Source organism: Hypomesus transpacificus, chromosome 18 (assembly GCF_021917145.1).
Source record: "Hypomesus transpacificus isolate Combined female chromosome 18, fHypTra1, whole genome shotgun sequence".
Taxonomy (NCBI): domain Eukaryota; kingdom Metazoa; phylum Chordata; class Actinopteri; order Osmeriformes; family Osmeridae; genus Hypomesus; species Hypomesus transpacificus.
The window spans coordinates 9,611,088-9,667,277 of record NC_061077.1 but is presented as its reverse complement, the minus strand read 5'-3'; the positions used below and the strand labels follow the sequence as shown (position 1 = coordinate 9,667,277).

At 40.3% G+C, this 56,190-nt stretch overlaps 4 protein-coding genes across 8 annotated transcripts; 1 reads left to right on the top strand and 3 right to left on the bottom strand.

The window, feature by feature from the left end:
• Nucleotides 1-913: 913 nt before the first annotated feature.
• si:ch73-236j9.2 (solute carrier family 35 member E2A) lies at nucleotides 914-8,356 on the bottom strand. 2 transcript variants are annotated; one of them, XM_047039259.1, is made up of 10 exons: nucleotides 7,953-8,356; nucleotides 7,290-7,374; nucleotides 5,614-5,950; nucleotides 5,074-5,209; nucleotides 4,626-4,753; nucleotides 4,339-4,459; nucleotides 4,055-4,108; nucleotides 3,857-3,929; nucleotides 3,460-3,605; nucleotides 914-3,331 (listed from the first exon to the last, which is right to left on the bottom strand). In XM_047039259.1, the coding sequence occupies exons 3-10, from the start codon at nucleotides 5,888-5,890 to the stop codon at nucleotides 3,106-3,108; spliced, it is 1,161 nt and encodes a 386-aa protein (XP_046895215.1). In that variant the 5' UTR covers nucleotides 5,891-5,950; nucleotides 7,290-7,374; nucleotides 7,953-8,356; the 3' UTR covers nucleotides 914-3,105. The 2 variants fall into 2 exon arrangements, with proteins under 2 accessions (XP_046895215.1, XP_046895216.1); XM_047039260.1 differs by having other exon boundaries at nucleotides 5,614-5,953; nucleotides 7,293-7,374.
• Nucleotides 8,357-8,460: 104 nt separating this feature from the next.
• Nucleotides 8,461-13,046, top strand: LOC124480169. Its single transcript, XM_047039261.1, has 9 exons — nucleotides 8,461-8,824; nucleotides 9,307-9,403; nucleotides 9,667-9,838; nucleotides 10,745-10,890; nucleotides 11,088-11,264; nucleotides 11,399-11,515; nucleotides 11,709-11,795; nucleotides 11,894-12,041; nucleotides 12,258-13,046. The coding sequence occupies exons 1-9, from the start codon at nucleotides 8,811-8,813 to the stop codon at nucleotides 12,278-12,280; spliced, it is 981 nt and encodes a 326-aa protein (XP_046895217.1). The 5' UTR covers nucleotides 8,461-8,810; the 3' UTR covers nucleotides 12,281-13,046.
• Nucleotides 13,047-14,659: 1,613 nt separating this feature from the next.
• Nucleotides 14,660-28,641, bottom strand: nadka (NAD kinase a). Of its 3 annotated transcripts, none has more exons than XM_047039257.1 (12): nucleotides 28,346-28,641; nucleotides 27,709-27,869; nucleotides 26,467-26,550; nucleotides 20,413-20,542; nucleotides 20,163-20,271; nucleotides 19,988-20,073; nucleotides 19,742-19,844; nucleotides 19,396-19,538; nucleotides 17,082-17,181; nucleotides 16,423-16,556; nucleotides 15,944-16,026; nucleotides 14,660-15,451 (listed from the first exon to the last, which is right to left on the bottom strand). In XM_047039257.1, exons 1-12 carry the CDS (start codon nucleotides 28,352-28,354, stop codon nucleotides 15,304-15,306), a joined length of 1,290 nt encoding a protein of 429 aa, XP_046895213.1. In that variant the 5' UTR covers nucleotides 28,355-28,641; the 3' UTR covers nucleotides 14,660-15,303. The 3 variants fall into 3 exon arrangements, with proteins under 3 accessions (XP_046895213.1, XP_046895212.1, XP_046895214.1); XM_047039256.1 differs by having other exon boundaries at nucleotides 16,423-16,580; nucleotides 28,346-28,636; XM_047039258.1 differs by lacking the exons at nucleotides 26,467-26,550; nucleotides 27,709-27,869; nucleotides 28,346-28,641 and adding an exon at nucleotides 24,716-25,133 and having other exon boundaries at nucleotides 16,423-16,580.
• A 1,697-nt stretch (nucleotides 28,642-30,338) lies between these two features.
• gnb1a (guanine nucleotide binding protein (G protein), beta polypeptide 1a) lies at nucleotides 30,339-53,622 on the bottom strand. Of its 2 annotated transcripts, none has more exons than XM_047039741.1 (11): nucleotides 53,221-53,622; nucleotides 39,578-39,684; nucleotides 38,405-38,443; nucleotides 37,954-38,060; nucleotides 35,932-35,995; nucleotides 35,692-35,854; nucleotides 35,213-35,279; nucleotides 34,526-34,727; nucleotides 34,094-34,310; nucleotides 32,889-33,004; nucleotides 30,339-32,321 (listed from the first exon to the last, which is right to left on the bottom strand). In XM_047039741.1, exons 2-10 carry the CDS (start codon nucleotides 39,632-39,634, stop codon nucleotides 32,898-32,900), a joined length of 1,023 nt encoding a protein of 340 aa, XP_046895697.1. In that variant the 5' UTR covers nucleotides 39,635-39,684; nucleotides 53,221-53,622; the 3' UTR covers nucleotides 30,339-32,321; nucleotides 32,889-32,897. The 2 variants fall into 2 exon arrangements, with proteins under 2 accessions (XP_046895697.1, XP_046895698.1); XM_047039742.1 differs by lacking the exon at nucleotides 53,221-53,622 and adding an exon at nucleotides 41,217-41,305.
• Nucleotides 53,623-56,190: the final 2,568 nt, after the last annotated feature.

Here is a 56,190-nt window from a genome sequence, read left to right as displayed (position 1 = left end):
TGAATGTAGGTCTATGGAGCTATACCCCTCAAAATCCACTTTTCTCAGGATATAATTTTTTGTCTAGTAATTTGAATTCTGAATTCGAAAGGGGAAGACAAAAATAATACACACTGCGCAGATTTTTTTAAAGTCGCCTTTCTGTTCTAAAAGGCCTTTGAAAATTCGTCTGATATTGTCGTTGAGAAATCTCAGATTTGACTGTAGTTTTTGGAAGTTTGACATGGATTATAGGTCGAAAGTTGAATGAACGAGTACTTATGTCCTATCGATTTATTACAGGGTGAGTCGTTGTTCCCCATAACATATTAGCATTCTGCTAATGAATGCTAATTGTATGACATAGTTGACATTTTAAAAGGCTTTTTAGAACAAAGAAAAACACTTAAAAAATCAAACACCCAGCAGTGTGTATTGTCTTTGCCTCCCTTTTCGAATGCAACATTCAAATGCAACATTCAAATTACTAGACAAAATATTATATCCTGAGTAAAGTGGATTTGAGCTGTTGATCGCCCTCATATGGAACCAAAGTGGAACTGCAACCAGTTCAGAACCCGGAAGTTTCCCGAGTGACAGTTCTCCCCATTCTGTCTACTCTATAGACAAGTGTTCCAGTATGGTTCCAGTACGTCAAAGCTTTACAAAAATAGTCCAAGGACGAACCTTGTTCTATGAGATAAGGGTGCTACTGCTATTTACAACAAGTCACAATTTAGATCTGAGAGCATGAGAAGGCACACATCTCATTCCAAATTGCTTTGAGACTGTGTAATCATTGAAACCATGTCAGCCAACTACAGTAACTAAAGATAGATAGCCACCATTTCTGATCAACAAGATTATGATTGCGCCCACACATGGGATAGTGCTGAACTGAAGTTTAAACTTGACTACACTCAAGTCATTGTTATCCACTGAAGAAAAAAATATTTTATTTAAAATCTATCTATTTTGTTCATAGTCACCATCACACAGATTCAATTCACAATTCTGCAAAATATAGTTCCTGACTTTTACACATAGTGAAATTACAGTAGATCCACCTAAATGCACACTTACTGTCTTTCCATAGACTTTTATAATAGATGACCATTATTACTACAGTATTATTAATACAGTATAAAAAGGGGGTGCATAGTCAGTATAAACCTAGTTCATACACAATGCAATCTGCCCAATGTATAAAGAATCTCTTGTCACGAGCAATACTTGTGCAAAATGCTCTCAATATTTAACTCAACACGAGGTTTAAGTGGATGGCTAAATGGTCAACTGGGAATGTTGACTTTTTTCTTGTTTATCCCTTTCAAATTGATTTGAGGTTCAACTACTGTTCCATTATCAGCAACCCCAGCTTAATATTCAGAGGAATGATTAGTTTCCTCGAAATCCGATTTAAGAATTATGAAACTTTCTTTTGATTAACATAGTCTAAAACGTTCACAGTATTCTCATCAACACCAATCCATCAGTGGAAAGCACATTTTGGCAAGAACAAACTGAACAACCCCAAACTGTACAAGAACAGCTCTTGAAAGTACGAGTTATGTGCAAATAAAATAGAACAAAGAGAGAGAAAAAAATCTAATTAGCAAGATTTAAAGTCTTGTCTTCATCACATACAGTAAAGAACTCCAAAATAGTAGTCATGTACAAACATGAGTTCAGTGATATTATAACATCAACATAGTTTTTGAACCACATTTTGGGAAATACACCATACATTCAAGTACAATTTAAACAAGGAAATTTGCACATTTATATGACAATTTCCTCTCACAAAGAGGGGTCTGTTCTGTTTAATACCATCCAACTTTTTCATTTCAAGCCATAAACAAAATAACCCAGAATTCATTTCAGCCATAGATGAATGATTGAAAATAAATAATTACAGTTGTAATAAAAGAGATTGACCATGACCTGAGCAACAGATAGTATTGGTTCAGTTTAGTGGTTTATTAGTTATTCATCACCTATAATAGCAATTTGTTATTTCAAATATTTAACAATATGGTACTGTGTTAATGTATTGACAAAGCCAAGCATCTTTGGAGATGCAACAAAAGAATCAGATTGGAAAGTAAACATTTTTAACGCACAAGACATGAACATGGTTGAGAACATTATCACCATCAGAGTAATCAAAATACACAAAAAATTTAAATACAGAAACAATGACACATTTAAAGGAATGTAAATAGGACATTTAAAGGAATGTAAAAAGACCAATAGATAATTGGTTAATTCTCTGCTATGAACTAAAAAGGTGTATGGGACCATTTGTGCCTCATAGGGGAACAGATTTTGGTCCATCAAATTCACCAAAATTAAATGCTTTGTGGTCTAATGGATGCAAAATTGTGAGGAAAAAAAAAGTTACTGAGAATATTTACTTTCCTATTGGAAAGTAGGTCATTCACCTATGTCGCAAGCTGCTGTAAAACATCTGTGTCAAAGATAAGCTAGCTAAGGCTAACAGTTAAGAGACAGCTCTGTACCATATCTTGAAGGCAGAGCACAACTTTTAAAATTATATGGTGCCAAATATGTGTGAATATTTCCTTTGAATTTATAGCTTTTTGGTGAATAGATGCAATAAACAAGTTGGGTGATGGATTTCTTTTCACATTCTCAGGATTAACATTTTTGTTGTGTTGTGCCCATACCCAAACATCTTAAGACATACATGTATAAAGGCAAGTGAGGAAAAAACTGACTGGCACTGTTCTATAAAACACAAAATCAAATGAGAAATCCTGAGTTTTTAGCATCCATTAAAACAAGTTCCACAGGTTTGTATGGTAGAACAAACCTTTATCAAACGTAGACCTATAAAAACAATCAAAGGCAAGTTGCATTGGAACCAAAGCATGAACATACGGAATGGTGGTCAATATCCAGAACCAGGAACTCAAAAGGATGTTTCTAGTCAGTGAAACCCATTTGACAACTAGTTCCATCTTCCTCTTTCAAATGTTATGCAATTCACTTGTTTTGACAAAATCATCAAGGTTAATAAGTTCCCAAGTTGAAAGAGATGCATAGACTTCCCTTCTCTCAATCTTGTTAGTCAGTTTTCCCCCCCTTTCAGCCTGGAGCAGTCTAGGACTGGGAAGCTTTCATGTCATGGTCTTGCAGCAGAGGCTTCTGGGCGTGCTCAGAAGCTAGAGAATACAAGGTTTCCCTCTGGATCTGCTTGGCCTTATTGTAAAGCAGTACTCCAAAGAACACCAAGACTGTGCCGAAGGCACTAAGCACAGTGATGTGGTTACTGAAAACGATGATACTTAGCCAGATGGACATGGCGTGTTTGACTGTGCTTGCAACACTGTGAGGTATAGAAACAGACAGTGACTTGGTTAATAGAGCAAAATGTAAATCATAACAGTAATGCTTGACATTTGACATTTAGCTGTTTCGTTTCTCAAAGTGAAGGCAGCCAACTCTGTCTCCTACCTGAAAGTGACAGGGGAGATGCGTCCCATTAGTGCATAGGCAGTTACACTTTGGAAATGGAAAAGGGCCCCATCCAACAGCAACAGCAGAATAACATCCTGACTGAAGCTGAAACTCTTCCCACTCTTCCCAATCACTGGAATGTCCTGTGAGTACATAAGAAGAAGCACATGTCAAATCTGACACCCAGGTGAAATTCTTTAGTGAATGTTGAAAGTGATTACATTTATTGTATTTTTGACAAGAACACTAACCACAGAACCAACACTAGCATTTTTGGTACACACAAATAGGTGGGGATTTAGTGGGAAATTAAATTAATTCCACACAGCAGAGAGTTAGCAAGGCAGCATGCACAATATAAACTTAAAATAAAAGTGCAGGTTATTTGACATACCAGGAGAAAAACCCAAGCAGGTATGAGCATTATCACTGCAGCTGCGCTGGTGTAGAATTGCAGTTCTGGAGGACTAAGCATGAGACAAACACAAAGCATGTAGTACTGATGCAACGACAAATAATTTGCACTAAATATACACGCTAATCAGCAATTCCAAAATCTAAGTAAATAAAATAAGTAAACAAAACCACATACCTGAATTTATATGTGTCCCCACTCAGTAGTTTTTTTGAGAATACATTCTGTAAACTGAAACAAATAACAAATAGGCTGGGGTGGCAAGTGGATTTGTCATCGTACTTATGTCACATGATGGAATTCAATATAAAATAGGTTATTTTGGGGGTGTTTGTGTGTGCGAGCACTTGACCATGTGCGACAGAAATAAAGGAAGGCACAGATAGAGAAAGTGATTACATGGCAAATGTGTGCAAGTTTTTGATGGAATGGCATAGTATTAGGGTAACAGTAGACAGTACCAGTCCATGATGTTGGTGGAGAGGGCTGCAGAGAAGCCCAGCATGTTAAAGCTCATCTCTGTTGCTGTGCAGAGGGCCAGGCCAGCCATGACAGGGAAGAGAGATAGGTTCACCCACAGCCCTAAAAAAGTCCACAAACAAAGTGAGTTATCTTTGAGTCAATCAAAACTGCCTGAGCAACAGCTCAACATGTGGTTATATATTTTAACATATTCTAGGTAGGTTGTCCACTACTACACATACTCAGCAGTATGAAAATGTAAGTCAGGATCTTCTGTGAGTTGTACCTGTGTATTCCCCTAGGATGAGTCGTGACATAATCACAGTGAAGATGGGGGCAGAGCTCTTCACTGTTTCTGCAAAGGACACTGCCACATTTTTAAGACTCACCAGTCCCAACACCACAGTAGTAAACCTGTGAAACAGGAAAGATAGGGAGCATTTGACCTCGCCCTTTCCACGCCTTGACACAACAAAAGGTACACAAGGGCTGGTTGTCAATTTCTGTGATTGTGTGAAAACTAGTTTAATCAGTGAGCGGAGACTGTCCTTATTTCCTACTGACATAACCCCTTTTACTGCCACAGTTACAAAAGTTGATGACCATGGCTTTTCTGTCTGTGAACAATCATGATCATATTGCATTGAAACCACACCTGACAATTTTACAGTAACACCACAACTGACTGACAGCTGTCAGTTACAGTCTATATTATTGTGTGCTTAGAGACCCACCTCATGAGCCCTACAAACAACATGATCATGAAGAAGTTTGGTGGGAACTCTGCCCTGGACTTGTGCTTGTACAAGCAGCAAGGCACAAACATCTTGAAGCAGCCTATGACAGTTGTGGACAGCATTTGAACTGCACCTGCAAATATTCATACAATGAAAATATTTACTTGCATTGTAAACATTTACAACCTATGTTTTAATACAACACACTGCTGACAATGTGCATAAAATAAGCATTTAAATTCCAGCTTTCCTATTTATAAGAATGGGGGAGTGTGTCCCATGTGGCTTGCATACCTACCCACATTTCAAATGAAGATATTTCTAAAGCAGTCATGGTTTTATTCCTGAACATGGAAGATCAGGTCTTTAATTACTTAAACGTTTTCCACATTACAATGTACTGGAGGGGAATATCCAAGCACCTTCTGCATTGAGTTTATTCTCTGCTTATTCTGATAAGTAGTGAAAATGGACAGAAGAATACCTCTTTTCCTCCAATAATTCAATTTTTCAGTCAATGTATGTTGTTGTTCTTACCCAACATGCTGGGTTCCCCTTCCAGCAGCGACAGGATGTACTTGTTGAGGAAAAGTGTGCAAAAGCTGAAGAAGTACCAGAGGCCCAGATAGACCAGGGACCGTGAGTTCCAGACTCCAGAGTCTGCCTCGATCACTGTGGTCTCTGTGATAGTGATCTTCAGTACACGCTCTCCTGACATACTCTCACTGCGTGCCAACACCACACGCTCCTGACTATTTCTGAACGGGGTGAGGAAACGCCAAAAAGAATGCCTCATGGGTCGTTCGATGGCCATTGTAGTGCACCGTAACTCAGGACCACAGGTACCCAGCAAGTAAAAACCCAGAGGGTTCAGGGGCAGCGGCGTAACAAGGACTTGGCGGGCCCGAGTGCAGATCTCACCAACGGGCCCCTTACCGACCTATCGTCAGGCGAAATTATTGAGTTTTCAGTTTAGCGATGCGCAAGGAAATTTAGGCTACTCATGATGTACAATTAAGGGTAACGACTGCTCCTTCTATGTGAAGATAGATGACTGTTTTCAAAAGTGAACGGCTCTGACTCGCGAGTCTCTGGCTCTAGATTATGCTTGCTACAACACGGAATGAGCATAATGGAACAGTCAGTCATGAGCCGACATATCTGCGACGTTTGAAATAGAGCACAGAGATGAGAAGAAAATCTGATCATTTACCAACGCTTATCCGACGTTATGAATGACGTTTCGATCTGTCATGTGTGCTATCTGGGTACTATTAAAAAACAAACTGTCACTTCGATGGTGAATATTTGATTTTATGTTCGTTAGATATGCTAGTTTACATTTAGTCTATCTAGCTTTTGCTATTTTCCGACTACATCCTGAACATAGTTTACTATATCTAACCTGGCCGCTGCCTGGTAGCCTAGGCCTATATGTGCATTTTTATGACGTTTAATAGCCATGTCAACTGCATACACCAGACAGTAAACGTTATGTAATTATTAGCCTACCCTGGTGGCTGAGTTTCACACTCATTGCTGTTGCCGGGCTGGGGGTCAGACGTAGCGTCCTCTTCAACACGCTTCGCCACAATCCAAATGAGGATAGTTTTGACAGCTTTGCCACCCTTACATCTTGCTCTTTTCGTTCCTGCCGCTTTCTGGAGCCACTTTTATGTTAAAGGGCATGGCATGGGGTAGCCTAATTCGCTTAAAAACGCTAATGCAACACAACTGTAGTATCCCAACAACAACTGTCTGTGGTATTCCAACAACTGGATGGGAACAATCGTGTGTGGGTGGGCGGGAATCTTTGACAACAATATTACCCAGACATCCTTGCTATTTTTCGAGGGCAATATTACTTAATAAAAACGACATTTGTTTAATTCAGCAAAAGGCAAATGAGGAAAAATTAATTATTTGCTGTTGTTAACACTGACTGTTTTTAAATGTTTATTGGGCAGGTGATAGCTCATAATTCTGAATAACTGACACCATAATTGAGAAATGTTTGCGAATTGATAAGACTGGATCATATGTGAACCTCAATTTGTGGTATCACAGCGGTGCAAGGGGCCCGGTCAGATTGCCTGAAGTTGCCCGGTCAGGTTGTCTCACTTTTACGGTGAGATCGAGGACGGGCCCCCTTTCGCCACGGGCCCTAGTGCAGCTGCACTCCTTGCACTCCCTATAGTTACGCCACTGTTCAGGGGGATGATTTCATGTCAGTCCACCACCAATAGTTTGTGTGTCAGTCCACATGTGTTCAGCATGACCACTTGAGCACTCCCTCACCTGTAAAAACACACAAAATCAGGGTTTCCAGGTTGTCCCGACCCCCAACCTCTCAGAGCTCTACAGCAAAGCGATTACACGCCGAGCCCGTTCCATTGCACATGACCCTTCAAACCATTCTTCACATTGCTTCCATCAGGTCGCAGATCCCTGAACTGGGAACGGGCATTGTCGTATTCTCCCCTCTGCCCGAACATAATTTAACACAACACCCCGGTAACTACCATCTGGGAAGGTGCTATTCATGTGCTATGTACAGACTGTGGCAACAAAGTTCATTGAAAAAGGACAATATAGTATCAATATATCTATCAAATCTCTGTCTCTCATCGACGACTATCTTGCATCGCTACAGTTTCGCATAATTTCCCAACAATAGTTATGAGCTAATTTTGATATTGCTGTAAGGTGCAAGCGACCAAACCCGTAGCCAGGAAATGAAAAGCAAGCTTGCTTCTTATTATAGAAAGCTAGTGTTAGCTACATAACACATTTTATAGCTAAATGTTAATCATGGTGCGGGATAATTACAATGACAGTTAAATTATCTCGCTAACTGATTTAATCACATTATTTACCTTATAGTCAGCGTTAGGTTGAATATCCACTAGTTTCCACCGAGTTATGGAGATAAACTCAACCCGAACTAGATTTGAAATCATCTAACACAAATTAATAAAAACCGAACTGGTCCGTACTAAGAGTGTTTCACTTGTTTTAGTGAACATGGGTGGATGTGGTAACCTAACCCAGCTAGCTTTCTAGCACTGTTATGCGAATTGTAACGCAGCCCAGTAAGGAAACAAAATACAGTGGCATGCCCTCTCACGGACAAAGACATTAGCTAGTTTGTATTTTGGGAGAAGTGATCTTGAAAATTCTGTTTAGTTTTTTATGCTTTTTTTGGGCATAAATGCAAAATGTTATTGGGAATGTTATTTCCAAATATTCTTATCTTAAAGTGTGTTGTTAATTGAAAAATGTTCTACTATACTTCCTGCTTCAATGCAGCGTTTTCAAACATGTTGTGTTCAAGAGTCGTAACGTTTAGAGGTTGAAGCATTTTCCAACGATGGGTTATGTATTACAATCGCGGTCAACCTTAGAGCTACATCATAGGCTTTGGATTGGCTATCCATCGATCAAAAGAAAAAAAAATTAAGGGCAGTTAATGTAGATTCAAAACATTGCTACAAATGCTGAAATTTACCGCAGCATAAACATTTTGAATGCACACCAAATTAGCATAACATGACGTGACTGATACAAATGTGTTAGCTGAAATACTGCTAGTTGATACAGTACGGTTTGAACTAACCTATTATAATAGGTACCAAAAATTAGGTGCAACTGACAACGTTGACATATTTGCAGAGTTGTCTTGTTAGAATGTAGCTTGACACTAATCATAAGGGGCATATTGCGGTGTGACAGAAATGGACGAGATAAGGTCAGTAAAAATATACATCTAACCTCAGCAGTCAATAGCTATTTACCGTTTATAAATTCGAAGGTACTTTCACTGTTTTGATAAGCATACGAAAAGGTTTGACGCCCTATCAGAGCAGCTATGTAGCCTATGGCTTCTGACTGGCCACACTGCTTTGGTTCAGTCTAGCTACAAAGAGTCGACGGCTAACAAAAAAGTACAACAATGAGAACATGGTCAGTGTTAACTGACCTTATGCAGTGTGAAAAGGCAGTGATATACATGAAGTCAGCTCGGTATGGTGTTCGATACATTTAACTAGTTGTCATGTAATTACAGACGGAGGTTGGCCTTTCAGTTTCTCTCACTATGGCTATTATGATTTGACATCAACGAATTATAGTAAATCTTCTGTGACATAAAGCCTAGTAGTTGCACCTACTAACTTTAACCCCCGTTATAAAATATATAAAAAATCAACTTATATTTATAACACATTCCAGTCCACTGTTGGACAATCAGGTGCGAGAAGGAGCCGATCTCCCGTCCCCAAATCTGAGGCCGCGGAGGAGGGAACTGATACCAACACCATGTGGACCAGTAAGTTATTATTATCAACAAATGGCTTTAAAGACAACTACCTCCAAACCAACACCCCAACAAAACCAAAAAGGCAACCATGCGGATTTGTGGCTCACTCTTTTAAACCTGAAGATGAAGCCACACTAGAGTCAGTAAATGTAAATTTACATTTCAGTTATTTATAAATCATCTTCGTTAATTTATCACTATCTGTTGGCAACTGTCATGTTGGATTGCTTACATCCTGGACATGTATGTTATGTGCTTTGTCTTTCCCACAGATAAAGCCTTGGTCAGAGCTATCATGCTTGGTGAAGCTCTACTTCTGCTTCACTATTGTATCACTTCTGGCACTGTTTACGCTCACTCTTAACAGTATCTACCAACAAAGCATGTCAACCTACAGCTATGAGGACGACTTCACTGTATCCATCATCCAGCTGGTTGGAATCTGTAAGTGATGTGACTTAGATGACTGTTGATGGCATCATATTGCTAACTTATGACAAGCAACTGCACACAACTCCTTTCTCTCATCTAAAAGCAGAAGCATCCTGAAGTAAGCATGTGGTAACCACTCTGTGCAATCCCAGAAAATATATTTATTTAAGTCGAAAGAAGCCTAGCTTGCACTTATTTTGCATCTCATGGGATTTACCAGAAATGCAATCCTATTCGGATCATAGCATAGCAGTTTTGCCCCTGTTTTCGACACAAGTGTTGCATCTACTGCACCTTACTGAAGTCTTCACATTCTTTTCTGCATTAATTCATAATTGAAACCATACCATATTCATCTACAAATAATAACCCATACTGAAAGTAAAAAATAGCTGTAAAAGAGGAATTGTTTGGGAGGGTGTGAATACTTGGCAAGTTTTATTTCCTTAGTTTTATGTAAATGCATGCATCCCACCATTCTACATTACACTAAGTATGCTGTATTTACATGGATACTGTTTTGAATACTGCTAGCAACATACAATGTAACGTTTCCCCTGATTTTCTTTGCTTCATAAGTGACAGTGTAGTGTCATAGGCGGAAATCCCGGGGGGGACACGACCCCCCCCATCCTGGGAGAAATATGATTTGTCCCCCTCAATAAATCACTGTAAACATAAATATGTAATTTCAATAATATTAATAATAAGCAATGAAAGCGCTTTGCTGATTATGGACACAATGGCACTTTTTTAATATGCTGTGTTACAGCAGTAATGTTGGTGTCACCCTCAGGAATTGCTCTTGAGAAAATGTCAAATAATTTTCCCCCCCAAAGTTGATTTTCGCCACTGTGTAGTATCTTCTCCTAGTGTTCTGTACTCACCTAAACTGAGATATCTGTTTTGTTTCACCAGTGTTCTGCATATACTACATCACCCGGGGTATACTACAGGAGAACAGACAGGAGCTGATAGTCTTTGTCCTCTGTGTAGTGGTGGTCATGGTGCGCTCTGTGGTCAACTTTACTGTACTTCCTGTGAAGGACAGACATGAGTTGCTGGTATGCTGCCCTCTGTTGGCTCTATGTTCTCCACTGTGGTGTTCTGTTCTATTGGTATCTAGAGTCAACATATGTGCCAGACATGAAAATATGGCAATTTTAGTCAATTGAAACATCCACAGAACAAATCAAATGGCGGTTGGAATTTTGATCAACCTTCCATATAGACATTCTTAATTCTGTGTTTTATGTCCTAGGTTCGGTTTGTATGCATCCAGTGTGTGGGTGTGTTCCATGTTTTCTGCACAGTCCTGCTCATCAAGAGACCCAACATGATGGCTTTCAGAGTGGGTGGGGCTTTGGAGAGTCTCCAAGAGCAGTACTTTCTGCTCAACTTATGTTTCTCCATGGTAACCTTTGATCTACAGGCACAGGTAGGACATTAGATAACTTGACGTGCATCTAATGAAACATTATGGTTGGTTGGATTTACTGGTCTTTTTGGGATTGTTATGGTGCTGTACATGTCTACTCACTGTAGAATATGTCTTATCCTGATATTTGTCAGCTATGCCTCTGTATCCTGATCATGACGTCAGGAACATCCATGTCCCTCACCAACAACATAATCCTGGGCTTTGGGGTGGCATGGGCCTGCCTAACAGCTATGGTTGGTGGTATTGCAGTAAGTGATTGCACCCTTTACAGTTTAACCAGTTTGTTTTCCATCTGTCAGCTGCCCCTTTGTTTAAACTGTAGATGCAGGTGCATGATTTATAAGTTATCAGCAATGCGCAAATGGTCGAAAGATGAAGTTCAACACGTTTTGCTAAACTGGTTTGTTGGAAGAACTGGTTGGTCTATTTACTCTGTTTCAGGTTTTAAAAGAAGCCAAGTCATTGGTTTGTGTCTTCTTACTATTGAATTTACCTGAGTTGGCCTACTTCATCTATCTTATGTACAAGGTGAGTTGGTGGAAAAACTGTGGCATAAGTCTCAAAATAGTTAATCTGTGGTGCCAGCGTATTTAAAAGGTTCACTTTTATATGAACTCTGTTTTCAGATCAGTCTGAATTGGGGCCAGGATAAGACGTACACTCTAGAGGCAGCTGCTATCACAGGAGCCCTCATCTCAGTCCTGATCAAAGGAGTACTGTCATGGGCCGTTGTCCGATTGGTGCGCAGCTTTGGGCAGGGCCTGAGGGAGAGAAGTAAGAACTGCCTGTGCCCTTTTTCACTTGTATGTGTTGTTCCATCACTGGTTGTTAAAGACTAAGGGGAAAGACAAACCAAGCTCCTACCAGACAAAACATGAAACTCAAAACAACTTTCTGGTCAATGATTTTTCATAGATTTCAGGTTTAGAGAAGTTTAGACCATTTGTGTTGACGAAATGAAGGTTATTAGTTTTCAACTTCTCTCTGCAGTGTTCGCGTCGGACGGGAGGTAAGTAGTGAAGTACATTAGTACACGTGGAAGGATGCAACAAACTGAAGATGAACTACTGTTTTTACAATACTTTTTTTGGACCATCTCCTAGTATGGAGATGAATGGATGTATTTTGAGATACACTTCTGATTCAATGTCTGTAAGGAAATTGATTTAGCATATTGTGCTTCACTAATACCTTACTTAAAGGTTAATTGCAAAACTGAACTTCATAATGTTAAGAATGGAATCAATTTTTTTTGTTCATAGTTGACACTATTCATTGTGATTCAGCTATCCCTCTGCTACTGGATGTGAGATGCTTTCAGCCCAGTTAGGTTTTGCATCTTGAGAAGTCTGTCAGCACAACTTTTCCATTCAAATGACAAGTTCATCAAGTTCGAGTACATCATTATATTGTAACTAAGTTGTAGGATTTAAGGTGAATTTACTGTAATAATGATTTCTGATGATACTTTTAACCTATTAGTTAGAAACCAAAGATAAATATTTTGGTTGGTATAATTATACTATCCATTTGAAATGGATGGCATCAGAACTATTGGAATTATATTGCTAACTTTTATTTGCACTTGGAGATTTGTTTACTTACTGATATGTGGGGATTGTTATTGGTTTATATCCATTTTATACATATTTCTATATTTCTATTTATTAACTATTTTCTACTTGCTTTTAGAGTTTACACTCCAGATGATGTCTTGACATGATTTTAACCCCTATCAAATTACCAGTTGTTAATTTAAAATATATTGATAATAAGGAATATTGCTTTGATTAACAACCTTTTTTATTTAAATTAAAGAAATGACTAACACAAGTGTCACTAACTATATTTCTGTAAAGTCTAAGCACCATTACATTTAAGGAGCTTGACTAACTACAGTTAATCATTTTTTTGACTACCTGCACAAACACAGCCTAAAATTGATTTCAATTCTAGGAAGGAATAGAATGTGTATTTACAACAACAACAAAGTTAGTTATGTTCTTTGTTTATTATTAAAGTGCTCTGGAAAAATAGCAGAATTATTATAGAGAATTATAGAATTATTTCAGAAACAATTTACAATATTACCATAAAAATTATAGGTCTTCAAAACTGAAATGACAAGAAAGTTATGAAACGAAAATCTACCACACCCTGGGTTAATTTACAATCTGTTATTTTAGTGTCACAACAAACTCTTCCTTTATCTTTAGGCAGGTTTATAAGGCAAACTCCATGACTGCTACAAGTCTGGAGGACAGGGTGAGATACACTTCCTGTTTGAGAAGGGAAGTATATCACATATAAAGACAAATGCTTACAAACAGTCATAAAATGACAAATTATGGTAGCTATGCCTTAAGTACAAAGAATGTTAGCTAACAGTAGCAAGCAGAAATACTCAGCACTAATTTCCATTGTAAGAGGACATTTCTTTTTCAAGCTTGAAAAAATGTAAAACTTTGTAAAACACATTTTGAAGACCGTAATATACATATCATACAATAAATATCAAATGGGCTTATATATCAATGATATAAACTGGTAAATAAACATATAGGCTATATATTAATACATTTTCATTTAGCAATATACATATTAAAATGAATGAATGGAATGAATTCAAAATGGAATGAATGATTTCAAAAGTGAATAAGCTGGTCTTCTGGTGAGTGCAGTATGATAGTATTCATAAATGTTGTTTTAGAAACATCACTTGCCTGTTTTTTGACAACTCATAATTAACCAAGTCTAGGTGAACATCTTATTTTAAAATATTAAAAACTTCTGGCTAATTTATATTGTAACCAAATAACAGTTTTGTTTTTTCTTGACAAAGAAAAACAAGAAAGGAAACCCTTACTACCACAGTCAGAAAATAACAGATGGGGAGGTGATGTCATCATGCACTGAACAAAGCCCAGCATTACATATCCTCATACTCCAATACCAATCTGACACCTGACCACAGGTTTGAACATTTTTTACATTCATCTTAACTTGACAATGGAAATGGTTAGGTCTTCACTGGATTTATCTGACTTGTATTGTGCCCTCATCATGCACTGTGAAACTAAGATGCCGTTCAGATATGGCTTTATAAGACAGGCAATGAAGACATATCATATACCCTGGAATAAGTTATAGTTCTGACATTCTCCATTCTTGCCGTTTTTAACATTCCATACTGGTTTGACAAGTTGCTGATGCAACGTTAAAACAAAAGCCTCTCAATTGGCTTGCCAGCACTGCAGAGACTACAAGGAGTTTTATTGAGGATACTGACATCACACACCTGCAGTAAGACATTGTTGTGAAAATACGTCAAGGTTAAAATATAAGGTTTCCATACAATTAGGTGTTTAAGGCACAATATTTACACTTAGCTCCTTATTGCTGAGTTGTTGCCATTATCCCTGAAGTACTCATGCCTCATTGTTATGAGTTTATGGACAAACATATACATTTCAAAAACAAACAACACATGAATTGATCTCCTTTAAGAATGTTTGTTTTCATGAACGTGGCGATGATTATAGCAATGGTAAGCCACGGCTGTAAATATATAACATGTTAAGCAAAGTTTTGGAACCCCCACAGCTCAAGGGGAACATAGGTTTTTATCTACTAACTATTGAGGTCCAAATACTAGATGCAAAGTTTTTATAGACCGCCATCAACAGTAATAATTTCTGTCAAGAGTTCATATCATGGTCTTCACCTTAGATCATCACCAACTATTAATATACTACTTATTTTTATCATTATTTGGGGTATTATCAAATATTGTGCCTTGACTCATATGAGAAGCAGTTTGAGTTTAGGAGTTACTTTGTGAGGGAATCTCAGATATTTTTCTCAAGGCAAGGCAGAATGTTAATGTTCAAACAGCATGACCTGATTAATTAGAAACAAAAAAATGCTTAACAGTTTGAGCTGATCGTGGATCAATAAGAGTGATCCAGTGACGATGTTGGTCTGGTAAAGTCAATATAGCAATATAGTTTGTAAATTGCATTGAGTCGAGTCAGCCTCAGAACTCATCCTCTTCTGAGCTGAGGTAATTCTGCTTCTTCCTCACGTTCCAGTGTAAACATTGGGCCAGGCTCTCAAACCAGTCATTTACTGGGTCCCGAAAACAGATGGAAGGAACAGGGAAGCAGGATGTAGTGATGGTAATGCTGCAAGTGGGGAAGAAAAGAAAGAGGAAGAAAAGAATTGTCACACAGTTGGGTGCAAGTGGGGAAACTTTTGGTTTCAAATGACAAAGAACGGTGTCAACACTGTAAGCCACTCAGAAGACGATGTGTTCAGCAACAAGGAAGCTAATTTTTCATAGTTGCACCATACCTCCCCGCACTAAATGTGTCATTGGCCGGGTTTTCCCAGATTCGTTAAGAAGCTCTTAACGCTAAGAGCTTCTTAGGAGCGTTCTAAGAACGCTCTAAAACGCTCTTAGAACGCTCCTAAGAAGCTCTTAGCGTTAAGAAACCCGGCCATTATGTGTTCAAGTCCATTTTCAAAAGTCAGTTGGAGTCCATAAGGTATTCAGGAAACTCCTTGAAAAGGTCAAAGCCATCCTGTTCTACCATGTTTATCAGTTTCAGTTTTCAAGTTCATGTGACTGTGTGTCATTTTGTATGAGTGGGGAGATCCATGATCTGTGGGTTCACCTGTCTCCATGGCAGATCTCTTGTCTTTTTCGTCCATCAAAGGACACCCAGGCTGTGTTTCTAGCATCTCTGGACAGCATGATCTAAGAGGGAGAAACACCCAATAAGATTAAGTCTGGTGTCTGCATTGGGGATGACACTGTCTAATTCAGTGGTTCCCAACCCTGGTCCTCAGGGCACGCCTGTCCTGCATGTTTTAGATGTTTCCCTGCTTGATTCAAATGAATGGTCAAAGCAGGCTAAGCAGGCTTCTGCAGAGCTGGATAACGACCCATTCATTTGAATCAGGTGTGTTAGAGCAGGGAAACATCTAAAACATGCAGGACAGGGGTGCCCTGAGGACCAGGGTTGGGAACCACTGGTCTAATTGATAAACAAACACATTTTATAGGAGCTGTAAAAGAAATGTGTTTGTATAATCTCTACTTGGGTTTATGATCATGTGTGTGTGCAGTATGGATAAAGGGGCATGTTATCACCTTGAGCTCCACTCCAGCTGGTACCACTATAGGTCTGAAGGAGAGAGAGTGAGGGCAGATAGGCGTGATCATGATGGCAGGAACGTTTGGATGGATCATGGAGGCTCCAGCCGCCACAGCATACGCCGTGCTACCTGTGGGAGTGGACACTATCACACCTAAAGAAAACACAAACACCATCACTAGTTTAGGCATAAGCTGTGGTTCATCAATATCCCTGTTAATACACAATCACCAATTCATTGCTGTAATCTCTGAAAAAAAGCCAGAATTAAAGATAGGGTTTTCTGGAAAGCGAGCTAAAGCAGAGGCTGAACTTTGTCCTACTATAGCAGCAAATCTGCTAGTTAACTATGCATGTGTTACGTAACCCTGACGCACAGAGCAACAGTACTGTTAGCATTCTAGCATTGACAGCACTTTATGGGTTTTACTTTCTAGGTCAATACCTAGAAAGTAAGCTGATATGTGTCAAAATGTTGTTTGTTCAAATCGGTGTAAGAATTTATATCAGGGTTACAATTCAATATCAGGACAAACTGGAATCTGTATTGGGGTCAGGCCCAAATCTATTGTGTATGAAAATAGGACTATTTATGAAAGTCTGGAATGTAATGTTTGTCTAAAACAAAAGACAGGTTTGTATGACAGTGATCTACCATCTCCTTGTACTGTGGTGATGAGGTGTCCGTCCAGGAAAAGGTCAACGTTGGAGAGGTAGGAGGATGGTCCCCTGTCCACCACCACTTCATTTAGCACCTGTCAAAGGGAGACACAGAGAGCAGAGTAACTCCACTGCCCGGGTGCTGTCGAGTCTGTAGCGGGGAAATACAGTCATGGCCGAAATTGTTGCCACCCCACAAATTTTCTGTGAGTATTTCTCACAGTAAAGTATAACAGTAACACGTTTTGCTATACACATGTTTATTCCCTTTGTGTGTATTGGAACCCCCCCAAAAAAGGGAGGAAAAAAAGCAAATTGGACACACAAAACTCCCAAAATGGGCTGGTCAAAATTCTTGGCACCCTTAACCTAATATTTGGTTGCACACCCTTTGGAAAAAAAAAACTGAAATCAGTCGCTTCCTATAACCATCAATAAGCTTCTTACACCTTTCATCTGGAATTTTGGACCACTGTTCCTTTGCAAACTACTCCAGGTCTCTCTTATTGGAAGGGTGCCTTTTCCCAACAGCGATTTTAAGATCTCTCCACAGGTGTTCAATGGGATTTAGATCTGGACTTATTGCTGGCCACTCTCCAGTGCTTTGTTGCCATCTATTTCTGGGTGCTTTTTGCCGTATGTTTGGGGTCATCGTCCTGCTGGAAGACCTAAGACCTCGGACGCAAACCCAGCTTTCTGACACTGGGCTGTACAGTGTGACCCAAAATCCTTTGATAATCCTCAGATTTCATGATGCCTTGCACACATTCAAGGCACCCAGTGCCAGAGGCAGCAAAACAACCCCAAAACATAATTGAACTTCCACCATATTTCACTGTAGGTACTGTGTTCTTTTCTTTGTAGGCCTCATTCTTTTTTCGGTAAACAGTAGAATGATGTGCTTTACCAAAAAGCTCTATCTTGGTCTCATCTGTCCACAAGACGTTTTCCCAGAAGGATTTTGGCTTACCCAAGTACATTTTGGCAAACTGTAGTCTTGGTTTTTTATGTCCCTGTGTCAGAAGTGGGGGTCCTCCGGTGTCTCGTGCCATAGCGTTTCATTTCATTTAAATGTCGACGGATAGTTTTGCTGACACTGATGCTCCCTGAGCCTGCAGTACAGCTTGAATTTCTTTGGAACTTGTTTTGGGCTGCTTATCCACCATCCGGACTGTCCTGCGTTGCAACCTTTCATAAATTTTTCTCTTCCGTCCACGCCCAGAGAGATTAGCTACAGTGCCATGGATTGCAAATTTCTTGATAATGTTGCGCACTGTGGACAAAGGCACATCTAGATCTCTGGAGATGGACTTGTAACCTTGAGATTGTTGATATTTTTCCACTTTTCCAATTTTGGTTCTCAAGTCCTCAGACAGTTCCCTTCTACTCTTTCTGTTGTCCATGTTTAGTGTGGCACACACAATCAAAGCTAAGTGAACTTCTCTCCTTTTTATTTGCTCTCAGGTGTGATTTTTTGCCCATTCCTGTTACTTGCCCCAGGTGAGTTTAAAGGAGCATCACATGCTTGAAACAATCTTATTTATCCACAATTTTGAAAGGGTGCCAAGAATTTTGACCAGCCCATTTTTTTTTTTTTTCCAAAACACAAAGGGAATAAACATGTGGATAGCAAAACATGTGTTACTGCAATACTTTTCTGTGAGAAATACTTGATTTTCTCGAAACGTTTCTGGGGTGCCAACAATTTCGGCCATGACAGTATATGTTTTTTTATATTTTGATTATATTATGTTTGTATGATTGGGATCAGAAGCATAATTCCTATTTTTGAAAGAATGTTTTCTTGGTGCTTGTCTATCTCCACACCAATCGTGACACATGCAGTACCTCCCTGCACGCTGCATGTGATGACTCAGCTGAATGTGTTGAACTCGGACCCAAGTCAAACACGCACCCTGGTGTTTGTTCGAGTATCTTGAACACACTGATGCCATGATCTACAGGCTACTGCATAGGGCCACCAACATCTAAAAGAAAGCTACTTTGCCCCCATAAAACGAGGGACAATTCTACTGCTCCTTCCCCACATACCTTAACACAAGTCTCACCTTTTAAACTATTTTTTTCCTTACAGCAAAGTAGTCATTGGCTTTGGTTAACTCCTACACACTAAAACATTGGTTTCACGTATTCTGCAACAATGGGTTTACCGCAGAGTGAAGACAGAAGCTGTTAAACATACTATGTGCCAAGTCACCATGACAGGAACAAACTTGAGTTCACAGTCATTTGTAAACCTCAGCCTGACGTAGAGTAGTCCTGCTGAAGAATCCAGCTACATTAGGCACCTGATACTGCATGGCTTTGCAGCTGCTTTCGTTGTCTCCGTTGGTCATGATGAGGCCCTTCTCCTCCTCCCTGGCCTTCTTCTCTCTGCTCTCCTTCGTCACCCTCACTCTCAGACGACTGCGCAGGATGATGGCGGCGTTACCTGCACACACAGGAAGGAGCAAGAATGGTAAAAACCCTACTAGCCTAAGAAGGTCCAACAATGGGACGACCTGTGCCAGTTAAACAACCCGGTGGACTGATAACATTGTGGGAGCGTCAACGCCCGGTTTCATTGAATTTCATTGATTGTTCCTGTTGGAGAAACTGGGCATGGCCAAGGCCTTGGAATGTTGGTGAACATACCCTCGATGATTTGGGTGACCTGAGACTGGTATGTGTCGAAATTGAAAGGCGTGAGGAAGCCCAGAGAACCCAGGTGAAAGGCCATAACTGGTGGAACACTCTCCTTGAAATACATAGAAGCATACAAAGTCAGCACACAGACAACCAAGATAAGAAGAATCTAAATCAACACTGTTGGGGAACTGAAATTCCGCTGCCTTGTTAATTTATGGGTGAAAAATACTTTTCAGTAAATGCATACTGTACCTGAAAAAGAGAAGATGCATAAAGTAAGGTTCCATCTCCACCGAGACAAATGATGAAGTCCACTAGATTGGAGATGTCATCTAGATCTGAAGCGTGGCCCCAAACAATTATTATTATACAATATAAAAATCCATAAAGAATAAACAATTCAGACATTGAAGTGCATGATTCAAACCTTCTCTAAAAGTGCAGAACTTCTTGATGATGGCCCCAAAGCTCTCATCCGCCGCGATGGCGGGGTCCTCCAGAACTTTGCTCTCCACGTAAACAATCATGCTTTTTAGCTAAAACAATAAACAAACAAACAAACGTGGGTCAATGACAGTTTAAAAGAATAAAATAACTTTCCATTGTTTTAGTTCAACCATTCCTCTCCCCATAGAGTGTGACGTTGATGTTATCTGCGATAGAGCACTTCCTCATACCTCAGTGAGAAACACACAGAGCTCTTTGAAAGGCTGCAACAGACTGGCATCACGGATCTTCTTGATGACAAGGACACTTTTGGGAGGCTTGTTCCACGTCAGTTTTTGACTGGCTGGGTCTTGTATGTGCCTGTGGAGATATTATATATTATATAAAAAGTGTCTCAATTAAGGATGATTGATTTTAACCAAAGATCTATAATATACAGTGCCCTCCAAAAGTATTGGAACAGTGAGGCGAATTCCTTTATTTTTGCTGTAGACTGAAAACATTTGGGCTTGACATCAAATAATGAACGTGAGACCAGAGATCAACGTTTCAGCTTTTATTTCCAGGTATTTACATCAGGATCTGATGCACAACTAAGAAAATATCACATTTTGTTTGAATCCACCCATTTGTCATGTGAGCAAAAGTATTGGAACAGATATACTTAAAACATATTTAAGTGAATAAGACTTAATATTTAGTTGCAAATCCTTTGCTTTCAATAACTGCAGCAAGTCTGTGACCCATTGACGTCACCAAACTTTTGCATTCTTCCTTTTTGATGCTTTCCCAGGCTTTCACTGCAGCCTCTTTCAGTTGTTGTTTGTTTTGTGGGGTTCCTCCCTTCAGTCTCCTCTTAAGCAGGTAAAATGCATGCTCTATAGGGTTTAAGTCTGGAGATTGACTTGGCCAGTCTAATACCTTCCATTTCTTGCCCCTGATGAACTCCTTTGTTGTTTTGGCAGTGTGTTTTGGGTCGTTATCTTGCTGCATGATGAAGGCTCTGCCAATCAGTTTGGTTGCATCTTTCCTTAAATTGGCAGACAAAATGTTTCTGTAGACTTCCGAGGTCATTTTGCTGCTGCCATCATGTGTTACATCCTCAATGAAGATTAATGAGCCCGTCCCAGAAGAAGCCATGCAAGCCCAAGCCATGACATTACCTCCACCGTGTTTCACAGATGAGCTTGTGTGTTTGGGATCATGAGCAGTTCCTTTCTTTCTCCAAACTTTAGCCTTTCCATCACTTTGGTAAAAGTTAATCTTTGTCTCATCAGTCCATAAAACTTTGTCCCAGAATTTTTGAGGTTCATCTCTGTACTTTTTGGCAATTTCCAGCCTGGCCTTCCTATTCTTCTTGCTAATGAGTGGTTTGCATCTTCTGGTGTAGCCCTTGTACTTTTGTTCATGAAGTCTTCTGCGAACAGTAGATAGTGATACCTTCACTCCTGCCATCTGGAGGTTGTTGCTGATCTCACTAACAGTTGTTTTAGGGTCTTTCTTTACAGCTCTCACAATGTTTCTGTCATCAACTGCTGATGTTTTCCTTGGTCTACCTGTTCGACGTCTGTTACTTAGTACACCAGTAGTTTTCTTCTTCTTCAGGACATTCCAAATGGTTGTACTGGCTATGGCCAATGTTTCTGCAATGGCTCTGATTGATTTTCCATCTTCTCTAAGACTCACAATTGCTTGTTTTTCACCCAAAGACAGCGCTCTGGTTTTCATGTTGTTTTCACCTCTGAATACAGTCTGCATAGACAAAACCTATCTTACCCAATCTGAACCTGAGTGTAGACATTCAGTGGTATTTATTGATTGAATAATGTATGTAATAGGACACACCTGGGCAACAAAACACACCTGTCAGTCACATGTTCCAATACTTTTGCTCACGTGACAAATGGGTGGGTTCGAACAAAAAGGTGATATTTTCTAATTTGTGCATCAGATCCTGATGTAAATACCTGGAAATAAAAGCTGAAACGTTGATCTCTGGTTTCACATTCATCGTTTGATGTCAAGCCCAAATGTTTTCAGTCTACAGCAAAAATAAAGGAATTGGCCTCACTGTTCCAATACTTTTGGAGGGCACTGTATAAGTAGATTTGCTTCTAAAGCAGTGGCTTTTGAATGACTATAGAAAGATTGTATTGTTTAAGCATACTGTAGTCATTGTTTAAACTCTGTGTAGTGTCCAGTATTTAAGAAATGTTCCAGGGGACGTGTGGTAGTTAGACAACAGTTAACGGTTGTTTGTTTTTGTCTGTTGAATAACAGGCTGTCTGATGAAACCAGCCTGCTTATCACCTATCCAATTAGAGTCTGGAGCTTAGACCGGCGCTGCAGGCTCATTCTCCAGAACAGACTCCAATGTTTCTGAATTAACTGAACCCACTACTGTACAGTATCAAAGACAGAACAGGTCAGACAGGTCCCTGTCTTTGTAGAATAAATCAATACATGATCAAAGAGCTGAAAGGATTTAGGAAATAAAGGTAAATGCACCAGCTATTCAATTGGTCTTATCCCAGCAGAATGATGTCAGACATTTCCAAGAAGTAGACCCTAGAATTTCGAGAAGGAAATTACTACACCTTTAATCAGGTATTACATTACATCAACCACGATAGTTTTGATCTGGCTTCCTCTGTCCTTTGTTGACTGCCTTTATTTGTCAAATTAAACACTTAGTTGATATGAACATAACTACTGTGTTTCCCACCACCCAGTCTCCCTTGGAGAGTTGTATAATCTCACACTCTGTAATAAGCCAGTCCTTAACAAAGTGATCCAGGATGTATTAAGGTCAGAATCATCTAAAGCAGGGGTGTCAAACATACGGCCCGCGGGCCGGAACCGGCCCCCAAGGAGGTTCGATCAGGCCCGCAGGATCATTTGAAAGTGGAAAAAATGCATAAAAGACATGGAATTAATATTTTTAATTCGCTGCAATTCATGGATTATCCGCTAAGGGGCGCACTCTTTCCATCAGAGTAGAAGACAAGCCGCATCACTGAGATAGACTGAAAACAGCAGACGGTATCAATGCGCCATCTGCTGCTTGTTACGACGTTGTTAATACCTTGGTCTCTACTAGGGATGGGCGAACGATGCCTTGTGAAGCTTTGGTGGTTTCTTCCGGATTGTGCCGGCCCAAAGAGCCGAACTATCGGCGCTTTGAAAATGAACAGCGTCATCTAGCAGCCGTTTAAACTGGCTGAATGAGGCGTAGTGGTTGTCTCCGACGGTAGACTACCCTACGTTATTCAATATTTAATTAAGGCTACATGTGTTCATTTTGATCTGATATTAGTGCTCACACATTAAAATGTTGTGATACATCCGTAGGCCTTTAGAATTATGTCATTTTCTCACAGTAAAAATTAAAGAATATCGTACGAGATTCACTGGACTGGGGCGCGAACTTGGGATCCCAGATTCGCATTAACAATATGTAGTCGTACAACGCTTTAACCAACTACACCACCGAAGAGATCATTACTTGTTAAGCGGTTGGACGGACTTTATACGATATGGTCTTTATATCAATTAAACTAGATAACACAGAAGAAAGACATGATATTTTGGTTATTTATAGCAGAGTATGGTATAATTTTAATGGTCCGGCCCACTTGACATCTCCCTAGGCCGTATGTGGCCCACGATGCGAAATGAGTTTGACACCCCTGATCTAAAGGGTTTGTATATGTAATGGTGCACACCGACATAATACAACACTAGGCCTGTATTAAGTAACAATCCATTAATTAAGGGTAATACATAGCTTGGGTATTCTTATCCAGTATAAAAGTTATTAATGCCTGTCTATATAAAATGTATAATGTGGACATTTGCTGACAGCATACCATGAAAGGTCTTGATAAGATGGTGGCCCACTTTTCTCAGTCTATGTTAAGTAATAGTTAATGTTACGATACAGTGTTTCACGCTTCCTAACAAGTGTGTCCAATGACTGGAAACAAGTGAGCGCTCTGTGTTGGTGAGACAGAGCTGGTGAAACGGATGCTCAGGGGACCAACACTCATATTGAACCGTGACAGACCGTGGAAATGCACTCATATGACTCGTATGACTTCTTGAAGTCAGAAAGTGACTCAACAGACTACTATTGGAAAGTTGCTAAATGGTGCAATCCTTTGATGAGAAACATCCTTAAAAGTGAGGGTTGGTTAATTCAAGTTCCTTGGACACTGATGGTCTGTTTATGTTTGTGCTTCTAGTATGAGGTAATGCCAAATTTGAGTAAAAATTGAAAACACTGCACTGCCAAGTAGAATTATAAGAAACATTTTAAAGGTTACTGGAAACATATCACTATTTTTCATGCAATTGTTTATCTTTTCTTTTTTAAAGAAGAAATAAAGAATAGCTTTCAGAAAAATCACCCGTCTGGCATCCTCTAACACACAGCTAACAATTGAATACCAAGACTAATTAATGTTACACAAATTGACATATTTTTGCTCAGAAAAGCTTTTAAGTTTAAGACAAGCTTGACAACATTCTCACCCTTTCCATACTCTGTTGTTGCTGTTCTCTGGACCTTGCAAATACTGGTTGAACTTCATGGCTGTCTGCATGTGATGTTGCGTCCTCAAGCTGGGTTTGATGAAGAGGGCTTTGTCCAGTTCTACCTACCCTTCAGTCTAATCTATCCAGTTATCTACAACCACACATCTTATTCTGATCTCAGTCTCAAGGAAAATAAAATCAAAAAGTTCCTGTGGTCAATTCAATTCTTCTATTGACTAGATCCAGTGTGCAGCCTTCAACTGATCTCCGTCATCAAAACCATTCAGCCACAGCAGTCATCAAACCTGCCCAGCGCTTGTGTCTATATTTGTCCACACAAGGTCTTAACGCTAAATCTCCTATGTGCATTCTGTCAGGGGCCAAAACCTTTTCCTCTTCTTAAGACAGCCGTGGAAAGACAACATTGCATATGACCAACCCACACTGCCCCAAGGGTCACGCCCATTGGAGGAAGCAGTCTCTTACTGGTTAGGTGTGTCGTAACACTAACAAAGAAGTAATACAAGTTTATTATCAACCTGTTCACTTGAAACTTTTTATAATGGGTACACATTGTACAGCTTTATTTCCCTGTTCATATAATTTCTGAGAAATTGTTGAAAGGGATTTTAAGTCTAATACAAAGTGACTAGATCAAAAGAAACACGTATTTTTATTTTGTATTTAACCTTTATTTAACCAGGTAGAATCATTAAGAACACATTTTTATTTTCAGTGATGGCCTGGCAAGAAAAACGATTCTACTTGAGGAGCTTTGTCATATCTTAGAAAAAAAGTTAAATCAAGCTACTTATGTAATGCATAGGAAACTATATTGAGTTTGTACCTAGTTTGTTGTCCAACAATGGCAAAATACCATTACAAGCCAATTGTAAATCAGACTGTACAGTTGGTAGCATGGCAATTGTAAATGATGGCTCAAAAGAATTCAGAAAATTTGAATTTGCTCTGTAAAGGTAATTTACATATGATGCTTCAATTTGACTCTACTTGCATATCAAGCATGTATTAGAAACATGTCCACAACAACATACAGAAGTTTAGCTTTCAAGGGCACAAGTGAATGTGGTAAAAAAAATAAGAAGCAAAACACCTAATAAAAGCTAATTAATATATTTCCTCTAGGCTGTGGTTTAAAATGTTGTGGTTTGATGAGTCTATCCACATCTTACTTGTTCATGTTATCAACAGCAGAGCCAAACATGACAAATAAATATCCTATTACTACTTCTTTAAAAGCCTGTTTGTACAACAGACATACCCCAAAAAATCTACCTTTGCTATATATGGTCCAACAGCTTTAAACTTGTGGATGCTAATCCATCTATTATTGTTGCCAAAAGCAGACAGAATTACCAGCCAGTGACATTAGTGTATGAGTCAAGAGGGCAAGGTTCTGAGGTGCTAAGCTTGGGGGGAAAGGGTCAGTCTACCTTCCCTATACTTTCTGATTACCTGCCGGCAGAAAGCATTCAGAACCAATGACTGTGTAAAGATAATGAAGGTGAAGTGCAAAGTGACTGCTTTGAAATGTATAGATTGCACAAGTGTCTAATGTTTAATCCTGAGATATTAGAAACTTAACATTCACTAAAACCACATTGTACAAACTAAAGCTATTCATTTGATCTGGTTTACATGATGTTACAGAACTAGAACTCACTTCTTTCCAAACAATCAATAGTTTAACATAACTAGAAGGTTTGAACTAAAAGAGTGAAACTTACATTACTGCGTGTGGATTCTGTAACATACATGCTTTCGGTCCAAATGTAGTCACCGGGCTTGGTCCATGGAGAGACTGATTTCGTCTAGAAAAGAAAGTTGCCAAATATATAGAATTTAATCTAAATTAACAGTTCCCAAGAATTCCAGACAACACAAACATAATATGAAAAGTACAGAATGTGTCCAGGAAAATGTAGCAGTAAACTACATTACCGACATTACATTAACTACATTACCGACATTACATTAACTACATTAACCTATGTTTGACATCACAGAGGAAAACCTGATATTGTTTAAAGCATGTGTGAAAATGAGATTCAAAGAGAATACAATTTATTAAATAATATGCATCTAACATATTATTATATATTATGGAGGGAAGCACTTTCCCAGTCAAATACTTTCAGGGAAAACAATACAAATGCATAGCTTTCTTCCAAGGCAAGTTCCTACTGTGTCTGGTTCATGCACATGGCCATGGAAAACAACTGTGTACTCATTATGGGTTCCAGACTGCATTTAACATTGGTAACTGCATAAAGGTTGCATGGTGATGGGCAAGCTCCAATTGACATGGACAATATGGCCGCCCCTCCCCTCTCAACGAGACCCCCATGTCCTGTAACGTGATTCTGGTTAATGAATCCTATTAGTAGCCCAGTTTTGTACATTTGCAAATGGTTGTTTCTCAGACAACACATTCACTAGCTTAAAGACACAAGAGAGAGAACACTACACGTATCAATAAAATTGGGCAACTATACTAAAGTGAAAATTGTTATTCCTCATTCTTTCTTTGAAGATGTATAGTGATACTGACACATATACAGTGAGTAGAGCATATTTTCAGTTAGCAGATGGAAATGTTTGAATCGCAATTCCATCTGAAATACTGCCAGTGACAACGTTGTTACAATAGCTTGTTTCAAAGGGGGTTCAGCTTGTTTTAAAGGGGGTTCCTAATGAATGAATGCAATATGAGTAGGCTAAAGCACACCCTACTATTTCTCCAGAAATTGTACCCTCTTTAGTTCCTCATTATTTCTTTTAAGATGTACAGTAATACTGACACACCTTTACAGTGAGTATAGGTTAAGTAATGACTAATTTAAAAATCCATGTTCTCAGCAGAAGACTCAGCTCTAAATCAACAGTTCCAATTATGCAAACTTGACTGGTCAAAATACAGATCATTCCCTAATGCCAAATCAACATATCTGATAAAGGTGTAGTTGTACCTGTATTCTGAGGCGCTGGTGGCTGCGGAGGTGCTCAGACTGCGGGTCTTCCTGGTACGGATGGCAAGATTGTGGCTGGGACCCCCACCGTCGCAGGTAGAACAGCAGTAGGGGACAGCCTCCACTCCAACGTCCTCTCTAGTTTCCATCTCCCCAATTGGCTATGAAGGAAACATACAGTCAACAGAAGCCAAAATGGAGGCCACTGGTTAACCTGGACAGGTGCATCTCCAATTCATTGCTAGCTAGCTAACGTTTATACCATAGTAAGTTAGTTAGCTAGTTAGTTGCTGGTAGCTAGCTAACTACCCACGCGCTGCGGTACATATTGATGTTCTGTTTCTGTGAACATTGCTAGAGCTAGCTCTAAAGGATGTAGTGACTGATTCTGGTACATAATTTACGTAGATGGCAACCACAAATCGTTTTACCTGACGCGTCTAATTAATTCAGCTAGCTCCTCTAGCTTCATAGCGTGCCACCTCCTAATACTATAACTACACCACATAATTAGTCGCTAGCTAGCGGCTAGCACCCGGCGCGCTAACTTGCAAGCTACTTTGCTTCAAAATAACACTACCAGCCACTACTAGCCTGTCTTAAGTTAACTACATACTCTACATCTGCTTTTATTTACCTTATACATAAGACTTCACAAAGCACCACGAAGAACTGGGAGGTAAAAACTTGATCAGAGCATATCCATCTGAATTGCTGGAGTACTGTATACTCCCTACTGTATCAGTCGTGTTTGTCAGTAACAGTGTGCCCCTCTCGAGCTGTCAGTGAACTGTACCTAGCTTGGTTAGCAGGCTAACAACGATTACAGAAGTTTACCAAGAAAATAAAATGGTTCACTTGGCCCTCCACCAATCAAATAGGCGATGTTGTTGAAAGTCTCCAATGTAAAATGATATCCGCTAGGGAATTGGAAACAGTCATACATTTTATATCACGTAATATGTCAACCTGGATTCCGCCCAATGCAAAACTGACGTCACCTTGGCGAGTGGAGTTTGGACCAGAGAACGTCTAATATAAATAAACTAAATATAAATATAACAAATACATAAATTATTAATTTATTAATAAATACTAACTAACTAATAACTTAAACTAAATATAAATATAACAAATACATACATACATTATTTATTTATAAATAAATACTAACTAACTTATAACTAATATAAATAATAAATTAAACAGGCTCTGGTTTGGACCTTAGCATTACCTGAGGTTGTGGCTATGGCACCGAGGTGAAGTTTGTTTAATATTCGACATTCGTCTTCGTGCTTTGCAGCGTCGCGTTAGGGTGAAAACTATTTTGAAAAATTATGACTTTTATAATATTTTTATGAATGTAAAACCTCAAACGGACACCAGAGTATTCTAACAATGTCTGATAGGTCCACAGCCTTTACTTTTTCCATTAAGTTTAAAACAAAATGATAGAAAAAATCACTAATCTCTGAAAATAAATTAATCCTTGCAAATCTTAATAGTTTTGTCAAAATGGTGTCAAAAAATCTCATATACACCAGATTATTCTAATAATGTCTGGCCTACTTCCACACCCTTTACTTTTTCAATAATGTTTTAAAGAACATGATAGAAAATTGCTCATCTCTGAAAATAGCTCATCTTAATAACTCTACATTTTCAATAACATTTTTAACAAAGTAGGCCAGACTTTATTAGAATAATATTTTTAAATATATTTCAATTTTATATAATAAAAGAAAAACTTAATTGAAAAAGTAAAGTGTGTGGAAGTAGGCCACAGATTAATATCAGATGTATATTTGACATTTTTTGACACAGTTTAGAAAAACTTTTTAAGATTAGCGTGGATTTCATGCTATTTTCAGAGATTAGCGATTTATTTGAATTTTGTTAAAAACTTTATTGAAAATGTAAAGGGTGTGAAGGCAGGCCAGACTTTATTAGAATAATCTGGCGTATGAGATTTTTCAGTACAATTCTGAAAAAATTAGATTAGCGATTTTCTGTCATTTAGTTGAAATGTAATTCAAAAAGTAAAGGCTGTGGAAGTATACCAGACATTGTTAAAATACCCTGTTGTCCGTTTGAGGTTTTATATTTATGCAAATATTATAAAGATCATAATTTTAAAAAATTGTATGGGTAGTTTAAACACTGTCCCTAACGCGACGCTGCAAACTAGCGTTTCCCGAATGTGAGACGAATGTTGAATATGAAACCAACTTCACCTCGCTGGCTACGGCATGATCTAGTTATGCATTGTATTCCTGAGTGCATAGGATGTCTGTACTTTTTACATGTTTATAATAAATCAAATGTGTCATCAGTTATTCCGAGAACAAAAACAAAACGTTACACTATGGTATAAAAAACTCAATAAAGGCATGCCCTAAATTGCAATAGCTTGTTGTCAATTAGATTGGTAGTGTCATCTGGTGACTTGTGGGAACGGGCCAAGACAGATGTTCAAAACAAGTATTGGTGCAGGTTGCAAAACAAAACTTAAACTGTTGGTTTTCAAATATTGGTATAAAAATTCCCCAATTTAACATTATGGTAAACTTCTTAAAAGGTAATTTCAGCACCAACACCACCTCTCCAAAACATTGACACAACACAGATGGTCATCTCAAACTGCTTTTTATTACATCTTAAATAACAGTACATTTTAATATAGTTTCTATCTTGCATCCAGCTTTCAGGTTGTACACTGACTGACTTTAAAATTAAATACAAAAGGTGAGAAGGGGACAGTGGGGTGCAGAGCTCTACAGTTATTTCATGATAGAGAAAAGGAAAGGGAATTTAATTAATTTGTAATATTTTTTTATTTTTATCTTATTTTTTTGCCAACTCCAGGCCTAACGCACAATTACAGCACATTTCTTTTTGTACAGAATGTCGCAGAGAAAAAACGGAATGGAAAAAATGCCACTACTGCTAAAGAAAGAGCGTCTCTGTTTACAAGAGGGGAACAACAGAAAATTCTGCCATTCAGATGCTGCAAGTTTTTTTGTTAGTTTTTTTTTATTAAAGAAGGACAGAAAAAAACCTGTTTGTTACAAAATGTTTCTTTTCTTGGTCAGTGGAATTTGTTTGCTACAGAAGGAATGAAAATTGATTTGTTCCATTTGTGTGTGTTTATACAATTATAATGTTTACATTACTCTTATTGTGGAATCCTTCCCATGGACCAGGTAACCATTTGTTATGTTGTGGTGTTTGCTTCTCTCAAGTGCATAGCTTTGACATTTTAAATTGAATTCCTTATGCACAGAGTAGCCAAAACAATATAAATACCATTGTAATGATGATATATTCAACAGGTTATTTTCTTAAAGAAAAACATCAAAAGGACTTAGTTCCATATGCACCTCTTTTAAGCAATTCTACAGCATGCGATTCTAAGAGTTAACCCACCCGTGGCAGACAACCAAAATCTTTTTGTTTTGTTTTTAACTTAAAAAGTTTCGATATCATTATTTTCAAACATTGATTTATACAACATGTCATTCACAGAGTAGTAACTGCATTTCCAAGCAAGGATTGGGCACCTCTGTTGAAACAGAAACTCCGTAATGAAACCGGGGTATAAAATGGAGGTTCTTCCTACCCAACCAAATCACATCACCGGTCCCAACCACAGTCAACAGAAAAAGGGGAAACAAAATGGAAAATAAAGAAATAATGAACCACCGGGTTAATCTTCATGTAATTATTCTACATTGCTGCCTGACAAAGGGTGAAATATTGGTTAAAATGCATGTTTCTTGTGTTTTCGTTTTAAAAACGAGCATTCATTATCATAAACAGCATGTGCTTGGTTAGTTAACTTTTTCTTGAAACATTATTCTATTTATGCAAAGTTAAATTTTGTGCAAACAAAGACTTGTGACTAGACAGAAAATAGAAACAGAGTAAAAGTATCTTGGGACTAAATATACAGAATGGCCAGACCCAGTGGGTGGCTATGGACTCCCTGTTGTAGCTCAATTCTCTTGTCTTTTCTCAGGTGGGATAAAGCTGGATTAAAAATGAAATGATCATTTGAAGTTTTTTTATTTTCAATCTAGAAACATAATTCTAAAATATGTGTAAAGACTATGAGATCAAAGAAAGCTTTCAATCCTCATTTCAACATTAACCGACACTGATCTAGTTCTTAGGGGAAAAAAAAAAAAAAGAAAAAATACTTGAAACAAAAAAACATTGAAGAATAATAATAATAAACATGGCCAAAAAAGCTATCAGAGTTAGATCACTGTTCTGTAATTAACTTCACTCAAACCTTGTGTAATAAAGAGGTGTGACATTTGCGGAGGGGGTGAGTGTTCATATTTTTGTTCACTACAATATCAGAAGATGGTCCCCAGAGGAATGCAAAATTTTCCTTTTCATACCATTGAATTCCTCATCTTTTTAGTCAAGTGAGTTACAACAATTGTGCTCTTCTTTTAAATGAGAAGGAGAGAAAGAGAATATTTGCCCTTGGTAGTTATTTGGGGTGTTGGAGTCAGTATTGTGGTGTTTTGAGAAGATTGGATATGCAATAAAATTGAATATTTCAATGTCGGAATGGTCTTCCACGCAACTTTGGAGTCTGACATCTGGAAAAGGAAGAGACACACGTTAATAAACTGCACAAGTTATACAGTAACTGTTGGTATTTGTTTCTAAGTGTGTGATAGTTGGGTAACCTCTTGGTAAGGCAAGCCATTTTTCCTGTACTTCTCAATTCTACCCCAAGATGGCAGCACATGCATTGAACATTGTCAACAGTAACATTATGCAACTAGACCCCTTTCTTCAGAAACATACACATCATGACGACAATATCTTTTAAAAGCACAGGGATATCAAAATATAGACTATATACTTTCCACCATGGCTGTAGTTAACTACCTATAGTGTTTTTGAATTACTTCCTTTAGGTAAAATAATAATATGCTAAATATTGCTTTCCATATTGGCGGAATACTCCAACGAACAGGACAAGATAAGGTTCCATAATGAGTAACTAAGACCATTAAATATATTTCAATCACAAACGTTTACTACAAAATACAATGAACTCTACATTTGTAGTATTTAGACAGCATTTCCCTCTTTAGAGCTAGTTGAGGAAGTGTTTTTCACAGCAAAAATTCATCCCTTGTAAGGTGAGGGTGTCATACTTTCAGACTCTAGTTCCAGATCTTGAGGAAGCTGTCCCAGGACCCTGTTGCCACGGCCATGCCATCATCAGTCACCCCCAAGCAGCTCACACGGTTGTCATGCCCGGCCAGTACACCTACAGACAAAGCACAGTGTTACAGAATTACATCCAACTGACTACAGTGTATTGACATGACTACCTACCAAATATGGGGGTTTCCATATCTTCACAATACATATCAATAAAACAATTTATTTGCGCACATTTACAATACTTTTCTTCTAACTGCAAAAATTAGCAGGTTTATTTCCCAATTAGTAGACTCAGTGTGTGTATGCATATGTGATCGGTGCCAGCCCCAAAACACATGTTCTCTGATCCAGGCCACACATCAATCAACCGTCAATACTTCTAAAATATTCATGCCTCTGTGGGAGGTCTTCCGCTTGTGAAGCAGGTAAGAGGGCAGTTGGTCTACTGCCCCATTTTCTGCCCCTGCTATACATCTACAACACTCCACTGTGGTGACCAGGGATGTGGAGCTTCAAGAACATTTGGATTAAACCTTGCACTGTTGCATGGGAGCGCGCAATATCCCTCGAGCACGCTCCCTTTGCTTGCCACTCGTTTTTTCCATGAGGTGGAAGAGTGCTTGCCTAAGTGCTTACATGAATTAAAAAAGCATACATGCTGTTTAACCTCCACTACACAACTGGCTCTTAAAATGCATAAGTGTCTTAATGGTTAACAGTACTGCAGGTGCCCATCCTTACCATTTTGTAACACTGCACCTAAACCACTTCAGATACAACTTTACTACACAACCTTGCTGACTCTTCTCCCGTAACTCTATAGGACTTTACTACAGCAACTATGCAGCCTTTAAAACCTTCTCCTCATCCTAAGTAACTCTATACCACTACCTCCACTGCTGAGGTTGTGCATGTAACACATCCACGCTACAGTAAACTGGCGCTGCGCACCCTGCGGCGAGGTCTTTCTCAATCTAAGATTGATTCCATTTTTTGTTGTTGTTGCTGAGGTTAAATTATGTTTTTCTTGGTGATTCATAACAATATGAACAAAACCTTTTAGTTTCCTTTAAATCTACATCCACTATTCCTTAATCATTAGTACGTGAGATCTTTTGGACTGTGAGTGAGAGAGCCTCATCTGCAAATCCCAGTGTGTGTACTTTAAGGTTGAAGGTCATTTCCATCTCACCTGCACGGTCGGCTTTGAGGGTGTCCCACACATTGCAGTTAAAGTCGTCGTAGCCCGCCAGCAACAAGCGGCCGCTCTTGGAGAACGCCACAGAGGTGATACCGCAGATGATGTTGTCATGCGAGTAGACCATTAGTTCCTGGTCAGCGCGCAGGTCAAAGAGCCGGCAGGTGGCATCATCAGAGCCTGTGGCGAAGGCGTTGCCATTGGGGAAGAACTGAGGGTAGAAGAGCCACAATGAGAGACGGAAGCAGAGTGCGTTTCTAATTAGGCTTTGTACTGCTCCAACACAGGGAGGCAGGATGTCAATATTAAGGCTAAAGCCAAAATAAATGATAGCAGGAACGAGTGCGTCAGAGAGGGGGGATAATTACTAAATTGAGTATGATGGGACTTCAGTGTCACAATGAGGATGATGGGAATTTTGCTTACGCAAATGGCATTGATGTCCGACTCATGTCCAGTGAAGGTCTGTCGGCACATTCCTTCTCTAACGTCCCAGAGTTTGGCGGAGGCGTCACACGCTCCTGACACAAACAGCCGAGTGTCCGGTGCCAGCGACAGGCTCATAACGTCACCGGTGTGGCCAGCAAATGTGGTCGTCTGCTGACCCGTCTCAATGTCCCAAAGAGCACTGGGGGAGCGAGGGAGGGGAGCAGGTCAGTAACACAGGACAGGACTGTCAACTGGTCAAACGTACTCAACTACACCTTCCAAGATTCTGCAAATCTCCTTGTGAAATCATCAATAGTGGGCCCACTGAATACTGCATGTGCGTAATTTATTTGGAAGTAACCGCAAGCTCCCAACTATGACCATGGTGAAAGTCAAAAAACTGTATTTATTAGGAAGTGAACATGGATAAAACAATTTGTCTTACATCCTCTACTTGACTGAACCACATGTTCATTTTATTTTCAAGCTTGATAAATGTTAATCTCGGTATAGCTAACAGCATCATGGACTTAATCACCATCGGCCTTTAAAGTCTGACTTTACATAAACTGAATCATCATAAATATGAGGTCCTAAACTTGGGGAGGTTGTTCACTTTCAGGTGGGGAAATCCCCTCTCATAGGCATTAGGTAGAACAGGGAGAATGCAGTTTCAACACTTACCAGGTGGTGTCTCCAGAGCTGGTGACAATCTGGTTGTCATCCAGGAAGCGACAGCAGGACAGGTAACCTGGCGGGCACAAGAGAACAGCCAATCAGAACTGAGTAGTACACTGCTGACAGGTTCCAGGTCCTGTGACACAGCTGTGTGATGCTGACATATCTGTGTGGAGGGGAGAGCAGGCATGGAAGACGGATTGCTGCAACATCCAAATGTCCAGTACAGTTTGTTCAGACAGCAAAAAAAACTAAAAGGTGTGGGTGGTGGAACATCCAGAAGGAAGAAAAGTAGAGATAGATTCATATAGTGATTGACATGGAGGTGGGATTGACTAATTTGGAACTAAGGGAGCTTGATAGGTGATAGCCCTGGTTCGATGCTGGTTGGTTACACTAACACCACTACTCATCCATCCTTTGCCTTGTTGATGTCTATGTGTATGTCTGTGTGTGTGTGTGTGTTCGTGTAGGTGACCAGCTACCTGTGTGTCCGGCCAGCTCACGGCTGACGCGCACGTTGCCCTCGCGGGTCTTCAGGTTGTAGATGGAACAGATGTTGTCTAGACCTCCGCAGGCCACGTAGTTCCCAGAGGGTGCATAGGCGCATGTCATCACCCAGGAGGAGCGAAGTGGGATGGCATGGACCTACAGGAGACAGGTGGTGGTGTTAGACGAATCATTGGTGCTTCATAAGCAGAAGAGCAATGTTTGATTTATTTTACCTTGTTTGTGGTGTAGCTGTCCCAAATGATGAGTTTACCATCTTGAGAGGCACTGACTAAAAGCCTAGAGGAAAAAATGCAAATAATGGATTATTACCTAGTAATGAGAGCTATTGGAACACAGAGTTGAGATATTGTCTTGCTCGTTCTCAGAGTTTCTCTTGCTCACACAGAGAAACGTGTGAGCAAATGATGCTGGAAACCAAACAAAAACTATAGATTGCACCTTTATGTACAATGTAGAAATGAATGGTTCCTGAGGAGCTTGTATTTGGCTTTTTAGGGATGATGTGGTGGTTTCCAGTGCTTGTATTATTAGAGATTGTGGGGAGCAATGTTCCACTATTTGGATGATTTAAACCACAAAAAGCTGCACAGAGGAGGGCAGCAAACTGGGGGGTACAGGAGCCCCCCCCTAGACCCTGCAGGGAACAGGCACATGCAGCCTGCCTAGCCTAGAGATGCTGGTGAGAGAGGGTGAGAACGTGAGCTACAGCAAGAGTGAGAGGCCAAAACACGTCCCTCTTTTGCAGGGCAAACCTCTTTCGCTTAAGTGACCGTTGTCTTGTGAACGTATTCAACAATGTTCACAGCTATGTGATTGACTTTGATTTGAAACAAACACTAACTTGGAACAACCAGTTCTGAATAGACGTGCAATGAATGAGGGATTTCGTGAAGATTTTAAGTGAAAGTTTACTTTATAAAACTGACACGCTCTACTGTTTCTCCAGAGTAGTAAGATGCTTAGTGGAGATTGTAGCGCATTATCTGACTTTCCAAATGCAGTGCAATAAAGCAGGAGTGGAATTAACTAGCTCTCTTCTTGCTAGGTAAGCGCCTAAAATCAGTTGCATTTACTGATTAGAAATTAAATTTAGCTTTACTTACTTGTAAATTGCCTAGCTCAAAGCAACTCAAAAATGAGTTTCTATTATATTCTTGGAGAGTAACATTTCTTATGCTTAGGCCTAAACAATGTATAGAGTCGAGACACCCTTCCAGATGAGCCACTAGTTGGCTTTATGTTGAACTGTTTCTGTTTTAAACTTGAGCCGTTTGTACAATTCATCAGGAGGCCACAAGGGAGAACCAAGTTACAGGTTGCACCTGTAAGACCAGTGATTATATAAGCGCATGACGACGCAAAGGGGGAAAAGGTTTTGCAAAGATTTTGACCAATTAATGGTTGTCACAGGAGAGGAGGAGTGCAAAGAGACATGCGTGTCTGGGACTCTTGTCAGGTGAGCCCAAGAGCTATAAATTGCAGTAAGGACACAACCATGTCCAGAAATAGCACCTCCAAGCTCTGTTGCACTGTGGCAAGTTAACTGAGAATCAAAGGTTGATTTGGACTTGTAGCTGCGACCAGCAGCTCTATAGCTCGCTCTGTCGGCTGGTCCACAAAAATGCCCCCGTGGTTGCAGCCATTGCGAATTTGAGCTTGTTAGAAGAGATGTTGATATGGAAAGATGACTACGCAGCAAAGCAAGATAACAAAGCAGTTAGGTGTGGCCTGGTCTGTGGCGTCTCTCTGGACTGGTTCACACCTGTGGTAGAGTAATTAGTTTGCCGGTTGCTGAGGTGAGAGATGTGTCTGGTGGCTCTTGGGAAAGCCCCCTTTGCAAAAGAGACACGTGACTTCACATGACAGTCTGCTTTCACTGCCCAGACACTACTTAGTACTAAAGGACGACACCATTTTGAATGTTTTTCCTACCCGCATACCCCCACCCCTTCCACACACCCACAGTGCATACACATACACAATGCACTGACAAACATTTGAGCACAAAACCAACAGTGGTTCAGTGAACCACATTCATGTTCACTAGTGCACACAGTGCTCAGTTGTGATTTAACCATTTTCCATGCACACTTCCTTATACCACCCCACCCTTTTAACAAGGAGCTGCAGGAGATAGCATTAGTATACAGAGCAACATTTATGCCCACTTCCTGTATTTGGCAAAGCGACTGAATTATTTAGTTAATGGATAGAATGAAGCTAAATGAGATTACCTTGAGTCAGTGCCCCAGTGCATGGCATAGATTTTAGCCAGATGCCCCCTCAGTGTCCGTCTAGTGCGCATCTGAATTCGGCCAACAGCGTCGATGTTAGCGGTGATCTAACAGGAGGGAAAAGGCAATGAATAAAAGGCAAATGTGGGTCTATCTGCATAGGTGTGGCAGCACCTTTCCCCTCATATTTTACAAATCTCAACAATTGAAGCATAAGACATTACATTTCCGCAATGATGTGAGAAAATTAGCGTCTCTAAGAACAAATGGATACTATAACTCAGGCTTTAAACCATGGATTCATTGAACCTTGCTACACCCCCCCCCTCCTCCTCCACTAGGCACTTAAGAACGCTTCCCTCAAAAAGTTTTATTGATGAAGCAATTATAAATATTTAATATTTGAACTGCTAATTGTAGATAGCATGTGGCTAAAAGAGAGCTTCCTTACCTGAGACAGTGTAGCATCCGCACACGCTTTCCTGGCATCCTAAAAAAGACGCAAACAAATTTCTGTTATTCCCCCACCCCCCAAAAAGGTTGACAGCAAACAGTCATCACTAGCTGATGTTAGTCTCACCCCCCCCCCCCCCCACACACACACAACTTTCAAGACAAAGTTTTGGGCTCGTATTAGAACTAGGTGTTTGTATATGGAGGACTACCAGCCCTCTGCATCTAATTGAAATTGCATGCTGGGATCAAAAAAGCAGTCTTGTGTTACTTAGGACTGATTGACTGGTGAAAAAACAAACATATAATATGCCATCAAGCCTAGCATGTCAAACTGTGTCTCATTAGACCTGATCACAACTATTTCTGTGAAATACTCAGTATTTTTTTAATATTGCTAAAGTTCGTTGGAGGGTAGGAATATGCTTGATTTCTATGGACAGCTTTTGGGGGGTATTTTCTGTTTAGAATATCATTCTTTTGTCATTTTTGATTTTGGAAGCTAACTATAAAAACAGGACTCAACCCTACCAAAGTATTTTTCTGAGTGAATAATTCAACTACGCTGTGGGTGTGGTGTGTTAAATTACTTGTAATTGTAAATGTTATTGGTAAATGTAATAGGTATGAAACTGAAGAAATGTACAGCACACCAACAGTAAACTGTTATGCAGCCATCAGTCTCACAATGCAACACAATATAGCTTGTTATACACAGACATTTGCAGACAGAAATTTAATTAACAGTTTGAATTACTGTATTGAAACAGGGAATAAAGAGTTGACCAATAAAACAATGTCAAACACACCGCACTACCTAATGGTGATGATGTCATCACTCAGGTCAGCTGAGCAGAAGGTATTAGCAATTTTTTGAGCAATATTGATAACAACCAGAAATATACTAGTCAGTCAGAAAGAAACAACCAAGGGCCGATTGACTAGAAAGATTATAAATTCATTATTTACCCAGTTTCTGCACATTATGTTGTAAATAGGGTAGTAAAAGTTAATGCATTTGTAATTAAATTTTCGCTCTTTGAAATAAGACAGGAGATTTTGTTCTACTGACACCATTTTCATTAGTCCTGTCAAAGTATCCCAATTAAGCTCATTATATATATATATATATATATGGTACAAAAGGGAAAGGTGGTTCTGGAAGACTCACTCTGATCTGGTTCTTAAGCTGCTCGGCCTCCTGGCGTAGCTGGTCCAATTCGCTCATTTTCCTCTGCTAATGGTGTGCTTCGCTCCGCCGCCGGGACTCGTGCTGATCTGTAGGACGACAAGGCAAAAGCTGAACACCTAGTATTAGCATTTAGCATCGCAGAGGGGTTACACTGGCTTGGCTGGCACCAGACCCTACATCAGCAATGGCAGGGTCTCTTGTCATGTATCCTTTAGCTTTGTGATAGTCAAACTCCTTGAGGAAATTTGAACAGACTTGACACTCAATCCAATATTAAGGGCACAGTAAAAGGTTAGGTTCAGTGCACTTGTGTTACAAGTATGCCAATAACAGTTTTCAGTTATCCCCCATTAAACAAATGCAAAGCTTTTAATGTGCAACATGTGGAAAATGTAGTTTTACATTTCTAAATGCTACAAAGCCTGCTATATAGGCTTGCCAGAATAATGCACAAAATCCCTGTTCGGTTTCTCTCTAAAGCACAGAAACTAGCCAGAAAGCGCACAATCCCAACACTTTCATAGAGAAACCAAGATGTGTCCTTTCCAGTCTGAAACCGTTACCTAGCAACAGGCTTCTGCACCCAGTTTGTGCTAAAGATCACTATTTCTAAAGTGATGCAGAATTAGTTTCCCTCCCCTCCAATAAACTGGCCAACTTAGCCAAACATCTGGACAACAGTGAGGTGGCGAATGACCGTCACTGGACAGCTCCAAGTCAAAACTGAAATCCATTCCTTGGGGCCGAAGCTATGAAAGCAAACATACCCCTTCTTCGCTTGGCAGAATGGCGATGCCTGGAGCTTGAGCTTTAACTACAGAAGCTGGAGGAGGTGTTCTGTTTGCTAGTGGAGCCCAAAGGTGCTCAGGTGATAAGGGTAGGCTCTATTACAGCTTGTACTGCTCTGGACCTGGTCACTGGGCTCTAAACCTCCTTCCAATGTCATCCGTGTAATCCTGGGACACAGTTGATTCAGCTCCTCCAGCCAAATCCGGTTAAGACAAAACCTGCTGATGATCCTAAAAGCAGTGGCTATCCCGCTGACCCCAATCCTCTGGTCAGCGGGCTTAACCCTGACACTTTCACTATCCAGAGAAAGGAGGCAAAATACAAACAAACACTAAATAGCAAACAGCTCGGATACATGAAGGACATGGATGTGGCCACAACTGAGTTTAAAGAACATTTCTTGTTAATGCTACTTTGTATGAAATCCTCCAGCAGTTGCTGGGGGATTTGGTGCTGATGAGACTGCTTCAAATGCTCCTCCCACTGCTTCATAGAATTTAGGAACTCTTTTTTGCCATCAATCTACAAAGATCTACTATTGCAACTTGGCAGAACTTCCTCTATCTTCCACCAGTGAGTCACCATAAGCTTTCAAACTCTAAATGTCCAAAAACAGGCTTCTAGATGTACGCTTCACATAATGCTGGAGATTAAGGTACATACTGTATATTACTGACAAATGCATCACTGATCGCAAGTACACTGTTAAAATCCACACTACTAGTCCCTCCTTTCTCAAATAAGGAAAAAGTGAACAATATGAACATGTTGTACAAAGTGTACGTGGCAAATAGTAACGCTTCGGTTTGAATTTGTTCATTATTCTTACCTCCCTTTTCCTGTTTCTTTTCCGTATAGGTCCTGTGTCCTGAGGATGGTGGGAACCTGAATGAACACCTTACCCTTCAAGCACCTGACCATCCCCAGCAGGTACCTGCCATCTGATTGGCCAGTGCAGCTAACTGAGTGTGCATCTAAGCAATGTGATTTAACCGCCTAATCTGGTCAATAAAAATGTGTCAAGGGAACATGGTTAAGTCTCCTCGTCTTCTTTGTAATGAGAGCTCTCGGTGTCACAGATAGTTAGAATGACCCACTGGTGGCCTTTCCTCTAAATCTGCGTAGACATAAAAAAACGGCATCTAAACTGAATACATTAACAAGACTGTAGGTGGAGAGTATAGATGCAAAAATACATTTGCCTGTATTGGGTTTTGTTGGAAGTAGTCAAGTCAACCCCTTTGAGATATAATATATTTTTTTTATTGTAAAAAGGACGAAAGGGGATCTGAACCATAGATCTATAGTAGCAGCTTTACAATCAGTGTTGGGGCATCAAGGGTCCAGTAAAGGTGACAGTCATAGGATTTTTTGGGGGTGAGGCAGAAGGGGGGGGGGGGGGGCTAGGGTTCTGCATTGATAGAAGTGTGATATTTCTTTTGTGAGGAAGCTCTGCAAGGGTGGCAGAGGTGTGATTCAGAGAGAGCTTTTTTCTGTGTTGGTGGTGGGAGTGTGTTGAAACTGCTGGCAGCCCAACTGATAGAGTGCGCCTCTACACTACTGCCTTCTCTCTCAGTTGGCTATTTTTAGAGAGGTGGTGGTGGAGGAGGAGGGAAGCAGACTTCACATTTTCCAGCCAGTCCTATCGGCTCCCGTCATCTCGAGCGCAACAGTGACAAGCGGAGAGGGAAGTGAAATTTGACTCCACACACACACACACCAGTTTTATGGCCTTTTTTCTTCCTGTAAAAGCTTCAAACAGGCATGTACTAGTAGAGCAAGATTTTGTTCCACAAAGACAGCCTTCAGCAATAGATGAATCAAAGACCCTCTCTGCTAAAAAAAGATTAAAGAATGCCATCATTTGGAGAGAGAAAGAAATTGCAAATGCTCTTCTAACTTTATAGCAACAGTTGAGCAAGTTTAAACTATAATTATCGTTAAGACCTATGACACAACCATGACAAAACATCCAAATAATGGTCGGGTTTCCCAGATTCGTTAAGAAGCTCTTAACGCTGAGAGCTTCTTAGGAGCGTTCTAAGAGCGTTCTAGAGTGTTCCTAGAACGCTCCTAAGAAGCTCTTATTGTAAGAGCTTCTTAACGAATCTGGAAAACCCGGCCAATATCCACAATAAACTATGGCCATGTTGAACTCATTGTAATACTCAAATGATGCTCATTTAAGAAATGGTGATGGCGAATTACAGATATTTCACGAGGTCACATCAATTCACATAACTTGGTGGGTCATAGTAGGGCAGAACATTTGTAAGGAGGCACTTGGCGAAACTCTATTACTCCATGACGAGGACAGGAACTAAGGTGGTTGATCGGGCAGGCGAGCAGGCAGGGAGATGTTCTGGTGTACAAGAGGATACAGCCCAGGGAGACGAGGCGGAGGACAGAGCCAGATTAGCCTAATGAGAGTGAACAAGCAGAGGACGATTGGGAGGAGAGCTGCTAATTAACCCCTTGGTGAAGGGGAACAGGGTGTGGTAACCTTCACGGCATTAAGGGCCCACCGGAGCAGGCGCACACTAGGCTTACCTTGCTGGGGAGGTGGCGAGAGCACTCTTTTAATATAATTGTACATTTTAGTCGCTGAGTGATTTTTACGCCGATTGACTGTAAGAATATTAGACAAGAGTCACCAATAGCAGAGCAATTAATACTGTAAGGCCATCCACTACAACTTTTTTCCACGTCTTATGCTAGCTGTTTTTGAAATCATATAGGCTATACTTGGGGTATACAAATATATGCACTTCATTTACCCAAGCTGTATTATCTGTGTAAAAGGTAGAGAATAAACCAAAATGTTTGTGAGGTTTTGTATAACATAATGAGCAGTAACTGAGTCACTACTTTCCCCAGCCGTGAAGTGGACCATGAGTACATGGATCCAGCGACCAGATCAGCCTCACCCAAAAGAGGACCAGGTAAGCACTGTTCTTCAGTGATCATGGCAGGGATTTGGTACCCATCTGATAAAAAGAGGTAGTCTCTCCCCATACAGCACTGTGTATTAACCATGAGGTCCTGTTAAGAGTGGGTGTGGAGGATCTTAATAACTGAAGGCTCCCTGCCCCCTCGGCAGCCACCCCACCCCTCACCTGCATCAGGCTTTACTCGCTCTCCTCCTTCTGCTCATATGATAGTTGGCCGTGGCTACTAGGACAACATATAGCCAATGGCCATGCTTTTTCTTGAGGCACATGCAAAATGACTGCATCTTCTCTCCAACTGCTTACCGAGGGCGAGACCGTCAATGGCTGACTGTGTCAGTGCTTCTTCAACTACTGATTGTGTTTGTGTCAGCAGACTGCCTCTACCCCAGGAAGTTAGTGTGTCTCTGAACGGGCGTTTCCTCTGAAAGGGTGTTTCCTTTGCTGCTCTTGGCTCTAGCTCGCTCACTCTGTCGAAACACTCAGAGGAAGTGGCAACAGTGCATCCTCCCAAACATTTCTCTTAAATCTTAAGAGACAGAAAGCCACACACACACACACACACACACCGTCAGGTAGAACAGCCTAAATAACACATGATGAATGCTCATGTGTTATTTAGGACCCAAAACAGAAGAGGCTCTAATGGCTTATCCATAGCTGGTTGGGAATGTTCCCTGTTGTTGTCTGGGCCACTGCTCCAGGCCACTGAGGGAGCTACTTGCTTGATCAGCAGCTGGTGTATGGTGCCGTCTGCGGCTGGCAGTCGCAAAAGTTCACACTCTGGTCCAGAGATCATACCACTCTCACTCAGATTAGCCCGCATGTACTACACACTGCATTACACTCATCAAACTGTGAACTGCTGTGATCTCATGCTACAAGCTCCGCACTAAAACAGCATAAAAGTCAGCATGTTAGCAAGTGTTCTTTAATTGGATTACTAGGCTGCCAGGGGAGACTGGGTTGAGCAGGTAGGCAATGTACAAATGCTTGAAAATATCTCATTAGATAAGATGACTTACAAGGCAAAAATTATACTTTAAAATGCAATGGGCAGGGGGATTAGCGGGTAGAGTCATTTGATGCATATCTTCCTCTCTCTCTCCTACTTTCCTGTCGATCTAAAACTGTCACTATCCAATCAAAAGCTGAAATATCCCCCCCAAACCTTTTTTTGTTTTTTTTACATACAAAGGGCATAATCTACCTACTTCAAATTCCCAGAGCTTAAGTCCCTAGAGCCAAACACAGTTCTCAAACATATAACAATTTTCCACATCTGTGATTACACAGAATCAGTTATCATAACAAAATGACAAATCTGATTATTGTTCCATTCCGCAGGCTACAATTCCTTAAATTCAAACTGCGGAATAAAATGTTGAGTAAGAGGGAAATCAAAAGTTATATGTCAGACTGATCAATGACAATAACGATACTGCATCAAACTATTTATACAACTCCTCTCTGACCCACACACCACTGCCATCCAACACTGACTATTTAAGTGACATACATTTGATTAATGAAAACTAGGCTTTATACTTAAAATAATGTTTGATGGACTGTAATGCTCATGTAACTGAAGAAGGCCCTGGCCCTGCGCAGATGGTCTAGCCAAGGCTTGAAGTAGAGCTGCATTAAATGCAGAAGCTCACTGGGTAAGTCTGCTGACTGTAAAGGGAAAAAAACACCCACCTCCATCCAGAGAAGGAGACAGTACGCAATATTGAACAGCCCAGAAACAGCCCCTCCACCCCAATCCTTTCACTTCTCCTCACTCACCAAGAGGATCAAGGATGAGCCCCACAGACCCATTGCCCCACAGCCGGAACCCACCCACCCACCCTCCCCCTCCATACACACCGACACAATTGTGCACACACAAAGCCGTAGAAGCACACAACACTGCACACACACCACCTAAGGGGTATATGTAAGGCCTGCCCAACAGAATAAGAGAATGTACAGAGTGACACCACAGAATAAACCAGCATCTGGACATTGTACGAGTGTGCGTGTGCGCATGTGTGGCTGTGTGTGTGGTTGGTGTCTGAGTGGGGGGCTAAGTGCTGTGAAGAAGTCATGCATGTGAACACAGCTGAAACACAAGGAGGTCAGAAAGAGTGCTGGGACAAGGGGGCTGATGCAGGAAAGAGGCCGTAAAGAGCCAGGAGTTGCTCTTGGCCATTTCTTAAAAGCCTCAACCCCATTCACACTCACTCTAGCTCTGCCCCTCTCTTTGCCAAATGGAGTCCAGCATAGCAGACCACAGAAAGAGAGAAGGACCAGGGATGGGAGACAGAGAGCGAGAGAGAGAGACACACAGAGAGAGAGAGAGAGAGAGAGAATGTGTCCTTAGTCAGTCTACATAGTTATGGTAGAACACACAAATTCAATCAGACAGCCAGACATTGCCATGACTGCATTGGAGGAGCTGCTGACTGCTATTCACTATGACGCCAAGCAGGGACATACTGAACTACGAATATAGAACACCAAAATTAGGGAGAAAAACTGAAATGTTCCATCTTCACAACACTAGCAATAAAGCCTTGATCTATAGTACAACCACAGTCACGATGCAACTCCAATTCTTCCTATAACCCTGAGTGGCTTAATTGGTAGAGCAATGTGCATGAAACACCTGTGTTGTGGGTTCATTTTAGGTCATATCAGATATTGTACACCGTACTCTAGTCACTTGGAATAGGTGGTTATACAGTATTCTATTAATAATATAAGTTTGACTGAGTGACTCTGTACTGTTGAGCTGGGAAATAGGGAAGATCTAGTGTAATTACAATCTGAATGTCTAAGGGACATGTGAATTCCAAATCCTAAAGGCATAGAGGAGAATTACTCAACTGAAAATGAGTAGCCTCAAGCCCCTTGGCCCATTTTCCTCAATGGAAAGAAGAGCAAGAGAGTTCTGAATCCAGAATCCAGAGGCTACACAATAGAATATATCAGAACAATTTGGGATATGGTTTATCCCCTTTCCTCTCAAACGACTGGTCGTATTCCAATGCTCCAATACACAATTAGGGTACAGTACTGCAGTGCTACAAACATTATCCACAATATCCATGGTGTTTTTGTTAAAAAAAATCGCCAGCAATGAACTGAGCATCCGATCCACTCAATAATACATTGACGGGGTCTCTCGGTTAAATCCTACTTGGCTCATTGCATTAGGGATAGGTCACCATATGTTTCAACTTCATGTGCATCCACAAAAAGCCTACATACAGCCTACATACCCTTTCACTGTGACATCACATGAAATGAACCAAGCCAGTACCTGAGGGTTGGTCAAGATAAGAGGTTGTGCATTAAGAAAAGGTCTCTGAGGACAAAAGCAGGGTTTTTTATAAATGACACAAAAACATTTCCACCTCATCAGCTTTGCACCCAGAGGACAAATGTGCATGACGGACCTATTGCATTTCTTCGACAACATAGTGGAACCCCTTCCCCCAACACAGCTGTGAGTACTCTTTTCTGTCTGATTTGAGTAGTTTCTGTGTACGTTCATTCAGCTTTCAGGTAATAAACTGAGCTCTCCAGTGGCAGATCCATGACTGTATTGGTCCAAGGACACCATCAGAACAGGCTATATAGACACATTATTCACAGACTGGAATATAAATGCTGATCAACTCAAGTTTAATTAAAACTCAGAAACTTTATTCAACAATATCACAGAGCAAGGGTTATAAAGGTTGAGGTGATCAACAGAAAGCCCAAACTATAATTGTTTTTGTATTTTAGTGACTTTTCCCGTAAAATGGTTCTATTTGCCGCAAAAGTGGTGGTCAGAGTGCTCGTGGTCACTCGTATATGGGGAGAATGTCGGACCATGTTAGACAAAACATCAATGAGAGTGACAGTAGAGTTTAATCGATCGATCTGTGAAACATTCCATGATGCCATGAGCGTCTAGCAAGCAGATTGGTTACAGCAGATGGCGCATTTCCAGTGGAAGCGATTCTTGGCATGAGGAAATCAAAAAGGAAGGAATCATGTGACCTGAAGTAGTGGTCTTCCAGTTTCATTCCATTAAGAGTTCTCACTATGCTATTAGTACACCCCTTCAAAACAATCTGAAAGTTACGGGATGTTGCTGAAAAAACATTGCAAAAACATTTAAGTACAAGGTGTGAAGAGATTAACCATTCACCTGTCCTCTGGTATTTACATTCTCAGGCACCGATGTACTCTCCTCCCTTCCCCCCCCCCCCCCCCCCCCCCCCCAAGAGGCCCACCTTCCCGGCCCTTGCTCCTCCTTTAGCTACGTCGCTGAGCACAGGGCTGAAGCCAAACAGGTTCCACAGGCTAGCACTCATGCTGGCAGACTGACACCAAAATGGCACAGCACAAGGGCGATCACTAGATCAGTAAGGGTTGGGGAAATAATGGTTGATTCTAAACTACTAGTCTCATTATGACATTAAAAAGATTAATCAAATCAAGAAAAAGGCCTACATTTAGGCAAATTATTTCTTTAAAATGAGAACAAAGATTAGAATTGTCAACATGCTGCACATTTCGCTTTTCATGGAAATTGTGCGGACTACATTAAAATTGAGCTTGCCCAAAGCCAAGAGCATGACTGTTTTAAGAGTAAAATATACAATTTTGATTGCATTAATATTAGTCACCACTCCCTCCTTCCCATTCTTTCCATGTTACCAAATGGAAAGAAACAACTGAGAGTCAGATGACAGCTAGTCCGCCCTTCCTTTTTAGTTCTGCTCTTGTACTATACCAAAAAGGAATATACACACAAACACTAAACACTCTTCCTTGCCTTCCAGTCGTCTTGGAATTCAGGTTCGGTCACATGTTCTCTGTGGTAGTCAAATGTACTGTGCAGAATGTAAATACAAACCAAACAGTCTTACTTCTTTATTCAAAGCAGACGTGTCCAGCTGTTTTATGTAAAGGCTGAGGAGCTGAGAGGACCACATGATGCACTGACAACACGGGGAGTGAGTGGGTCACTAACGTTGCTGTCGCCACTCACTTTGACTATTCAAAACAGAGGCTCTCAAGCACACAGTTGGTGGTGATGTGTGATGACTAGCACTGCAGAGTTCTCCTGCTGGCAAAGCTACTGTTATAGCTACTAAGAACTCAAACCTAATGACACCAACAGAAAGGAAATAAGTTGGCAAAGAGCAGGAAAGTATTATGGAAAATGGATTTGGCTGCATATTTCCGCCAGGTTTCATTCTATGAAAAAGTAGAAATTGACAGCGAGAAGAGAGGGATGGGGTTAAAGCTGGAGTGTTGCAGTGGCATGGAATTAAGCTCACGCACACCTGTATCCACAACATCTGGGCTATCCTCGTTCCTCAATCTAGGCTAGCACGACAGAACCAGCCTCCTCATACAGCTGATGAATGGTTGGAGAGGGCAAAAGAGGAGGAGAGAAAGGGGAGAAGAGGGGAATGGTGGCCAGTCACATGCAGCTCACACTAAAAATAAACCACAGTGGTGAAGATGTGCTTGTTTGTGTTCAAATATACTAGACCTCGAGGGTCAGACACAGGCCCCCCAGTGCCCCTTAGAACAGGGTACGGAGGGTGGGTGGGGGTGGATTACCAACATCATAGTGCCTATACAGTCATCAACTGGCACCTTGGGTTAAAAATAAACAGTAGGCCTTCATTTGAGATAGCCTGGTCCCAATGAAGGTGGTGCTGTACAGCCTTATGCGATTCTTCCGGAGAAAACTAAATATTAGCAAGTTGGAAAGAGGAGTTACACCATGTCCTGGATGCAAGTGTCTGACTTGTGTCGTATCGGACGCTCTCCGTCCACACTGAATGCGTCATGTTCACTTTTGTTACGTCATGTAAACTAACCTATGACACCGTGTGCTATGGAACTTACAACGCGAGCGACGACAAATAAATAGAAACAAGGTGTCCGACAAAAAGTTTGCACCGCGTCGCACTGCTCAGTTGCTCGCATCCAGTTGGGACATTCCAATAGAACACAATCCAACTGATTTTAGTCGCATCCAGTTAGGACACGGTGTTAGACTGTCAAACTATTATTATACAATGCCAATTTAATCTGCATTACGCACTAGTACAGACAGGTAATATTCAGACAAACAGGGCTGAAAGATTTAACTTTTGACCTTAAAGTACTTGCTCTCATTTCATAGCTGAGAAGGTAATGACAATGACTGCCTGATGAATGGATTACAGGTTCTTTAACATTTTATTCCCTCCAATTCAGGCATTCCCCATCAACAGAATAATGCATGCCCTGGTTGATTTGTTGAACTACACAAAAACATGACAGAATAGGCAACAATGAAAGACAAGTTTCATCTCTTAACAATTAACGAATTCTATGCCAATTGCCAGTCCCATTCATGACGAGGGTCTGTTGGATATTGTAGTATGCCATATAGCTAAAAGCAGGATCATAGGAAAAGACTGGAAATCAGCACTATCACTGACCAAGCCCCATAATCCTAGAAACTGAAATCCACAGACGGTAAGAATTTAATCCCATTCATACCCGTCACTGTATTGGGGGGGGAAATCCAGCAAGATGAAAATCTGTATCACAACTAAAATCCCTCTAGTTCACTTAGATAAGATATATGCCAAAGCTGAATGATCTTGTTGTAGTGCCACTCATCTCTGATGTGTTCAAACCAGGGTGAGGGAGGGTAAGCAGGTTTGATATGACAGGAAATTATCCTTAGTGTTAAACTCATGTTTGAGACTAACTAATTTTGTGAACCCCATGAGACTCTCACCATTGACTGTCAAGGCCACTGTACCCCATGTAATTATGGATCATGAAAGGGGAATACATTTTAGTTGTTCACTTTGATTTACACTGCAATGACAAGTAAGTGGAGACAGTCAAGCAGGCCCTGTCATGCCACACAACAACCACAACAGCCACAACAAAGCCCTAGAATAAATTAATATTTGAAAACACAGTATCTCACAGTAGGACTGAAGAAATATATGTTTACAATGTTATTGAGTCAAGTTAAAATCCTTACTAGAACTAAATGTCAGTAAGATTTGTAAAACAGATACATGCTCAAATATTTCAGCAATCGGACACTGGAGTTTCACATTATCTTTCACATGCAGAAAAAATTGCCTAGTATTACTACGTCATTGATCCATTTGTATAGATTTCAATAACATTATATGTTGTCTTCTCGTTTGTGGTCAAGTCAAGACAGTTTTATTCATAGCGCACATTTAAAAACAGCCAATGCCAAGCAAAGTGCTGTACAAAAACATCAAATAGGGCAAAACAACAATAAATAAGAACAACAGACATACACAATTAAAGTCAGCACGAGTGACCCTGAACTTACTCGAAAGCCAAAGAATAAAAATAGGTTTTAAGACGAGACTTGAATGTATCGGTGGTCACATACATCTGACAAGACATGCATTTACCAATCATACAAGGCTAATATATGAAAGAAACAAACATGCCAATTAAGCATTTCAGCTTTATCGCACTTTTCGGTATATTTATAAATAATACAACTCAAATATACCGTTGAAGTGTAATATCCTACTGTCTAAAATGATGGTTGCATTTAAATTCATGCTAAATATATCAAAATATGTTTGCATGTACAGTCTGACATACACAAGATGCAGGCTTTACCCCATCCCTAGTAATCCCTCCATGTTGTCCTATATATTTCTATAGACTCGCCAGTTTCGTGGGAATGTCATTGATTTGTCTATCTAACCGATACGTTAAGAGAAATATTGTAAGACAAACGTAAACGCCGATTAAATGTACTTTGCCATTGCTAAATCCGTCAGATGAAGGGCTGTTGTCTTAGTCTGAGAACGAGCGGCGAGGAAAAAGGCTTTGAACGCCATCTTGTTCGCTGCAGCTGCTTGGGCCCTGAATACAGGAACCCATTCATTCAAGAAGGGGGGGTCAGACTGGCAAGATGAATTCATCTTTGTGAAAGAGCAATAATTACAAATAGCTCTTTTCAAAGACAGGGAAAATGTTTTACGTGACACAGATATCACTGATCACCTGCCATGAACACCAAAAATATTTTTGCAGTTTTGTAACAAAAAGCGACTTCAGTTAACCACCGCTCGAAAATGATGTGTTCAAAACCGGTTTAGATGTTTTACGATCATTGACTGGATAACACCAGTCACCCAGTTGGCATGCGTTTAAAAAGCTCTGCCGCTTAAGTAGTCAAACCCAGTACATTTTCGTCGTTACATCTACATACTAATATGAGGTGGTGCTTCCTCATTGAATGGACACTTGACGTTTCTGGTTTCCTGTAAAGCGGTCAATAAACAATACTCTCACCGTGCTAGTAAGTAGAAAACGGTAACCTCCACTACCAGACCTGTGCTTAAGTTAAATAGATTGCAGAGATCCAATTAGGCAACACCGTTGATGTATCATTAGAAGCTGAAGCTTAAGTTAAGGCTAATCAAATTCACCTGGACAGTACACTGGCACACAAGCCTTGGTGGTGCTAACCTTAAAGTATTGAACTATGCCCTCCTTTCATTTCAAAGTACTGCTACGATCAGTTCCCCGTGCAACCAACTGTCATTTGCCTACCCACATTTTCATACGCTTCCCAGGAAAAGCCAAAGGGACTTCTAATGCTTGCTAACCCGTTAGCGTGCTAACCACACTGCCCATTAGTAAAATGGATGTCTTATTCATAGTCACAAAGGCTACCGCTTGATGCACCATCAGCCTACGGGGAGTGTAGCTGAGTATGTACAGGGAATGGAGGCAACAAATATTGACAGCGTTCCAATCAAGGCCAACGATGTATATCTACTCACTATAACGTTAGCTAATTACTGTAGGTGAGTGTCTCACAATGTCTGATACGGCTAGTGCTACTGTACCACTGGCCTTCGTCTGTAGTCAAAGCTAGCTCTAACTTTCACTTTCTTTTCTATTTATTAAGAACTGTGAATGAACTATGATTGCTCAAATCCAATAGCAAACCCAATATCATAACCTACTTTCAATCTACCAACATTAGCCAAATAGTTCCTATTGCTAGATATGGTCCTTTAGTGGTTGCATGATTCTGACACCAACCACCATACATAGCGAACGTTACGTTAGCTGGCTAAGCCGTAAATGCTAGGAAAAGGGGGGGTGGTGGTGGTAGACTAGATGCTGGCTGTATTGGTGAACGTGAAGTAGCCATTTTTAGACTCCCTCCCTAGTCTGCTAGCTGGCTAAGTCACACCATTTGAGTGACAAACTGTTGCTTGATTAAACCAAGCAGTGTCCAGGTGTATGTATACACTAACAATTAGTTTTAGGTGTATCAACTCTACATACAATTCTATCTAAGTTTGTATGGCTAATTTGTTAACATGCTTGGCAAGTAAAATTAGCTAGCCAACTCGCTAGCACTAGCCAAGTTAGAAAAGAAATTGAGCCACCACCAAACAAGTTGATTAATTAGTACTTCTTTAGACCATATTTCATTCAATAATAACTACTTACTGCTTTAGTTCATGCAGTTTCGTTTAATGTAAGCCTAGTAAAGGACTAGGAACTAGAAGTGATAGTGTCAGGGACGACAGTATGGATCCGGAGAAAAACCCGGACGTTGACAGCACGTTAGCTAGTTCTGATTTGTTTTACAAGACAGTTAATTGTGCCCCCACCCCGTCGCAGTAATGCCGTTGAATAGTTACACGGCTGGTAGCAGAGTAGGAATCACACAACCAGCAAGTCACTCTATTTTACCAATTTTCATATGTCTTTCAACCTAGCACTGACTCGGGTAGACTACTTTGTCGCATCTTAAACACGTTTATTAGCTAGCTCAAACCCAAAGTCCAAAGAATGTCTTACCCGTTTTCAGTCGAGGGTATCCGTTCTTTATATCGCATTGACTGGAAACAGCGAAGACAGTATCTCCTCTTTCCACCTAGCACGCAGACTTGGCGAGATAACAAGCTATCGAGGAGCGGCACTCCCCGAATCCAGCTTTCGATCCGCCAAGGGGAGACACACCGGCACAGAGGCACAAAGATGAGGCAGTGTTCACCGCACCAAATGTTACTTGCGAAATACGTGTTTTAGTGTCTGGGGGTGGTCTTCCAATTGAGAATAATTTCTTTCCAATCTTTAATCCTTCTAGTCTTTCCCACCGTCTTCCCCCTATTCTCTCTTTCTTCACACCAGTATCTCAAACGCTTCCTCCGGCCATCAAACAGCAGAGATGGGCGCGGTAACCCTGCACTCAGCTATGGGAAACCCCACGTTATGGTAGCGTCATAACGTAAGGACTGAGACGTCGTCCACTCAAAATCGGATCGTTTCGTTAAGAATTGGCTTATGTAATGTAGCTAGCCACTTGTTTTAATGACAATTTACACGGTTTCATCCCCCAACACATATAACTTTAACGGATATTGATTTGCTCAATTTTCTACTTTCTACTGAAGACTTATTAGCAGTTTCATTAAACGCCAAAGAAGGTGGCTGAGTGAGAGATAAAAAGTTGCAGTATTTAGTCATTGCCCACAAACTGAGCAATGATCCACCACCATGTTTCCATTTAGTCTATGGAAGGGGGGGGGGGGGGGGGGGGGGGTTCCATCTTTTCAATGTCCGAGGCTAACTATTTTTCCATAAGCACATTAAATGTGTACTAATCAAGAAGCACACTAACCCCTCAACTCTGCACTGTCCAATAACCGATCCTAAACAATATAACTCAGTCTGCCTATTGTCCCACATTTACCACAAAAACAAGTGGGGTAGTTCAAACAAAGATGTCAAGGGATCACTTATCACTTACGTCTATGGGGATAATATCAGTCTACACACAGACTAGATAGACCATTATCATGGAAAGCTAGAGTGTGACATAGTGCTCAAAGGGAGATTGAATGCACAGTGGGTTAAGGCGTTACTTAGAGACCTGGAACACAATATCCCCTCATCCATTACCCAGGGGAGGGATAGAAACCCTCATAGAATGGTACTCTCTAGTGAGGATATGGCAGGCAGCATCAACAAACCTACGCTCAAGGCTCAAGTTAACCAGGACCAGATTTGTATTATCTAACCTAGCCTCAGCATAACCCTCGTCTAGTTGCCAATTTTTTTGAGTAGCATCTCTGTCATACAATGTGCAAACTCAACTGCACACAGTACATTGTATTAGAATCAATAACAAATATAATGTTATTTGCATAGCTTACCCCCTTATACACTATATTTTTCTTTTTGTGTCTGTCTGTCTCACCTTTTGTCTATTTGAAGGGCGTGTAAATGCATGATGAGTATACAAACCTTGGTGACCAGATACAAGACAACTTCTTCTGCAGTTTACATGTCCCATGTGGGTTCTTAAACTCAATAACAGAGTCTGAAATCCATAGGGTAGGTTACTAATATTAGCATGGTGTGTTCACGCACAGTAGCAGTTTTACAGTGACACAACTCACATGCCGGCCAGCGACACATAATGCTATCTTGAGTTCAGCCAATTTCAATTAATTCATTCTTCAGAGTCTCAACTCAAATTCCATGAGTTCAGCTTGATTACATATCACATACTGGTGCACAAGAGACATGGTAATTGTGAACAGAGTGCAAACTATACAATGACAATCAGGGGGTCAACCTCTTCTCCAGGATATGTATTGACTCCCCAGACCTGTTGTTTTTACCTCTTTTGGGGGGGTCCAAGTCTTAATTAGGAGGACTAGACCCCCTCAAACCCCCCCGTAATTCTCACCCTGATTGTGACTCTGATCCTGATATCTCACACATTACACATACCTACAAGAGTAAGTAGACAAACATAACCATCCCACTCAAATATGCTTTTATATAAGTAACTGGGCTACCCTGTCAATCACAGTACAATGGAAGTGATGTGTACTTCATTGTGCCTGTGTGTTTGTGGGTGTCTATTGTGTAACTACTGTAGCAGTGACAAACAAGTAAATATCATGTGTGTGGAGACAAACTACCCTACTCTGTGCACAGTTTCTCAGGGACCCATCTGCACCGCCTAGCTACATCCAGGTAAACCTAAGTGCTGCTGAGATTTAGTTGCCTTGGATACATCCTGGATGCATACATGTGTTGTGAAGCTACATTGCACACAATCATGGAAGCCTTTTGGTTGTCTGGTTTGTGGCAGCCTTGTGACAGACTCTTTTAGATGACTCCATGTATCATCTTCTGTTATGTTGTGTACAATGGCAATATCTAGGTTATAATAAATGAATCAATCAAGTAATAAGAATAGATAATATTTTTGTCCAGCATTTTTTTGTGCTTCAATACAGATTTTATATTTGGTATTAAAAAACTCCTTTATGTTAAGTCGGAGTTGTGGTTATTTTTCACAATGGAAGTATTTCCACCCAGTGGCTAAAGGCAGAAACTGCTTCTATAGCTTGTCTTGGAATCTTGGCCCTTCAGACAGTTTTCTTATGGTTTATGAAAATATAAAACTGACACAAATTCTACACACACACACACGCGCACACACACACACACACGCACACACACACACACAACCCTACCATGAAAAACAAGTAATACTCAAGCTCAGCAGAGCAGTGACTATAATTGGCACTATCACACAGACTTAGTAGAGATCAGACCAGAAATCAGATTAGAAAAAGGATGGCAACACAAATATCATATAATATGATCTAATGCATTTCATAAAGCGAGTGACATTATTAGGCTAAGCTCATAACGACCTTGCTTTTTATAGCCAGGTTGGAATACAGTAATCTGATTTAGTGTAATCTGCTTCAATCTCTGATAAATGCTTACCGCATGTATCTCTAT

Excerpts from the sequence above, each read along its gene's own strand:
- nadka (XM_047039256.1), bottom strand. Across the intron at positions 20,272-20,412 it reads TCTGTGTGTTTCTCACTGAG|CTAAAAAGCATGATTGTTTA; the intron begins GTATGAGGAAGT and ends TTATTGTTTTAG. Across the intron at positions 16,027-16,422 it reads CAGCTGGAGTGGAGCTCAAG|ATCATGCTGTCCAGAGATGC; the intron begins GTGATAACATGC and ends TCTCCCTCTTAG.
- LOC124480169 (XM_047039261.1), top strand. Across the intron at positions 10,891-11,087 it reads AGGACAGACATGAGTTGCTG|GTTCGGTTTGTATGCATCCA; the intron begins GTATGCTGCCCT and ends TTTATGTCCTAG. Across the intron at positions 11,265-11,398 it reads CCTTTGATCTACAGGCACAG|CTATGCCTCTGTATCCTGAT; the intron begins GTAGGACATTAG and ends GATATTTGTCAG.
- gnb1a (XM_047039741.1), bottom strand. The coding sequence starts at position 39,634 with ATGAGCGAATTGGACCAGCTACGCCAGGAGGCCGAGCAGCTTAAGAAC. Across the intron at positions 35,996-37,953 it reads CACTGGGGCACTGACTCAAG|GCTTTTAGTCAGTGCCTCTC; the intron begins GTAATCTCATTT and ends TTTTTCCTCTAG. Across the intron at positions 33,005-34,093 it reads CCTCAAAGCCGACCGTGCAG|GTGTACTGGCCGGGCATGAC; the intron begins GTGAGATGGAAA and ends CTTTGTCTGTAG.
- si:ch73-236j9.2 (XM_047039259.1), bottom strand. The coding sequence starts at position 5,890 with ATGGCCATCGAACGACCCATGAGGCATTCTTTTTGGCGTTTCCTCACC. Across the intron at positions 3,930-4,054 it reads GGGGACACATATAAATTCAG|TCCTCCAGAACTGCAATTCT; the intron begins GTATGTGGTTTT and ends TCTCATGCTTAG. Across the intron at positions 3,606-3,856 it reads CTGCTTGGGTTTTTCTCCTG|GACATTCCAGTGATTGGGAA; the intron begins GTATGTCAAATA and ends ATGTACTCACAG.